Here is a 72,089-nt window from a genome sequence, read left to right on the forward strand (position 1 = left end):
GGTTATTACCAAGGGGCTTTCTACTGGGCCCACCCATATCCACAGCTACACTATAGACCTGGTTATTACCAAGGGGCTTTCTACTGGGCCCACCCATATCCACAGCTACACTATAGACCTGGTTATTACCAAGGGGCTTTCTACTGGGCCCAACCATAACCACAGCTACACTATAGACCTGGTTATTACCAAGGGGCTTTCTGCTGGGCCCACCCATAACCACAGCTACACTATAGACCTGGTTATTACCAAGGGGCTTTCTACTGGGCCCAACCATAACCACAGCTACACTATAGACCTGGTTATTACCAAGGGGATTTCTACTGGGCCCACCCATAACCACAGCCATACTCTGGACCTTATTACCAAGGGGTTTTCTATTGACATATCCTCTATTGTTGATGTTGCTTTATCTGATCACCACTGTGTTTTATACTACCTTGTTGCCTATTGCACAGGGTAATACTCAACACATTATTAAGAAACACTATCTTACCTCTGAAGTTGCTACAGATTTATTGTGTATGAACAGTATTCCACCACCTATTCTGCTGTCGTCCTGTAATGATATATTTGATAACTTTAATAGCAAATTAAAGGCAACCATTGATGCCATAGCTCAAGTAAGTTTGAAAAAGGCCACATCCAAAAGGGAGCTTGGAAAACAATATTTAACAGAAATTGCAGAAAGGCAGAGCGGAAGAAGAGAATGTCAAAGCTGCAGGTCCACTATGATATTCTGAGAGAGCAACTTGGCATATGTCAGAAAGCAATTAGAGATGCCAGACGGGGTCATTTTTCTACCTTGATCACAAATAATCAGAATAATTAAAGAGTACTCTTCTCCAGCATTTATGGCCTGAGAAATCCCATCCCCGGAAACCTATGTGGACTTTCCTCCACATTTACATTTGATGAGTTTGCGGCATATTTCAGAGATAAGATAGCAAACATTAGGCTGGGTATCAGTCAAGAAAAACCCGATGTTTGATGATATGTGCCCTAGCCTTAAACACAAAGCAACTATGGAGTTGTTTTTCCAGACAGTCTACGGTGTTTTGAGTGTGTGGATTTGGGGCATTAGAGCTTTGTGTGCCCACATAAAGCCCGTAGACGAGGTGAGGGTACAAGCGCCAGTGGGGGAAATCAAGGTCAATGTGCAGGGGATAAGGAGATGCAGACAGCAGAAGCTGGGCCTAGTCATGCCAGGGAAGGTGGTGTAGATGAGGCTGGGTCTAGTCATGCCAGGGAAGGTGGTGTAGATGAGGCTGGGCCTAGTCATGCCAGGGAAGGTGGTGTAGATGAGGCTGGGCCTAGTCATGGCAGGGAAGGTGGTGTAGATGAGGCTGGGCCTAGTCAGTCCAGAGATGGTGGTGTAGATGAGGCTGGGTCTAGTCATGTTATAGATGGTGGTGTAGATGAGGCTGGGTCTAGTCAGGTTATAGATGGTGGTGTAGATGAGGCTGGGTCTAGTCATGCCAGGGAAGGTGGTGTATATGAGGCTGGGCCTAGTCATGGCAGGGAAGGTGGTGTAGATGATTCTGGGTCGAGTCATGCTATGGAGGGTGGTGTAGATGATGCTGGCTCTAGTTATGCTATGGAGGGTGGTGTAGATGTGGCTGGGTCTAGTCATGCTATGGAGGGTGGTGTAGATGATGCTGGGTCTAGTCATGCTATGGATGGTGGTGTAGATGAGGCTGGGTCTAGTTATGCTATGGATGGTGGTGTAGATGATGCTGGGTCTAGTCATGCTATGGATGGTGGTGTAGATGAGACTGGGTCTAGTCAGGTGATACTAGTGGATGAGGAGAGTACATTGGGGAAGTGTAAGAGATTAGGGAGGAGGAGGGAAATGGAAAAGGAAAAAGGATGTGGACAAAGGCACCATGGAAATGTTGCTGTGGGTGATGCCCTGACCAGAGAGGAAGGGCAGGTGGTCAGGGTGGGAGATAGAGATGAGGAGGAAAGTGAGTCTGAGGAGAGGAGTTATCTTTTCAGACTCCTCTTCAATGGGCCCGGAGCTGACAGCCAGTCAACTCTGGTGGAAAGGGGCAAGTGTGTTGAGCCATGGGACAGATCTTAGTGTAGCGGAGACAGTCCTTTAGTACCGGGGCTGTCTGTGTGTTGAGCCATGGGACAGATCTTAGTGTAGCGGAGACAGTCCTTTAGCACGGGGGCTGTCTGTGTGTTGAGCCATGGGACAGATCTTAGTGTAGCGGAGACAGTCCTTTAGCACAGGGGCTGTCTGTGTGTTGAGCCATGGGACAGATCTTAGTGTAGCGGAGACAGTCCTTTAGCACAGGGGCTGTCTGTGTGTTGAGCCACACTCCAAGACTGCTTCCATCACGTGGACTGGGACATGTTTCGTATTGCGTCAAATAACAGCATTGACGAATACGCTGATTCGGTGTGCGAGTTCATTAGAACGTGCGTTGAAGATGTCGTTCCCATAGCAACGATTAAAACATTCCCTAACCAGAAACCTTGGATTGATGGCAGCATTCGTGTGAAACTGAAAGCACGAACCACTGCTTTCAATCAGGGCAAGGTGTCTGGCAACATGACTGAATACAAACAATGCAGCTATTCCCTCCGTAAGGCTATCAAACAAGCTAAGCGTCAGTACAGAGACAAAGTAGAATCCCAATTCAACGGCTCAGACACAAGAGGCATGTGGCAGGGTCTACAGTCAATCACGGACTACAGGAAGAAATCCAGCCCAGTCACGGACCAGGATGTCTTGCTCCCAGGCAGACTAAATAACTTTTTTGCCCGCTTTGAGGACAATACAGTGCCACTGACACTGCCTGCAACGGAAAAATGCGGTCTCTCCTTCACTGCAGCCGAGGTGAGTAAAACATTTAAACGTGTTAACCCTCGCAAGGCTGCAGGCCCAGACGGCATCCCCAGCCGCGCCCTCAGAACATGCGCAGACCAGCTGGCTGGTGTGTTTACGGACATATTCAATCAATCCCTATACCAGTCTGCTGTTCCCACATGCTTCAAGAGGGCCACCATCGTTCCTGTTCCCAAGAAAGCTAAGGTAACTGAGCTAAACGACTACCGCCCCGTAGCACTCACTTCCGTCATCATGAAGTGCTTTGAGAGACTAGTCAAGGACCATATCACCTCAACCCTACCTGACTCCCTAGACTCACTCCAATTTGCTTACCGCTCAAATAGGTCCACAGACGATGCAATCTCAACCACACTGCACACTGCCCTAACACATCTGGACAAGAGGAATACCTATGTGAGAATGCTGTTCATCGACTACAGCTCGGCATTCAACACCATAGTACCCTCCAAGCTCGTCATCAAGCTCGAGACCCTGGGTCTCGACCCCGCCCTGTGCAACTGGGTACTGGACTTCCTGACGGGCCGCCCCCAGGTGGTGAGGGTAGGTAACAACATCTCCTCCCCGCTGATCCTCAACACTGGGGCCCCACAAGGGTGCGTTCTGAGCCCTCTCCTGTACTCCCTGTTCACCCACGACTGCGTGGCCACGCACGCCTCCAACTCAATCATCAAGTTTGCGGACGACACAACAGTGGTAGGCTTGATTACCAACAACGACGAGACGGCCTACAGGGAGGAGGTGAGGGCCCTCGGAGTGTGGTGTCAGGAAAATAACCTCACACTCAACGTCAACAAAACTAAGGAGATGATTGTGGACTTCAGGAAACAGCAGAGGGAACACCCCCTATCCACATCGATGGAACAGTAGTGGAGAGAGTAGCAAGTTTTAAGTTCCTCGGCATACACATCACAGACAAACTGAATTGGTCCACTCACACAGACAGCATCGTGAAGAAGGCGCAGCAGCGCCTCTTCAACCTCAGGAGGCTGAAGAAATTCGGCTTGTCACCAAAAGCACTCACAAACTTCTACAGAGGCACAATCGAGAGCATCCTGGCGGGCTGTATCACCGCCTGGTACGGCAACTGCTCCGCCCTCAACCGTAAGGCTCTCCAGAGGGTAGTGAGGTCTTCACAACGCATCATCGGGGGCAAACTACCTGCCCTCCAGGACACCTACACCGCCCGATGTTACAGGAAGGCCATAAAGATCATCCAGGACATCAACCACTCGAGCCACTGCCTGTTCACCCCGCTATCATCCAGAAGGCGAGGTCAGTACAGGTGCATCAAAGCTAGGACCGAGAGGCTGAAAAACAGCTTCTATCTCAAGGCCATCAGACTGTTAAACAGCCACCACTAACATTGAGTGGCTGCTGCCTACACACTGACACTGACTCAACTCCAGCCACTTTAATAATGGGAACTGATGGGAAATGCTGTAAATATATCACTAGCCACTTTAAACAATGCTACTGTCAGGACCCGGTTTTGAACCTGGGTCTCCGGAGTGAGAAACAGTCACTTAACCAACTGAGCCACGAATAGACAGCAGAACCCAGAAGATGAGGCAGACACAGCAGTACTTAAGACGGTGTATTTAATAAAGAAAAAATCTTAAAATACAAAAATGGCAAATCCAAAAGGTGGTAGGTAAAACACAAAAGAACTCAAAAGAAACTCACCAAAAATAAACAAAAACAAAAAACAGAATACCACAAGAACGTCACACTGAATCGACAAGAGCACACAGAACACTAGGGCAGGGTGCTAACATACAAACACAGAGCACAGAACTGAGGGAAACAAAGGGTTTAAATACAATCAGGGAAAACGAGACACAGGTGCAAACAATAATGGGGATCAAGGGAAAAACACAGGGACAAAAAGCACAATGGGGACATCTACTGACAAAAACCCGGAACAACACTGGCCAAATCCTGACAGAATCCCCCTAGGAACGGCTCCTGACGTTCCTACCAGCTCTCTCAGGGTGGAGGACCCTGAACTGACGAATGAGGTCAGGGTCCAGGATGTCTTTGGCAGGAACCCAGGAGCGCTCCTCAGGACCGTAGCCTTCCCAGTCCACCAGATACTGCCAGGACCGCTGCACCCGGCGGGAATCCAGTATCCGGTGGACGGTATAAGCCGGCTGGCCTCCAATGACACGAGGCGGAGGGGGAGGTCTGTCTGCCGGGACAAGGGGAAAAAACAACAGGTTTTAACAATGACACATGAAATGTGGGATTAATCTTAAGGGATCTGGGTAAGTGTAGGCGATAAGAAACTGGGTTAACTCTCCTGGCAACCTTGAAGGGACCGATGTATTTTTGGGACAGCTTGCGAGACTCCACCCGTAGAGGTAAGTCTCTTGTGGAAAGCCAGACTCTCTGGCCGGGGCGCAGGGTAGGCCCGGGACGGCGACGTCTGTTGGCTTGTTGTTGATACCTCTGTGAGGAACGCATCAGATTAAGACGGGTCTTCCTCCACATAAGCCGACAGCGTCTGACGAACCTCAAGGCTGAAGGCACTCTGACTTCTGCCTCCTGGTCCGGGAACAATGGAGGAGCATAGCCAAACTGACACTCGTGCGGGGACATACCAGTGGAGGAGGAGCGCAAGGTGTTGTGCGCGTATTCGGCCCAAACAATAAAGGATGACCATGTGGACGGGTTGTCACGAGTCATACATCGGAGGGTGGTTTCCAGCTCTTGATTCATCCTCTCTGTTTGGCCGTTGGACTCCGGATGATACCCTGAAGATAGACTGGCAGAAGCCCCCATGAGTTGGCAGAAGGCCTTCCAAAATCTTGAGGCGAACTGGGGACCTCTGTCAGAAACCACATCTTGAGGAATGCCGAAGACTCGGAACACATGATTAATTACCAACTCAGCCGTTTCCTTGGCAGAAGGTAACTTAGTCAGAGGGACGAACCTGGCCGCCTTTGAAAACCTGTCGATTATGACTAGGATAGTAGTATTGCCATGGGATGGAGGAAGTCCAGTAATAAAGTCCAATGAGATATGGGACCAGGGTCTGTGGGGAACAGGTAAAGGATGAAGGAGTCCTTGAGGGCGGAGGTGAGAAGATTTGCCCTGGCAGCACACGGGGCAGGCATTGACGAAAGTGGCAACGTCTTCTCTTATGGTAGGCCACCAGAACTTACGCTGGATGAACTCCAAGGTGCGACCTACGCCCGGATGACAGGTGAGGCGAGAGGAGTGCCCCCACAGAAGGACCTGAGTCCTCACTGCCTTGGGGACAAACAACCGATTGGCAGGGCCTCCTTTAGGGTCCGGTTCGCTAGCTTGAGCACGTCTCACGGTATCCTCAACTTGCCACGAGATCGGAGCCACAATCTTAGCAGCAGGAAGGACAGGCATGTCCGTGTCATCTCGAATGGCAGGAGCGTAGACTCGGGACAGGGCATCCGGTTTGAGATTCTTCGACCCGGGCCGATAGGTGAGGATAAACTGGAATCGATTGAAGAAAAGAGACCATCTAGCTTGTCTAGAGTTCAATCGCTTCGCCTGCTGGATATACTCCAGATTTTTGTGGTCCGTAAGCACTTGAAACGGGTGAGAAGCCCCCTCGAGCCAGTGTCTCCATTCCTTCAATGCCATCTTAACCGCTAGGAGTTCACGATCCCCCACATCGTAGTTCCTCTCAGTCGGGGTAAGCCGGTGTGAGAAGAAAGCGCACGGATGAAGCTTCTTGTCTTCACCCCTCTGAGACAGGACAGCTCCAACACCAACCTCTGATGCGTCTACCTCCACCACAAATGGTTCATCCGTAGTCGGTAGTATCAGGATGGGAGCAGAGAGGATGCGCTGCTTGAGTCCTTGGAAGGCCGTCTCAGCTTCTCTTCCCAAAAAAACCTTGCATTGCCACCTTTGGTTAAAGCTGAGAGAGAAGCTGCCACCAAACTGAAGTTCTTGATGAACTTGCGGTAAAAGTTTGTGAAGCCCAGGAAACGCTGAACATCCTTAACGGATTTGGGGGTGGGCCAATCCGCTACCGCCCCTACCTTCCTAGGGTCCATTTGGATTCGACCGGGTTCCACTACAAATCCCAGGAATTGTACTCGGGATGAATGGAATTCACATTTTTCCGGCTTAACGTACAGATGGCTGTCCAGGAGGCGTTTGAGTACTTGTCTGACATGCTTAGTGTGTTCTTGAAGGGAGCTCGAAAAGATGTTCTTGAAGGGAGCTCGAAAAGATGAGGATGTCATCCAAGTAAACGAACACAAATATGTTAAGCATATCCCTAAGCACATCGTTTATGAGCGCTTGGAACACCGCTGGGGCGTTGGTCAGGCCGAAGGGCATCACCAAGTATTCATAGTGACCAGTAGGCGTGTTGAAAGCGGTCTTCCACTCGTCACCAGGTCTGATCCGCACAAGATGGTATGCGTTCCGCAGGTCAAGCTTAGTGAAAACAACTGCTTCCTGGAGCAGCTCGAAGGCTGTGGCCATAAGGGGTAGCGGGTAACGGTTACGGACGGTTATGTCATTGAGTCCCCGGTAGTCGATGCAAGGACGTAACCCACCATCTTTCTTGGCCACAAAGAAAAACCCTGCTCCCGCCGGGGAGGTTGATGGACGCATGAGGCCTGCTTCCAGAGAGTCCTTGATGTAGGTATCCATAGCAGCTCGTTCGGGTGGAGATAGGGAAAAGATCCGACCCCTGGGGGGGCAAGTGCCCGGAAACAGGTCGATGGGGCAATCGTAAGATCTATGGGGTGGTAGCATGGTGGCCCTCTGTTTGCTAAACACCAGTTTGAGGTCATGGTAACACTCGGGAACTCGGGTCAGGTCGATGGATTCTAAAGACTCGGGAGTAGAACTCGGGGAATTCTGGAAAATACAAGTAGCTTGGCACGTAGGACCCCACTGCTTGATAGTGCCCACAGACCAGTCGATGTGAGGGTTATGGCTGTGAAGCCAGGGGTATCCAAGGACGAGAGGGAACTCGGAACAGGAGATCAAATGAAAGTTCATCAATTCCTGGTGTTGTGAAACTGAAAGTCTCAAGGAGGTAGTGACATGAGTGACAAGTCCAGATCCCAAAGGGCTTCCATCCAATGTAGTAACCCTCATGGGGTCACTTAGAAGTTCAGAGGGAACGCCATTCTCCTTCGCCCAGACACCATCCATGAAGTTACCTGCGGCTCCAGAGTCTACCAAGGCTTGAAGGTGAAGCTTGTGGTTGTCCCAGGAGAGGGTGACTGGAATGAGCAGACGGGAGTTGGACGGATGGGAGGAGGTTATGTTTCCCGTTACAGTTCCCCCCGGTCTGTACGGGACAGAGCGTTTCCCTGGAGCCCGGGACACGTGGAACGGAAATGGCCCGGTTTGCCGCAATATAGACAGCGTCGCTCCCTCATCCGGCGGTCTCTCTCAGCCTGGGAGATGCGTCCAATCTGCATGGGTTCCGGTGGAGCCAGTGCTGATGAAGGTGGGGACTCGGAGCTGGGACTGATAGGAGCTAGAGGTCTACGGTTGAGTTTCTCTCTCTCAGACGCTGGTCAATGCGTGAGGCCAACTTGATCAGGGACTCGAGATTGTCCGGTGGTTCCCGAGTGGCCAGTTCATCTTGGATAGTGTCGGAAAGGCCTTTCAGAAAGCACACCGTGAGCGCCTCGTTGTTCCAGCCACTCGCTGCTGCCACCGTGCGGAACTGGATGGCATAGTCCGTCACGCTGCGCCAACCTTGATGGAGAGTCAGGAGCTGTTTGGCTGAGTCAGAACCACTGCTTGGGCCTTGAAACACTCGTTTGAATTCCTCAGCAAAGGCAGAGTAGCTGGCACAGCAGGAACTATGGGCATCCCACACAGCAGTAGCCCAGGCCAGGGCTTTTTCCGACAGCAGGGTGATGATATATGCGATCTTAGACCGGCCGGTGGGAAACGACGAGGGTTGCAGCTCAAAGGAGAGAGAACATTGAGTGAGAAACCCTTTACAAGCACTTGGATCACCTGAGAACCGTTGGGGAGGTGGAAGACGAGGTTCAGCCAGGGGGTTAACTGCCACGGGTACGTGAACTTGAGGTACTGGGACGGGAACTGTTGCCGGGGTAAGTCGATCAGATATTTGCTTAATGGAAGTCAGCATCTCCGACAGAAGATGAGAATGTCTAGCCATTAAGGCCTCTTGCTGAACCAGGGCGGCTTCGTGGCGTTGGACAGTCTCCTGGTGGTGGGACAGCGTGGCAAAAAGGTCCTGGGAACTGGCTGCCTCTGGGTTCATTTTTGGCTCTGTGTTTCTGTCAGGACCCGGTTTTGAACCTGGGTCTCCGGAGTGAGAAACAGTCACTTAACCAACTGAGCCACGAATAGACAGCAGAACCCAGAAGATGAGGCAGACACAGCAGTACTTAAGACGGTGTATTTAATAAAGAAAAAATCTTAAAATACAAAAATGGCAAATCCAAAAGGTGGTAGGTAAAACACAAAAGAACTCAAAAGAAACTCACCAAAAATAAACAAAAACAAAAAACAGAATACCACAAGAACGTCACCCGGAATCGACAAGAGCACACAGAACACTAGGGCAGGGTGCTAACATACAAACACAGAGCACAGAACTGAGGGAAACAAAGGGTTTAAATACAATCAGGGAAAACGAGACACAGGTGCAAACAATAATGGGGATCAAGGGAAAAACACAGGGACAAAAAGCACAATGGGGACATCTACTGACAAAAACCCGGAACAACCCTGGCCAAATCCTGACAGAATCCCTCCCCCTAGGAACGGCTCCTGACGTTCCTACCAGCTCTCTCAGGGTGGAGGACCCTGAACTGACGAATGAGGTCAGGGTCCAGGATGTCTTTGGCAGGAACCCAGGAGCGCTCCTCAGGACCGTAGCCTTCCCAGTCCACCAGATACTGCCAGGACCGCTGCACCCGGCGGGAATCCAGTATCCGGTGGACGGTATAAGCCGGCTGGCCTCCAATGACACGAGGCGGAGGGGGAGGTCTGTCTGCCGGGACAAGGGGAGAAAAAACAACAGGTTTTAACAATGACACATGAAATGTGGGATTAATCTTAAGGGATCTGGGTAAGTGTAGGCGATAAGAAACTGGGTTAACTCTCCTGGCAACCTTGAAGGGACCGATGTATTTTTGGGACAGCTTGCGAGACTCCACCCGTAGAGGTAAGTCTCTTGTGGAAAGCCAGACTCTCTGGCCGGGGCGCAGGGTAGGCCCGGGACGGCGACGTCTGTTGGCTTGTTGTTGATACCTCTGTGAGGAACGCATCAGATTAAGACGGGTCTTCCTCCACATAAGCCGACAGCGTCTGACGAACCTCAAGGCTGAAGGCACTCTGACTTCTGCCTCCTGGTCCGGGAACAATGGAGGAGCATAGCCAAACTGACACTCGTGCGGGGACATACCAGTGGAGGAGGAGCGCAAGGTGTTGTGCGCGTATTCGGCCCAAACAATAAAGGATGACCATGTGGACGGGTTGTCACGAGTCATACATCGGAGGGTGGTTTCCAGCTCTTGATTCATCCTCTCTGTTTGGCCGTTGGACTCCGGATGATACCCTGAAGATAGACTGGCAGAAGCCCCCATGAGTTGGCAGAAGGCCTTCCAAAATCTTGAGGCGAACTGGGGACCTCTGTCAGAAACCACATCTTGAGGAATGCCGAAGACTCGGAACACATGATTAATTACCAACTCAGCCGTTTCCTTGGCAGAAGGTAACTTAGTCAGAGGGACGAACCTGGCCGCCTTTGAAAACCTGTCGATTATGACTAGGATAGTAGTATTGCCATGGGATGGAGGAAGTCCAGTAATAAAGTCCAATGAGATATGGGACCAGGGTCTGTGGGGAACAGGTAAAGGATGAAGGAGTCCTTGAGGGCGGAGGTGAGAAGATTTGCCCTGGCAGCACACGGGGCAGGCATTGACGAAAGTGGCAACGTCTTCTCTTATGGTAGGCCACCAGAACTTACGCTGGATGAACTCCAAGGTGCGACCTACGCCCGGATGACAGGTGAGGCGAGAGGAGTGCCCCCACAGAAGGACCTGAGTCCTCACTGCCTTGGGGACAAACAACCGATTGGCAGGGCCTCCTTTAGGGTCCGGTTCGCTAGCTTGAGCACGTCTCACGGTATCCTCAACTTGCCACGAGATCGGAGCCACAATCTTAGCAGCAGGAAGGACAGGCATGTCCGTGTCATCTCGAATGGCAGGAGCGTAGACTCGGGACAGGGCATCCGGTTTGAGATTCTTCGACCCGGGCCGATAGGTGAGGATAAACTGGAATCGATTGAAGAAAAGAGACCATCTAGCTTGTCTAGAGTTCAATCGCTTCGCCTGCTGGATATACTCCAGATTTTTGTGGTCCGTAAGCACTTGAAACGGGTGAGAAGCCCCCTCGAGCCAGTGTCTCCATTCCTTCAATGCCATCTTAACCGCTAGGAGTTCACGATCCCCCACATCGTAGTTCCTCTCAGTCGGGGTAAGCCGGTGTGAGAAGAAAGCGCACGGATGAAGCTTCTTGTCTTCACCCCTCTGAGACAGGACAGCTCCAACACCAACCTCTGATGCGTCTACCTCCACCACAAATGGTTCATCCGTAGTCGGTAGTATCAGGATGGGAGCAGAGAGGATGCGCTGCTTGAGTCCTTGGAAGGCCGTCTCAGCTTCTCTTCCCCAAAAAACCTTGCATTGCCACCTTTGGTTAAAGCTGAGAGAGAAGCTGCCACCAAACTGAAGTTCTTGATGAACTTGCGGTAAAAGTTTGTGAAGCCCAGGAAACGCTGAACATCCTTAACGGATTTGGGGGTGGGCCAATCCGCTACCGCCCCTACCTTCCTAGGGTCCATTTGGATTCGACCGGGTTCCACTACAAATCCCAGGAATTGTACTCGGGATGAATGGAATTCACATTTTTCCGGCTTAACGTACAGATGGCTGTCCAGGAGGCGTTTGAGTACTTGTCTGACATGCTTAGTGTGTTCTTGAAGGGAGCTCGAAAAGATGTTCTTGAAGGGAGCTCGAAAAGATGAGGATGTCATCCAAGTAAACGAACACAAATATGTTAAGCATATCCCTAAGCACATCGTTTATGAGCGCTTGGAACACCGCTGGGGCGTTGGTCAGGCCGAAGGGCATCACCAAGTATTCATAGTGACCAGTAGGCGTGTTGAAAGCGGTCTTCCACTCGTCACCAGGTCTGATCCGCACAAGATGGTATGCGTTCCGCAGGTCAAGCTTAGTGAAAACAACTGCTTCCTGGAGCAGCTCGAAGGCTGTGGCCATAAGGGGTAGCGGGTAACGGTTACGGACGGTTATGTCATTGAGTCCCCGGTAGTCGATGCAAGGACGTAACCCACCATCTTTCTTGGCCACAAAGAAAAACCCTGCTCCCGCCGGGAGGTTGATGGACGCATGAGGCCTGCTTCCAGAGAGTCCTTGATGTAGGTATCCATAGCAGCTCGTTCGGGTGGAGATAGGGAAAAGATCCGACCCCTGGGGGGCAAGTGCCCGGAAACAGGTCGATGGGGCAATCGTAAGATCTATGGGGTGGTAGCATGGTGGCCCTCTGTTTGCTAAACACCAGTTTGAGGTCATGGTAACACTCGGGAACTCGGGTCAGGTCGATGGATTCTAAAGACTCGGGAGTAGAACTCGGGGAATTCTGGAAAATACAAGTAGCTTGGCACGTAGGACCCCACTGCTTGATAGTGCCCACAGACCAGTCGATGTGAGGGTTATGGCTGTGAAGCCAGGGGTATCCAAGGACGAGAGGGAACTCGGAACAGGAGATCAAATGAAAGTTCATCAATTCCTGGTGTTGTGAAACTGAAAGTCTCAAGGAGGTAGTGACATGAGTGACAAGTCCAGATCCCAAAGGGCTTCCATCCAATGTAGTAACCCTCATGGGGTCACTTAGAAGTTCAGAGGGAACGCCATTCTCCTTCGCCCAGACACCATCCATGAAGTTACCTGCGGCTCCAGAGTCTACCAAGGCTTGAAGGTGAAGCTTGTGGTTGTCCCAGGAGAGGGTGACTGGAATGAGCAGACGGGAGTTGGACGGATGGGAGGAGGTTATGTTTCCCGTTACAGTTCCCCCCGGTCTGTACGGGACAGAGCGTTTCCCTGGAGCCCGGGACACGTGGAACGGAAATGGCCCGGTTTGCCGCAATATAGACAGCGTCGCTCCCTCATCCGGCGGTCTCTCTCAGCCTGGGAGATGCGTCCAATCTGCATGGGTTCCGGTGGAGCCAGTGCTGATGAAGGTGGGGACTCGGAGCTGGGACTGATAGGAGCTAGAGGTCTACGGTTGAGTTCTCTCTCTCTCAGACGCTGGTCAATGCGTGAGGCCAACTTGATCAGGGACTCGAGATTGTCCGGTGGTTCCCGAGTGGCCAGTTCATCTTGGATAGTGTCGGAAAGGCCTTTCAGAAAGCACACCGTGAGCGCCTCGTTGTTCCAGCCACTCGCTGCTGCCACCGTGCGGAACTGGATGGCATAGTCCGTCACGCTGCGCCAACCTTGATGGAGAGTCAGGAGCTGTTTGGCTGAGTCAGAACCACTGCTTGGGCCTTGAAACACTCGTTTGAATTCCTCAGCAAAGGCAGAGTAGCTGGCACAGCAGGAACTATGGGCATCCCACACAGCAGTAGCCCAGGCCAGGGCTTTTTCCGACAGCAGGGTGATGATATATGCGATCTTAGACCGGTCGGTGGGAAACGACGAGGGTTGCAGCTCAAAGGAGAGAGAACATTGAGTGAGAAACCCTTTACAAGCACTTGGATCACTTGAGAACCGTTGGGGAGGTGGAAGACGAGGTTCAGCCAGGGGGTTAACTGCCACGGGTACGTGAACTTGAGGTACTGGGACGGGAACTGTTGCCGGGGTAAGTCGATCAGATATTTGCTTAATGGAAGTCAGCATCTCCGACAGAAGATGAGAATGTCTAGCCATTAAGGCCTCTTGCTGAACCAGGGCGGCTTCGTGGCGTTGGACAGTCTCCTGGTGGTGGGACAGCGTGGCAAAAAGGTCCTGGGAACTGGCTGCCTCTGGGTTCATTTTTGGCTCTGTGTTTCTGTCAGGACCCGGTTTTGAACCTGGGTCTCCGGAGTGAGAAACAGTCACTTAACCAACTGAGCCACGAATAGACAGCAGAACCCAGAAGATGAGGCAGACACAGCAGTACTTAAGACGGTGTATTTAATAAAGAAAAAATCTTAAAATACAAAAATGGCAAATCCAAAAGGTGGTAGGTAAAACACAAAAGAACTCAAAAGAAACTCACCAAAAATAAACAAAAACAAAAAACAGAATACCACAAGAACGTCACCCGGAATCGACAAGAGCACACAGAACACTAGGGCAGGGTGCTAACATACAAACACAGAGCACAGAACTGAGGGAAACAAAGGGTTTAAATACAATCAGGGAAAACGAGACACAGGTGCAAACAATAATGGGGATCAAGGGAAAAACACAGGGACAAAAAGCACAATGGGGACATCTACTGACAAAAACCCGGAACAACCCTGGCCAAATCCTGACAGCTACCTTATATAATGTTACTTACCCTACATTATTTATCTCATGGGATATGCATACCTATATAGTGTACTCTATATCATCGACTGCATCCTTATGTAATACGTATCACTAGCCACTTTAACTATGCCACTTTGTTTACATATTCATCTCACATGTATATACTGTACTCGATACCATCTACTGTATCTTGCCTATGCTGCTCTGTACCATCACTCACTCATATATCCTTATGTACATATTCTTTATCCCCTTACACTGTGTATAAGACAGTAGATTAGGAATTGTTAGTTAGATTACTCGTTGGTTATTACTGCATTGTCGGAACTAGAAGCACAAGCATTTCGCTACACTCGCATTAACATCTGCTAACCATGTGTATGTGACAAATAATAAAATTTGATTTGATTTGATTTTGGACAGATCTTAGTGCAGGGGAGACAGTCCTTTAGCACAGGGGCTGTCTGTGTGTTGAGCCATGGGCCAGATCTTAGTGCAGGAGAGACAGTCCTTTAGCACAGGGGCTGTCTGTGTGTTGAGCCATGGGACACATCTTAGTGCAGGAGAGACAGTCCTTTAGCACAGGGGCTGTCTGTGTGTTGAGCCATGGGACAGATCTTAGTGCAGGAGAGACAGTCCTTTAGTACCGGGGCTGTCTGTGTGTTGAGCCTTGGGACAGATCTTAGTGCAGGAGAGACAGTCCTTTAGTACCGGGGCTGTCTGTGTGTTGAGCCTTGGGACAGATCTTAGTGTAGGAGAGACAGTCCTTTAGTACCGGGGCTGTCTGTGTGTTGAGCCATGGGACAGATCTTAGTGCAGGAGAGACAGTCCTTTAGTACCGGGGCTGTCTGTGTGTTGAGCCATGGGACAGATCTTAGTGCAGGAGAGACAGTCCTTTAGTACCGGGGCTGTCTGTGTGTTGAGCCTTGGGACAGATCTTAGTGTAGGAGAGACAGTCCTTTAGTACCGGGGCTGTCTGTGTGTTGAGCCATGGGACAGATCTTAGTGTAGGGGTGGCAGTCCTTTAGTACCGGGGCTGTCTGTGTGTTGAGCCTTGGGACAGATCTTAGTGTAGGAGAGACAGTCCTTTAGTACCGGGGCTGTCTGTGTGTTGAGCCATGGGACTGATCTTAGTGCAGGAGAGACAGTCCTTTAGTACCGGGGCTGTCTGTGTGTTGAGCCATGGGACAGATCTTAGTGTAGGGGTGGCAGTCCTTTAGCATCAGGGCTGTCTGTAATGCTGGTGATCGGAGGGGACTGGAACTCTCACAGGTAGAGCCTGAGGAGATGCTGGTGATCGGAGGGGACTGGAACTCTCACAGGTAGAGCCTGAGGAGATGCTGGTGGTCGGAGGGGACTGGAACTTTCACAGGTAGTGCCTGAGGAGACGCTGGTGGTCGGAGGGGACTGGAACTCTGACAGGTAGAGCCTGAGGAGACGCTGGTCGGAGGGGACTGGAACTCTCACAGGTAGAGCCTGAGGAGACGCTGGTGGTCGGAGGGGACTGGAACTCTGACAGGTAGAGCATGAGGAGACGCTGGTGGTCGGAGGGGACTGGAACTCTCACAGGTAGAGCCTGAGGAGACGCTGGTCGGAGGGGACTGGAACTCTCACAGGTAGCGCCTGAGGAGACGCTGGTCGGAGGGGACTGGAACTCTCACAGGTAGAGCCTGAGGAGACGCTGGTCGGAGGGGACTGGAACTCTCACAGGTAGAGCCTGAGGAGACGCTGGTGGTCGGAGGGGACTGGAACTCTGACAGGTAGAGCCTGAGGAGACGCTGGTCGGAGGGGACTGGAATTCTCACAGGTAGAGCCTGAGGAGATGCTGGTCGGAGGGAACTGGAACTCTCACAGGTAGAGCCTGAGGAGACGCTGGTGGTCGGAGGGGACTGGAACTCTCACAGGTAGAGCCTGAGGAGACGCTGGTGGTCGGAGGGGACTGGAACTCTCACAGGTAGAGCCTGAGGAGACGCTGGTGGTCGGAGGGGACTGGAACTCTCACAGGTAGCGCCTGAGGAGATGCTGGTCGGAGGGGACTGGAACTCTCACAGGTAGAGCCTGAGGAGACGCTGGTGGTCGGAGGGGACTGGAACTCTGACAGGTAGAGCCTGAGGAGACGCTGGTCGGAGGGGACTGGAACTCTCACAGGTAGAGCCTGAGGAGACGCTGGTGGTCGGAGGGGACTGGAACTCTGACAGGTAGAGCATGAGGAGACGCTGGTGGTCGGAGGGGACTGGAACTCTCACAGGTAGAGCCTGAGGAGACACTGGTCGGAGGAGACTGGAACTCTCACAGGTAGCGCCTGAGGAGACGCTGGTCGGAGGGGACTGGAACTCTCACAGGTAGAGCCTGAGGAGACGCTGGTCGGAGGGGACTGGAACTCTCACAGGTAGAGCCTGAGGAGACGCTGGTGGTCGGAGGGGACTGGAACTCTGACAGGTAGAGCCTGAGGAGACGCTGGTCGGAGGGTAATGGAATTCTCACAGGTAGAGCCTGAGGAGATGCTGGTCGGAGGGGACTGGAACTCTCACAGGTAGAGCCTGAGGAGACGCTGGTGGTCGGAGGGGACTGGAACTCTCACAGGTAGAGCCTGAGGAGACGCTGGTGGTCGGAGGGGACTGGAACTCTCACAGGTAGAGCCTGAGGAGACGCTGGTGGTCGGAGGGGACTGGAACTCTCACAGGTAGCGCCTGAGGAGATGCTGGTCGGAGTGGACTGGAACTCTCACAGGTAGAGCCTGAGGAGACGCTGGTGGTCGGAGGGGACTGGAACTCTCACAGGTAGAGCCTGAGGAGACGCTGGTGGTCCTAGGGGACTGGAACTCTCACAGGTAGAGCCTGAGGAGATGCTGGTGATCGGAGGGGACTGGAACTCTCACAGGTAGAGCCTGAGGAGATGCTGGTGGTCGGAGGGGACTGGAACTCTCACAGGTAGAGCCTGAGGAGATGCTGGTGGTCGGAGGGGACTGGAACTCTCACAGGTAGCGCCTGAGGAGACGCTGGTGGTCGGAGGGGACTGGAACTCTCACAGGTAGCGCCTGAGGAGACGCTGGTCGGAGGGGACTGGAACTCTCACAGGTAGAGCCTGAGGAGACGCTGGTCGGAGGGGACTGGAACTCTCACAGGTAGCGCCTGAGGAGACGCTGGTCGGAGGGGACTGGAACTCTCACAGGTAGAGCCTGAGGAGACGCTGGTCGGAGGGGACTGGAACTCTCACAGGTAGAGCCTGAGGAGACGCTGGTGGTCGGAAGGGACTGGAACTCTGACAGGTAGAGCCTGAGGAGACGCTGGTCGGAGGGGACTGGAACTCTCACAGGTAGAGCCTGAGGAGACGCTGGTCGGAGGGGACTGGAACTCTCACAGGTAGAGCCTGAGGAGACGCTGGTGGTCGGAAGGGACTGGAACTCTGACAGGTAGAGCCTGAGGAGACGCTGGTCGGAGGGGACTGGAACTCTCACAGGTAGAGCCTGAGGAGACGCTGGTCGGAGGGGACTGGAACTCTCACAGGTAGCGCCTGAGGAGACGCTGGTGGTCGGAGGGGACTGGAACTCTCACAGGTAGCGCCTGAGGAGACACTGGTCGGAGGGGACAGGAACTCTCACAGGTAGAGCCTGAGGAGACGCTGGTCGGAGGGGACTGGAACTCTCACAGGTAGAGCCTGAGTAGACGCTGGTGGTCGGAGGGGACTGGAACTCTCACAGGTAGAGCCTGAGGAGACGCTGGTGGTCGGAGGGGACTGGAACTATGACAGGTAGAGCCTGAGGAGACGCTGGTCGGAGGGGACTGGAACTCTCACAGGTAGATCCTGAGGAGACGCTGGTCGGAGGGGACTGGAACTCTCACAGGTAGCGCCTGAGGAGACGCTGGTGGTCGGAGGGGACTGGATCTCTCACAGGTAGCGCCAGAGGAGACGCTGGTTGAAGGGGACAGGAACTCTCACAGGTAGCGCCTGAGGAGACGCTGGTGATCGGAGGGGACTGGAACTCTCACAGGTAGCGCCTGAGGAGACGCTGGTCGGAGGGGACTGGAACTCTCACAGGTAGAGCCTGAGGAGACGCTGGTGGTCGGAGGGGACTGGAACTCTCACAGGTAGATCCTGAGGAGACGCTGGTCGGAGGGGACTGGAACTCTCACAGGTAGAGCCTGAGGAGACGCTGGTCGGAGGGGACTGGAACTCTCACAGGTAGAGCCTGAGGAGACGCTGGTCGGAGGGGACTGGAATTCTCACAGGTAGAGCCTGAGGAGATGCTGGTCGGAGGGGACTGGAACTCTCACAGGTAGAGCCTGAGGAGACGCTGGTGGTCGGAGGGGACTGGAACTCTCACAGGTAGAGCCTGAGGAGACGCTGGTGGTCGGAGGGGACTGGAACTCTCACAGGTAGAGCCTGAGGAGACGCTGGTGGTCGGAGGGGACTGGAACTCTCACAGGTAGCGCCTGAGGAGATGCTGGTCGGAGGGGACTGGAACTCTCACAGGTAGAGCCTGAGGAGACGCTGGTGGTCGGAGGGGACTGGAACTCTCACAGGTAGAGCCTGAGGAGACGCTGGTGGTCGGAGGGGACTGGAACTCTCACAGGTAGAGCCTGAGGAGACGCTGGTGGTCCTAGGGGACTGGAACTCTCACAGGTAGAGCCTGAGGAGATGCTGGTGATCGGAGGGGACTGGAACTCTCACAGGTAGAGCCTGAGGAGATGCTGGTGGTCGGAGGGGACTGGAACTCTCACAGGTAGAGCCTGAGGAGACGCTGGTGGTCGGAGGGGACTGGAACTCTCACAGGTAGCGCCTGAGGAGACGCTGGTGGTCGGAGGGGACTGGAACTCTCACAGGTAGCGCCTGAGGAGACGCTGGTCGGAGGGGACTGGAACTCTCACAGGTAGAGCCTGAGGAGACGCTGGTCGGAGGGGACTGGAACTCTCACAGGTAGCGCCTGAGGAGACGCTGGTCGGAGGGGACTGGAACTCTCACAGGTAGAGCCTGAGGAGACGCTGGTCGGAGGGGACTGGAACTCTCACAGGTAGAGCCTGAGGAGACGCTGGTCGGAGGGGACTGGAACTCTCACAGGTAGAGCCTGAGGAGACGCTGGTGGTCGGAAGGGACTGGAACTCTGACAGGTAGAGCCTGAGGAGACGCTGGTCGGAGGGGACTGGAACTCTCACAGGTAGAGCCTGAGGAGACGCTGGTCGGAGGGGACTGGAACTCTCACAGGTAGCGCCTGAGGAGACGCTGGTGGTCGGAGGGGACTGGAACTCTCACAGGTAGCGCCTGAGGAGACACTGGTCGGAGGGGACAGGAACTCTCACAGGTAGAGCCTGAGGAGACGCTGGTCGGAGGGGACTGGAACTCTCACAGGTAGAGCCTGAGTAGACGCTGGTGGTCGGAGGGGACTGGAACTCTCACAGGTAGAGCCTGAGGAGACGCTGGTGGTCGGAGGGGACTGGAACTATGACAGGTAGAGCCTGAGGAGACGCTGGTCGGAGGGGACTGGAACTCTCACAGGTAGATCCTGAGGAGACGCTGGTCGGAGGGGACTGGAACTCTCACAGGTAGCGCCTGAGGAGACGCTGGTGGTCGGAGGGGACTGGATCTCTCACAGGTAGCGCCAGAGGAGACGCTGGTTGAAGGGGACAGGAACTCTCACAGGTAGCGCCTGAGGAGACGCTGGTGATCGGAGGGGACTGGAACTCTCACAGGTAGCGCCTGAGGAGACGCTGGTCGGAGGGGACTGGAACTCTCACAGGTAGAGCCTGAGGAGACGCTGGTGGTCGGAGGGGACTGGAACTCTCACAGGTAGATCCTGAGGAGACGCTGGTCGGAGGGGACTGGAACTCTCACAGGTAGAGCCTGAGGAGACGCTGGTCGGAGGGGACTGGAACTCTCACAGGTAGAGCCTGAGGAGACGCTGGTGGTCGGAGGGGACTGGAACTCTCACAGGTAGAGCCTGAGGAGACGCTGGTGGTCGGAGGGGACTGGAACTCTCACAGGCAGCGCCTGAGGAGACGCTGGTGGTCGGAGGGGACTGGAACTCTCACAGGCAGCGCCTGAGGAGACGCTGGTGGTCGGAGGGGACTGGAACTCTCACAGGTAGAGCTTGAGGAGACGCTGGTGGTCGGCGGGGGACTGGAACTCTCACAGGTAGCGCCTGAGGAGACGCTGGTGGTCGGAGGGGACTGGAACTCTGACAGGTAGAGACTGAGGAGATGCTGGTCGGAGGGGACTGGAACTCTCACAGGTAGAGCCTGAGGAGACGCTGGTGGTCGGAGGGGACTGGAACTCTGACAGGTAGAGACTGAGGAGACGCTGGTGGTCGGCGGGGGACTGGAACTGTACAATGGATTTTTACAAAGACAGAAATGGGGAAGAGCCTCATTCAGGGTCAGTGGGAGTGTTAAGGGACATCATTAATCAGTTCAACATAGTGGATGTTTGGAGAACTAAACATCCCAACACAAGACAGTATACATGGGTGAAGGTTTTTGGTGCTAGGGTGAGTGCAGCCCGACTTGATTGGTTTTACATGTCTAGGAATCGGACCAATAGGCTGTTGGGCGCTACCATTCTCCTGGTGGGGTTTTCGGATCACCACACAACCATTCCTCTGCTGTCTATTTCACCAGGGCCCCGGCAGGCATCCTATTGTAAGTTTAATGTAAAGCTCTTACAAGATGCCACTTTTTGCTCAGGTTTCCAGACGTTTTGGTAAAGGTGGGGGCAGCGAAGACAGGAGTATGAGTCTCTGAGTCAATGGTGGGATGTGGGGAAAGTCCAAATTCGGCTTTTCTGTCAACAGTACACGGCTCTCTCATCCTCAGAGGTTAGAAGAGTATTGGAGGAACTAGAGCATTGTATTAGTGAGATAGAGGTAGAGATGGTGGGGCAAGGCGATGTAGGCCTCCAGGCTAATTTAGCTGAATTTACGTAGGGACCTGGGCAGTTTTGTCCTGGTTAAAGCAAAGGGGGCACTTGTACGAGCCAGGTTCTCCATCCTCAAGGAGAGAGATGCTCCCAGCTCCTCCTTCTTTGGTTTGGAAAGACAGAGTGGTGAAGCCAAGGGTATGCATTGTCTACAGTTGTCTGATGGGCGGGTGACCTCTGTGGTTGGGGAGATGTGGCTGACTGATGGGAGGGTGACCTCTGTGGTGACCTCTGTGGTGGGGAGATGTGGCTGTCTGATGGAAGCGTGACCTCTGTGGTGGGGAGATGTGGCTGTCTGATGGGAGGGTGACCTCTGTGGTGGGGAGATGTGGCTGCCTGATGGGAGGGTGACCTCTGTGGTGGGGAGATGTGGCTGTCTGATGGAAGCGTGACCTCTGTGGTGGGGAGATGTGGCTGTCTGATGGGAGGGTGACCTCTGTGGTGGGGAGATGTGGCTGCCTGATGGGAGGGTGACCTCTGTGGTGACCTCTGTGGTGGTGGAGATGTGGCTGCCTGATGGGAGGGTGACCTCTGTGGTGGTGGAGATGTGGCTGCCTGATGGGAGGGTGACCTCTGTGGTGACCTCTGTGGTGGGGAGATGTGGCTGACTGATGGGAGGGTGACCTCTGTGGTGACCTCTGTGGTGGGGGAGATGTGGCTGTCTGATGGGCGGGTGACCTCTGTGGTGGGGAGATGTGGCTGTCTGATGGAAGGGTGACCTCTGTGGTGACCTCTGTGGTGACCTCTGTGGTGGGGAGATGTGGCTGTCTGATGGGAGGGTGACCTCTGTGGTGGGGAGATGTGGCTGTCTGATGGAAGCGTGACCTCTGTGGGGACCTCTGTGGTGACCTCTGTGGTGACCTCTGTGGTGGGGGAGATGTGGCTGTCTGATGGAAGCGTGACCTCTGTGGTGGGGAGATGTGGCTGTCTGATGGAAGCGTGACCTCTGTGGTGGGGAGATGTGGCAGCGGACTGTGGAGTTGTATACTGAATTGTATAGGGCAGAAGTGTGTGATCCTATGTGTGCTCAGGTCTTGTTCGCTGGACTCCTCTGGCACAGAGGGATGAAATGGACATTCCTCTGTTGTCCCAGGAACTGGCAGAGGCCGTAACCCAGATGTCCCCCGGTCGTGCACCAGGGGTCAATGGACTACCAGTGGAGTTTTATTAATCATTCTGGGGACTAATTGGAAAGGATTTATTTTGCGTGTTGCGTGAGTGCATCGGGGTAGGAGAGTTGCAGATGAGCTGCTGCCGTCGGGCGGCTCTGACTCTCCTGCACAAAAAAGGGGACTTGTGTGAACTTAAGAACTGGAGGCCTGTGGCAGACGACAAGATATTTGCCAAAGTCCTCTCTAACAGACTGAAGTTGTATAAAATTCTAAAATGTGTAGAGATGTTTGAGGGGGCTGTCTGTATAGGCGGCTGTCTGTATAGGGGGCTGTCTGTATAGGGGGCTGTCTGCATTCCATAGGGGGCTGTCTGTATAGGGGGCTGTCTGTATAGGGGGCTGTCTGTATTCCATAGGGGGCTGTCTGCATTCCATAGGGGGCTGTCTGTACAGGGGGCTGTCTGTACAGGGGGCTCTCTGCATAGGGGGCTGTCTGTATAGGGGGCTGTCTGTATAGGGGGCTGTCTGCATTCCATAGGGGGCTGTCTGTATAGGGGGCTGTCTGTATAGGGGGCTGTCTGTATAGGGGGCTGTCTGCATTCCATAGGGGGCTGTCTGTATAGGGGGCTGTCTGTATAGGGGGCTGTCTGCATTCCATAGGGGGCTGTCTGTATAGGGGGCTGTCTGTATAGGGGGCTGTCTGTATAGGGGGCTGTCTGTATAGGGGGCTGTCTGTAAAGGGGGCTGTCTGCATTCCATAGGGGGCTGTCTGTATAGGGGGCTGTCTGTATAGGGGGCTGTCTGTATAGGGGGCTGTCTGTATAGGGGGCTGTCTGTATAGGGGGCTGTCTGTATAGGGGGCTGTCTGCATTCCATAGGGGGCTGTCTGTATAGGGGGCTGTCTGCATAGGGGGCTGTCTGTATAGGGGGCTGTCTGTATAGGGGGCTGTCTGTACAGGGGGCTGGCTGCATTCCATAGGGGGCTGTCTGTATAGGGGGCTGTCTGCATAGCTGGGGAAGATGTTTTGGATATACAGTTGTAGGAGTGGGTGTTGTGATGTTGGTTTGTATCATGTGGTTATTAGAACGGTGAGTATTGTAAATGCAGGCAGTACAGGATATATTTTAGTATTTGTATTTTTAAAGGGGGGGGGTGAGTTTTAAATTAAATGAGATTGTTTAAGTAAAGAAAGACAAACAGTGTCTCATATATATATATATATATATATATATATATATATATATATATATATATATACTGTAGCTATGTGCCTGGTGGGTGAGTCAGATATGTAAAGTGACAGTTAGAGAAGCTTGTGAAGAAGAGTAGAACTCAGGGATGACAGTTGCCCCCCCTAAAGTCACAATATACAAGTGAGTCATGGGATGAGAGCGGACAGCAACAGGTTCATGCTTTGGGGGGAGTAAACAACGACAAAGAGGAAATAAATTCATGAAGCTCTCTCTCTCTCGCAAACACACAGTCTCACAAACACACAGTCACACACACACAGTCACGAACACAAACACTTTTCCCCTCAAATTGGTGCACTGTATTCAAGTATCACAAAATGCCTTTTCACACTCTTACTGGTACCTATAAACATACACGCTAGCATTACACCGGCCAAGACCGAGAGAGGAGGGGAGAGGGGAGGACAGGAGAGTGGAGGAGGGGAGAAGAGAGACCCAGAGAGGACAGGAGAAGAGAAGAGAGACCAACAGAGGACAGGAGAAGAGAAGAGAGACCCAGAGAGGACAGGAGAAGAGAAGAGAGTCCCAGAGAGGACAGGAGAAGAGAAGAGAGACTGAGAGAGGACAGGAGAAGAGAAGACAGACCCAGAGAGAAGGGAAGAAGAGAAGAGAGACCAAGAGAGGACAGGAGAAGAGAAAAGGGAAGAGGGAGACTAAGAGTGGACAGAAGAGGAGAGGAGAAGAAGAGGAGAGGAGAGGAAGGGGAGAGGAGAGGAGAGGAGAGGGAGGCAGAGAGAGAACAGGAGAGGAGAGGGGAGGGAGATCGGAGGGGAGAGGGAGATGAAGAGAGGACAGGGGAAGAGAGGAAGAACAAGAGAGGAGGGGGAGAGGGAGAAGGAGAAAGGACAGGAGACGACAGGAGGGGAGAAGAGAGGGAGTACGAGAGAGGAGAAGAGAGGAGAGGAGAGGGGGTGGGTAGATCGAGAGAGGACAGGGTAAGAGAGGAGGGGAGGGGGGGAGATCGAGACAGGAGAAGAGATGAGGGGAGAGGAAGGGAGGAGAGGGAGACAGAGAGGAAATAAACAGACCATTGCAGAGCAGAAACAGCATCACGGATTACAGAGGGGAGAGGAGAGCAATATTGAAACCAAGATGGAGAGGACAGAGGAAGACAGATGTATTAAAGATAAGAGGATTATACACAGAGCCTCTTCTTATTCCTCATTTGAGATTTCAAAGCCAGCCCTCCTGGGGAGCAGCTGTATCCTCCATCCTAGCTGCTAATCTGGCCCACCAAAGTCAAAGAGAAGAGATCACTTCAAAGCATACCCTCTTCTGCCGGGGCCTCTACCAATCATTAGGCTAGCAGGCTACCGACCCAGCGCCCTAACCATTAGGTTAGCATGCTAACAGGACCCTAATCATTAGGCTAGCAGGCTACCAGGGCCCTAATCATTAGGCTAACAGGCTACCAGGGCCCTAATCATTAGGCTAGCAGTATACCAGGACTGTACCCATTGGGCTAGCAGGCTACCAGGACCCTAATCATTAGGCTTGCAGGGCCCTAATCATTGGGCTAGCAGGCAACCAGGGCCCTAATAATTAGATTAGCAGGCTACCAGGACTGTAGCCATTAGGCTATCAGGCTATCAGGACCGTAGCCATTGGGCTAGCTGGCTATCAGGACCGTAATCATTAGACTAACAGGCTACCAGGACCGTAGCCATTAGGCTAGCAGGCTACCAGAACCCTAACCATTAGGTTAGCAGGCTAACAGGACCCTAATCATTAGACTAACAGGCTACCAGGGCCCTAATCATTAGGCTAGCAGGCTAACAGGACCCTAATCATTAGGCTAGCAGGCTACCAGGACCCTAATCATTAGGCTAGCAGGCTACCAGGGCCCTAATCATTAGGCTAGCAGTATACCAGGACTGTACCCATTAGGCTAGCAGGCTACCAGGGCCCTAATCATTAGGCTAGCAGTATACCAGGACTGTTCCCAATAGGCTAGCAGGCTACCAGGACCCTAATCATTAGGCTTGCAGGGCCCTAATCATTGGGCTAGCAGGCAACCAGGGCCCTAATAATTAGATTAGCAGGCTACCAGGACTGTAGCCATTAGGCTAGCAGGCTACCAGGACCATAACCATTAGGCTATCAGGACTGTAACCATTGGGCTAGCTGGCTATCAGGACCGTAATCATAAGACTAACAGGCTACCAGGACCGTAGCCATTAGGCTAGCTGGCTATCAGGACCGTAATCATTAGACTGACAGGCTACCAGGACCGTAGCCATTAGGCTAGCTGGCTACCAGGACCGTAGCCATTAGGCTAGCTGGCTAAACAAGGTACTAGTTGTGTTAGCACGAGGCAGGTGGTTAGGGCTGGGAATGGAGGAAAAAATGAGGGAAGCTGAGAGGAAATGAAATGTGCTTCTCAGAGAGAGGCCTCTGCATCACAAATGGCCTCCTGTTCCCTATATAGTACTTTTGAAGTACTTTTGAAGTCGGGCACAACATGGAATGGGGTGGCGTTTGGGACTTACACTAAATCTTCTATGTAAGCTAGATGTTCCACTCCTCACAGCATGTGGTGAGATACTATGGACTACAGAGGTCAACTACATGTGGCGAGATACTATGGACTACAGAGGTCAACTACATGTGGTGAGATACTATGGACTACAGAGGTCAACTACATGTGGTGAGATACTATGGACTACAGAGGTCAACTACATGTGGTGAGATACTATGGACTACAGAGGTCAACTACATGTGGTGAGATACTATGGACTACAGAGGATAACTACATGTGGTGAGATACTATGGACTACAGAGGTCAACTACATGTGGTGAGATACCATGGACTACAGAGGTCAACTACATGTGGTGAGATACCATGGACTACAGAGGTCAACTACATGTGGTGAGATACTATGGACTACAGAGATCAACTACATGTGGTGAGATACTATGGACTACAGAGGTCAACTACATGTGGTGAGATACTATGGACTACAGAGGTCAACTACATGTGGTGAGAATCTATGGACTACATAGGTCAACTACATGTATTAGTTGTTTTTCATTGTTGATTATTAACTGGGTGGTTTGAGCCCTGAATGCTGATTGGCTGACTGCCGTGGTATATCAGACTGTACACTACAGGTATGACAAAACACTTATTTTTACTGCTCTAATTCCGTTGGTAACCAGTTTATAATAGCAATAAGACTCCTCGGGGGTTTGGGGTATAGGGCCAATATACCACGGCTAAGGGCTGTGTCCAGGCACTCCACGTTGCGTCGTGCCTAAGAACAACCCTTAGCCGTGGTATATTGGCCATATACCACCACCCCCCGAGGTGCCTTATTGCTTAATAATAGCACAGACACTGCTTCCTCAATCGTATATAATGCTTCCTCTATAGGTTTCCGTTGACTGTACTCTCTATGAGTGATTCATACAGAAGGAACACTATTCATGAAGTAAACAGGTTAGCCCTGACTGGAGGATGTTCAACAACAACAACAACAACAACATCATATGCAGCAGCAGAGCTTGACAACTGTATTTAATACATTCAATCTAAACTCTCTCCTCTCCTCCTCTCCCCTCCGGTCCTACTGTAAGTTCCTTCCATCCCACTGAAAGCCCCCTAACACACTAGCTCATTAGGGGTGATAGGGTTGCCATGGTGAGTGGCGCTGTGCAGCCACGGTTACGGACTGTGGAACCCACGAGGTAGTCAAGGCCACTGCTGTCGTTCTTCGCTCCTGAAGGCGCGACGGTGGGGTTTTGGTCCCGAGAGATTAACGTGTAAAGCCTGGTGGAAAATGACAGAAATCGTAATAAACTCAAAGAAGTTAAAAGCTTGTTAGCCACCACATGGCCGAGAAAGGAGAGAGGGATGAGGAGGGGAAAGTTGGAAGGGAGGGAGGAATTGTGAGATAGAGAAAATGGCACCCACAGCGCTCTGTTTCCTTACAGAACGCAGAAGCAAATGATACAAAACAATGATGCAGGAGATGGCTGTCTTCAGACTGTCTCATTAGAATGATATAATGATGCAGGAGATGGCTGTCTTCAAAGACTCATTACAATGATATAATGATGCAGGAGATGGCTGTCTTCAGACTGTCTCAGAATGATATAATGATGCAGGAGATGGCTGTCTTCAGACTGTCTCATTAGAAGGTTATAATGATGCAGGAGATGGCTGTCTTCAGACTGTCTCATTACTATGTTATAATGATGCAGGAGATGGCTGTCTTCAGACTGTCTCATTAGAATGTTATAATGATGCAGGAGATTGCTGTCTTCAGACTGTCTCATTAGAATGTTATAATGATGCAGGAGATTGCTGTCTTCAGACTGTCTCATTAGAATGTTATAATGATGCAGGAGATGGCTGTCTTCACAGACTCATTACTATGTTATAATGATGCAGGAGATGGCTGTCTTCAAAGACTCATTACAATGATATAATGATGCAGGAGATGGCTGTCTTCAGACTGTCTCATTAGAATGTTATAATGATGCAGGAGATGGCTGTCTTCAGACTGTCTCATTAGAATGTTATAATGATGCAGGAGATGGCTGTCTTCAGACTGTCTCATTAGAATGTTATAATGATGCAGGAGATGGCTGTCTTCAGACTGTCTCATTAGAATGTTATAATGATGCAGGAGATGGCTGTCTTCAGACTGTCTCATTAGAATGTTATAATGATGCAGGAGATGGCTGTCTTCAGACTGTCTCATTAGAATGTTATAATGATGCAGGAGATGGCTGTCTTCAGACTGTCTCATTAGAATGTTATAATGATGCAGGAGATGGCTGTCTTCACAGACTCATTACTATGTTATAATGATGCAGGAGATGGCTGTCTTCAAAGACTCATTACAATGATATAATGATGCAGGAGATGGCTGTCTTCAAAGACTCATTACTATGTTATAATGATGCAGGAGATGGCTGTCTTCAAAGACTCATTACAATGATATAATGATGCAGGAGATGGCTGTCTTCAGACTGTCTCAGAATGATATAATGATGCAGGAGATGGCTGTCTTCAGACTGTCTCATTAGAATGTTATAATGATGCAGGAGATGGCTGTCTTCAGACTGTCTCATTACAATGTTATAATGATGCAGGAGATGGCTGTCTTCAGACTGTCTCATTAGAATGTTATAATGATGCAGGAGATGGCTGTCTTCAGACTGTCTCATTAGAATGTTATAATGATGCAGGAGATGGCTGTCTTCAGACTGTCTCATTACAATGTTATAATGATGATTGAGAGAATGCTAAGAGTGTGCAAAGCTGTCATCAAGGCAATGGTTGGCGATTTGAAGAATTTCAAATATAAAACATATATTGATTTGTTTAACACTTGTTTGGTAACTCATTTAATTTCAATACATTTTAATTTATTTTTTTTATTTAAATTTCAACTTTATTTAATAACCAGGTAGGCCAGTTGAGAACAAGTTCTCATTTACAACTGCGACCTGACCAAGATAAAGCAAAGCAGTGTGACACAGACAACACAGTTAAACGACTACCGCCCCGTAGCACTCACTTCCGTCATCATGAAGTGCTTTGAGAGACTAGTCAAGGACCATATCACCTCCACCCTACCTGACCCCTTAGACCCACTCCAATTTGCTTACCGCCCCAATAGGTCCACAGACGACGCAATCGCAGCCACACTGCACACTGCCCTAACCATTGGGCTAGCTGGCTATCAGGACCGTAATCATAAGACTAACAGGCTACCAGGACCGTAGCCATTAGGCTAGCAGGCTATCAGGACCGTAATCATTAGACTAACAGGCTACCAGAACCGTAGCCATTAGGCTAGCAGGCTATCAGGACCGTAATCATTAGACTAACAGGCTACCAGGACCGTAGCCATTGGGCTAGCTGGCTACCAGGACCGTAGCCATTAGGCTAGCTGGCTATCAGGACCGTAATCATTAGAATAACAGGCTACCAGGACCGTAGCCATTGGGCTAGCTGGCTATCAGGACCGTAATCATTAGACTGACAGGCTACCAGGACCGTAGCCATTAGGCTAGCTGGCTATCAGGACCGTAATCATTAGAATAACAGGCTACCAGGACCGTAGCCATTGGGCTAGCTGGCTATCAGGACCGTAATCATTAGACTGACAGGCTACCAGGACCGTAGCCATTAGGCTAGCTGGCTACCAGGACCGTAATCATTAGACTGACAGGCTACCAGGACCGTAGCCATTAGGCTAGCTGGCTATCAGGACCGTAATCATTAGAATAACAGGCTACCAGGACCGTAGCCATTGGGCTAGCTGGCTATCAGGACCGTAGCCATTAGGCTAGCTGGCTATCAGGACCGTAATCATTAGAATAACAGGCTACCAGGACTGTAGCCATTAGGCTAGCAGGCTACCAGGACCATAACCATTAGGCTATCAGGACTGTAACCATTGGGCTAGCTGGCTATCAGGACCGTAATCATAAGACTAACAGGCTACCAGGACCGTAGCCATTAGGCTAGCTGGCTATCAGGACAGTAATCATTAGGCTAGCAGGCTATCAGGACCGTAGCCATTGGGCTAGCTGGCTATCAGGACCGTAATCATTAGGCTAGCTGGCTAAACAAGGTACTAGTTGTGCTAGCACAAGGCAGGTGGTTAGGGCTGGGAATGGAGGAAAAAATGAGGGAAGCTGAGAGGAAATGAAATGTGCTTCTCAGAGAGAGGCCTTTGACTTGATTAGATACAATTAGTTAGTCACTATTGCTGCATCACAAATGGCCTCCTGTTCCCTATATAGTACTTTTGAAGTACTTTTGAAGTAGGGCACAACATGGAATGGGGTGGCGTTTGGGACTTACACTAAATCTTCTATGTAAGCTAGATGTTCCACTCCTCACAGCATGTGGTGAGATACCATGGACTACAGAGGATAACTACATGTGGTGAGATACTATGGACTACAGAGGTCAACTACATGTGGTGAGATACTATGGACTACAGAGGTCAACTACATGTGGTGAGATACTATGGACTACAGAGGTCAACTACATGTGGTGAGATACTATGGACTACAGAGGTCAACTACATGTGGTGAGATACCATGGACTACAGAGGTCAACTACATGTGGTGAGATACTATGGACTACAGAGGTCAACTAAATGTGGTGAGATACTATGGACTACAGAGGTCAACTACATGTGGTGAGATACCATGGACTACAGAGGTCAACTACATGTGGTGAGATACTATGGACTACCGAGGTCAACTACATGTGGTGAGATACTATGGACTACAGAGGTCAACTACATGTGGTGAGATACTATGGACTACAGAGGTCAACTACATGTGGTGAGATACTATGGACTACAGAGGTCAACTACATGTGGTGAGATACTATGGACTACAGAGGTCAACTACATGTGGTGAGATACTATGGACTACAGAGGTCAACTACATGTGGTGAGATACTATGGACTACAGAGGTCAACTACATGTGGTGAGATACTATGGACTACAGAGGTCAACTACATGTGGTGAGATACTATGGACTACAGAGGTCAACTACATGTGGTGAGATACTATGGACTACAGAGGTCAACTACATGTGGTGAGATACTATGGACTACAGAGGTCAACTACATGTGGTGAGATACTATGGACTACAGAGGTCAACTACATGTGGTGAGATACTATGGACTACAGAGGTCAACTACATGTGGTGAGATACTATGGACTACAGAGGTCAACTACATGTGGTGAGATACTATGGACTACAGAGGTCAACTACATGTGGTGAGATACTATGGACTACAGAGGTCAACTACATGTGGTGAGATACTATGGACTACAGAGGTCAACTACATGTGGTGAGATACTATGGACTACAGAGGTCAACTACATGTGGTGAGATACTATGGACTACAGAGGTCAACTACATGTGGTGAGATACTATGGACTACAGAGGTCAACTACATGTGGTGAGATACTATGGACTACAGAGGTCAACTACATGTGGTGAGATACTATGGACTACAGAGGTCAACTACATGTGGTGAGATACTATGGACTACAGAGGTCAACTACATGTGGTGAGATACTATGGACTACAGAGGTCAACTACATGTGGTGAGATACTATGGACTACAGAGGTCAACTACATGTGGTGAGATACTATGGACTACAGAGGTCAACTACATGTGGTGAGATACTATGGACTACAGAGGTCAACTACATGTATTAGTTGTTTTTCATTGTTGATTATTAACTGGAATGCTGTTCATCGACTACAGCTCAGCATATAACACCATAGTACCCTCCAAGCTCGTCATCAAGCTCTAGACCCTGGGTCTCGACCCCACCATGTGCAACTGGGTCCTGGACTTCCTGACGGGCCGTCCCCAGGTGGTGAGGGTAGGTAACAACATCTCCACCCTGCTGATCCTCAACACTGGGGCCCCACAAGGGTGCGTTCTCAGCCCTCTCCTGTACTCCCTGTTCACCCACGACTGCGTGGCCATGCACGCCTCCAACTCAATCATCAAGTTTGCAGACGACACTACAGTGGTAGGCTTGATTACCAACAACGACGAGACGGCCTACAGGGCGGAGGTGAGGGCCCTCGGAGTGTTTTAAGTTTTAAGTTCCTCGGCGTACACATCACGGACAAACTGAATTGGTCCACTCACACAGACAGCATCGTGAAGAAGGCGCAGCAGCGCCTCTTCAACCTCAGGAGGCTGAAGAAATTCGGCTTGTCACCAAAACACTCACAAACTTCTACAGATGCACAATCGAGAGCATCCTGGCGGGCTGTATCACCGCCTGGTACGGCAACTGCTCCGCCCACAACCGTAAGGCTCTCCAGAGGGTAATGAGGTCTGCACAACGCATCACCGGGGGCAAACTACCTGCCCTCCAGGTCACCTACACCACCCGATGTCACAGGAAGGCCATAAAGATCATCAAGGACAACAACCACCCGAGCCACTGCCTGTTCACCCCGCTATCATCCAGAAGGCGAGGTCAGTACAGGTGCATCAAAGCTGGGACCGAGAGAATGAAAAACAGCTTCTATCTCAAGGCCATCCGACTGTTAAACAGCAACCACTAACATTGAGTGGCTGCTGCCAACACACTGACACTGACTCAACTCCAGCCACTTTAATAATGGGAATTGATGGGAAATTATGTAAAATATATCACTAGCCACTTTAAACAGTGCTACCTAAGATAATGTTTACATACCCTACATTATTCATCTCATATGTATACATATATACTGTACTCTATATCATCTACTGCATCTTTATGTAATACATGTATCACTAGCCACTTTAACTATGCCACTTTGTTTACATACTCATCTCATATGTATATACTGTACTCAATACCATCTACTGTATCTTGCCTATGCTGCTCTGTACCATCACTCATTCATATATCCTTATGTACATATTCTTTATCCCCTCACACTGTGTATAAGACAGTAGATTAGGAATTGTTAGTTAGATTACTTGTTGGTTATTACTGCATTGTCGGAACTAGAAGCACAAGCATTTCGCTACACTCGCATTAACATCTGCTAACCATGTGTATGTGACAAATACATTTGATTTGATAAACAAATGTACAGTCAATAACACACTAGAATTATCTGTATACAGTGTGTGCAAATGAAGTAAGGAGGTAAGGCAATAAATAGGCCAATAGTGGTGAAGTAATTACAATTTAGTAATTTACACTGGAGTGATAGATGAGCAGATGATGATGTGCAAATTGAAATACTGGTGTGCAAAAGAGCAGAAGAATGAACACAAATATGGGAATGAGGAAGGTAGTTGATTGGTTGGATGGGCTGTGTACAGATGGGCTTTGTACAGATGGGCTGTTTACAGATGGGCTGTGTACTGATGGGCTGTTTACAGATGGGCTGTGTACTGATGGGCGGTTTACAGATGGGCTGTGTACTGATGGGCTGTGTACTGATGGGCTGTGTACAGATGGGCTGTTTACAGATGGGCTTTGTACTGATGGGCTGTGTACTGATGGGCTGTTTACAGATGGGCTGTGTACTGATGGGCTGTTTACAGATGGGCTGTGTACGGATGGGCTGTTTACAGATGGGCTGTGTACAGATGGGCTGTGTACTGATGGGCTGTGTGCTGATGGGCTGTTTACAGATGGGCTGTTTACAGATGGGCTGTGTACTGATGGGCTGTGTACTGATGGGCTGTGTGCTGATGGGCTGTTTACAGATGGGCTGTTTACAGATGGGCTGTGTACTGATGGGCTGTGTACTGATGGGCTGTGTACAGATGGGCTGTGTACTGATGGGCTGTTTACAGATGGGCTGTGTACTGATGGGCTGTTTACAGATGGGCTGTGTACTGATGGGCTGTTTACAGATGGGCTGTGTACAGATGGGCTGTTTACAGATGGGCTGTGTACTGATGGGCTGTGTACTGATGGGCTGTGTGCTGATGGGCTGTTTACAGATGGGCTGTTTACAGATGGGCTGTGTACTGATGGGCTGTGTACTGATGGGCTGTGTACAGATGGGCTGTGTACAGATGGGCTGTGTACTGATGGGCTGTTTACAGATGGGCTGTGTACAGATGGGCTGTTTACAGATGGGCTGTGTACTGATGGGCTGTGTACTGATGGGCTGTTTACAGATGGGCTGTGTACTGATGGGCTGTTTACAGATGGGCTGTGTACTGATGGGCTGTTTACAGATGGGCTGTTTACAGATGGGCTGTGTACAGATGGGCTGTTTACAGATGGGCTGTGTACTGATGGGCTGTTTACAGATGGGCTGTGTACTGATGGGCTGTGTACAGATGGGCTGTGTACAGATGGGCTGTTTACAGATGGGCTGTGTACTGATGGGCTGTGTACTGATGGGCTGTGTACAGATGGGCTGTGTACAGATGGGCTGTTTACAGATGGGCTGTGTACTGATGGGCTGTGTACTGATGGGCTGTTTACAGTGTACTGATGGGCTGTTTACAGATGGGCTGTGTATAGATGGGCTGTTTACAGATGGGCTGTGTATAGATGGGCTGTGTACAGATGGGCTGTTTACAGATGGGCTGTGTACAGATGGGCTGTGTACAGATGGGCTGTGTACAGATGGGCTGTTTACAGATGGGCTGTGTATAGATGGGCTGTGTACAGATGGGCTGTTTACAGATGGGCTGTGTACAGATGGGCTGTGTACAGATGGGCTGTGTACAGATGGGCTGTGTACTGATGGGCTGTTTACAGATGGGCTGTGTACTGATGGGCTGTGTACTGATGGGCTGTGTACTGATGGGCTGTGTACAGATGGGCTGTGTACAGATGGGCTGTGTACTGATGGGCTGTTTACAGATGGGCTGTGTACAGATGGGCTGTTTACAGATGGGCTGTGTACTGATGGGCTGTGTACTGATGGGCTGTGTACTGATGGGCTGTGTGCTGATGGGCTGTTTACAGATGGGCTGTGTACTGATGGGCTGTTTACAGATGGGCTGTGTACTGATGGGCTGTTTACAGATGGGCTGTGTACTGATGGGCTGTTTACAGATGGGCTGTTTACAGATGGGCTGTGTACAGATGGGCTGTTTACAGATGGGCTGTGTACTGATGGGCTGTTTACAGATGGGCTGTGTACTGATGGGCTGTGTACAGATGGGCTGTGTACAGATGGGCTGTTTACAGATGGGCTGTGTACTGATGGGCTGTGTACAGATGGGCTGTGTACAGATGGGCTGTTTACAGATGGGCTGTGTACTGATGGGCTGTGTACTGATGGGCTGTGTACAGATGGGCAGTGTACAGATGGGCTGTGTACAGATGGGATGTTTACAGATGGGCTGTGTACTGATGGGCTGTGTACTGATGGGCTGTTTACAGATGGGCTGTGTACTGATGGGCTGTTTACAGATGGGCTGTGTACTGATGGGCTGTGTACAGATGGGCTGTTTACAGATGGGCTGTTTACAGATGGGCTGTTTACAGATGGGCTGTTTACAGATGGGCTGTTTACAGATGGGCTGTTTACAGATGGACTGTGTACGCTGTTTACAGATGGGCTCTGTACAGATGGGCTGTTTACAGATGGGCTGTTTACAGATAGGCTGTTTACAGATAGGCTGTGTACAGATGGGCTGTTTACAGATGGGCTGTTTACAGATGGGCTGTGTACAGATGGGCTGTTTACAGATGGGCTGTTTACAGATAGGCTGTTTACAGATAGGCTGTGTACAGATGGGCTGTTTACAGATGGGCTGTTTACAGATGGGCTGTGTACAGATGGGCTGTGTACTAATGGGCTGTTTACAGATGGACTGTGTACTAATGGGCTGTTTACAGATGGGCTGTTTACAGATAGGCTGTGTACAGATGGGCTGTTTACAGATGGGCTGTTTACAGATGGGCTGTGTACAGATGGGCTGTGTATAGATGGGCTGTTTACAGATGGACTGTGTACTAATGGGCTGTTTACAGATGGACTGTGTACTAATGGGCTGTTTACAGATGGGCTGTGTACTAATGGGCTGTTTACAGATGGACTGTGTACTAATGGGCTGTTTACAGATGGGCTGTTTACAGATAGGCTGTGTACAGATAGGCTGTGTACAGATGGGCTGTTTACAGATGGGCTGTGTACAGATGGGCTGTTTACAGATGGGCTGTGTACAGATGGGCTGTTTACAGATGGGATGTGTATAGATGGGCTGTTTACAGATGCAGTAATCAGTAAGCTGCTTTGATAGCTGACGCTTAAAGTTAGTGAGGGAGATATGAGTCTCCAACTTCAGTGATTTTTGCAATTCGTTCCAGTCATTGGCCGCAGAGAACGGGAAGGAAAGGCAGTCAAACGAGTTGTTGGCTTTGGGGATGACCAGTGAAATATAGCTGCTGGAGCGCATGCTTCGGGTGGGTGTTGCTATGGTGACCAGTGAGGAAAGGGAAGGCGGGGCTTTACCTGGCAAAGACGTATAGATGACCTGGAGCAAGTGGGTTTGGCGGCGAATATGTAGCGAGGGCCAGCCAACGAGAGCATACAAGTCGCAGTGGTGGGTGGTGCTCAGTGGTTGGTAGTATATGGATGGCACTGTGATAGATTACATACAGTTTGCTGAGTAGATTATTGGAGGCTATTTTGTAAATGACATCACCGAAGTCATGGATCGGTAGGATAGTCAGTTTTACGATGGTATGTTTGGCAGCATAAGTGAAGGATGCTTTGTTGCGAAATAGGAAGCCGATTCTAGATTCTAGGTGGATCAAAGAATCATCATTGATGTATACAGAGAAGAGAGTCGGCCTGAGAATTGAACTCTGTGGTACACCTATAGAGACTGTCAGAGGTTCGGACAACAGACCCTCCGATTTGAAACACTGAACTCTGTCAGAGAAGTAGTTGGTGAACCAGGCGAGGCAGTCATTTGAGAAACCAAGGCTGTTGAGTCTGCCGATGAGGATGTGGTGATTGACAGAGTCGAAAGCCTTGGCCAGGTCGATGATAATCCCATAGCGACGATTAAAACATTCCCTAACCAGAAACCTTGGATTGATGGCAGCATTCGCGTGAAACTGAAAGCGCAAACCACTGCTTTCAATCAAGGCAAGGTGTCTGGTAACATGACATAAACATGACATAAAATAAATTTGATTTGATTTTGATTTGATTTGAATACAGCTGCACAATACAGCTGCACAGTATTGTCTCTTATTGATGGCGGTTATGATATCGTTTAGGACCTTGAGCGTGGCTGAGATGCACCCAAGACCAGCTCTGAAACCAGATTGTATAGCAGAGAAGGTACGGTGGGATTCGAAATGGTCGATGATCTGTTTATTAACTTGGCTTTCAAAGACCTTAGAAAGGCAGGGTAGGATAGACATAGGTATGTAACAGTTTGGGTCTAGAGTCTCACCCCCTTTGAAGAGGAAGATGACCACGCCAGCTTTGCGATCTTTTGGAATCTCAGACTACACGAAAGAGAGGTTGAACAGGCTAGTAATAGAGGTTGCAACAATTGCGACAGATAATTTTAGGAAGAGAGGTTCCAGATTGTCTAGCCTGGCTGATTTGTAGGGATCCAGATTTTGCAGCTCTTTTGGAACATCAGCTGTTTGGATTGTTTGGGGGGGGCTTGAGCAGTTGATGTGGGGGGTGCAGAACTATAGAGAAATGCTTATTGAAATTCTCAATTATCATGGATTTATCAGTGGTGACAGTGTTTCCTAGCCTCAGTGCAGTGGGCAGCTGGGAGGAGGTGCTCTTATACAGTGTTTCCTAGCCTCAGAGCAGTGGGCAGCTGGGAGGAGGTGCTCTTATACAGTGTTTCCTAGCCTCAGAGCAGTGGGCAGCTGGGAGGAGGTCCTCTTATTCTCCATGGACTTTACAGTGTCCCAGAACATTTTGGAGTTAGTGTTACAGGATGCACATTTCTGTTTGGAAAAGCTAGCCTTTGCTTTCCTAACTGATTGTGTGTATTGGTTCCTGACTTCCCTGAAAAGTTGTACATCACAGGGACTATATGAAGCTAATGCAGTATGCCACAGGATGGTTTTTTTGCTGATCAAGGGCAGTCAAGTCTGGGGTGAATCAAGGGCTATATCTGTTCTTAATTCTACAGTTTTTGAATTGGCTTATTGAAGATGAAGTGAGCTCTTTTTGAAGTGCACCAGGCATCTTCTACTGACGGGATGAGGTCAATATCCTTCCAGGATACCCGGGCCAGGTGAAGTGTTTTAGGGAGCGTTTGACAGTGATGAGGGGTGGACATTTGACAGCAGACCCAGTACGCACACAGGTAATGAGGCAGTGATCGCTGAGATCCTGATTGAAAACAGCAGAGGTGTATTTAGAGGGCAAGTTGGTCAGGATGATATCTATGTTAAGCTCTATATCTATGTTTACGGATTTGAGGTTGGACTTGGTCGGTTCCTTGATAATTTGTTTGAGATTGAGGGCTACAATATGATTCCATATCTGTTATTTTATAGTGTTGATGTCTTCACTATAATTCTACAATCTAGAAATAGTCAAAAGAAAGAAAGAAACCCTGGAATGGGTGTGTCCAAACTGTTGACTGGTACTGTATGTATTCAATAAGATGTTTACGTGACTCTCAATGCATTGGCTGGCAACAGATTGTTTGCTATGCTCTCTCTCTCTCTCTCTCTCTCTCTCTCTCACACACACACACACACACACACACACACACACACACACACACACACACACACACACACACACACACACACACACACACACACACACAGTTTGGTAGAGACTGAAGGTCATTTCAGGGTATTAATGCATCAATGTAGATTCAGATTCAGACACACCTCCCTTCTCTTCTTTCCTTCTACCCTCTCTCTATCTCTCCTCTCACTTGTCTCTGTCTAAATCTCTCCTGTCTCCTGTCTCTCTCTCTCTCCTCTCTCCTGTCTATTCAATTCAATTCAATTCAAGGGGCTTTATTGGCATGGGAAACATGTGTTAACATTGCCAAAGCAAGTGATGTAGATAATATACAAAAGTGAAATAAACAATAAAAATGAACAATAAACATTATACATACAGAAGTTTCAAAACAATAAAGACATTACAAATGTCATATTATGTGTATATATACAGTGTTGTAACGATGTACAAATGGCTACTGTACAAAAGAGAAGATAAATAAGCATAAATATGGGTTGTATTTACAATGGTGTGTGTTCTTCACTGATTGACCTTTTCTCGTGGCAACAGGTCACAAATCTTGCTGCTGTGATGGCACACTGTGGAATTTCACCCAGTAGATATGGGACTTTATCAAAATCAGGTTTGTTTTTTGAATTCTTTGTGGATCTGTGTAATCTGAGGGAAATATGTCTCTCTGATATGGACATACATTGGGCAGGAGGTTAGGAAGTGCAGCTCAGTTTCCACCTCATTTTGATGGCAGTGAGTCTCTTGAGAGCCAGATTTGCCTAGGGCGGCCTTTCTCAATAGCAAGGCTATGATCACTGAGTCTGTGCATAGTCAAAGCTTTTCTTAAATTTAGGTGAGTCACAGTGGTCAGGTATTCTGCCACTGTGTAAAGTTATGGCCAAAAGTTTTGAGAATGACACAAATATTAATTTCCACAAAGTTTGCTGCCTCTGTGTCTTTAGATATTTTTGTCAGATGTTACTATGGATACTGAGGTATAATTACAAGCATTTCATAAGTGTCAAAGGCTTTTATTGACAATTACATGAAGTTGATGTAAAGAGTCAATACTTGCAGTGTTGACCCTTCTTTCTCAAGACCTCTGCAATCCGCCCTGGCATGCTGTCAATTAACTTCTGGGCCACATCCTGACTGATTGCAGCTCATTCTAGCATAATCAATGCTTGGAGTTTGTCAGAATTTGTGGGTTTTTGTTTGTCTCTTGAGGATTCACCATAAGTTCTCAATGGGATTAAGGTCTTGGGAGTTTCCTGGCCAACCACCCAAAATATCGATGTTTTGTTCCCTGAGCCACTTAGTTATCACTTTTGTCTTATGATAAGGTGCTCCATCTTGCTGGAAAGCAACCCCACACATGAATGTCCTCAGGATGCTTTACTGTTGGCATGACACAGGACTGATTGTAGCGCTCACCTTGTCTTCCCCGGACAAGCTTTTTCCGGATGCCCCAAACAATCGGAAAGGGGATTCATCAGAGAAAATGAATTTACCCCAGTCCTCAGCCGTCCAATCCCTGTACCTGTTGCAGAATATCAGTCTGTCCCTGATGTTTTTTCCCGGAGAGAAGTGGCTTCTTTGCTGCCCTTCTTGGCACCAGGCCATCCTCCAAAAGTCTTCACCTCACTGTGCGTGCAGATACACTCACACCTGCCTGCTGCCATTCCTGAGCAAGCTCTGTACTGGTGGTGCCCCGATCCCGCAGCTGAATCAACTTTAGGAGACTGGCGCTTGCTGGACTTTCTTGGACGCCCTGAAGAAATGCAGTGGAAATGTTTTTGGGGGATTCAGTTAATTTGCATGGCAAAGAGGGATTTTGCAATTAATTGCAATTCATCTGATCAGTCTTCATAACATTCAGACTTTGTGAAAATGAGTACTTGTGTCATTCTCAAAAGTTTTGGCCACGACTGTACTCTCTGTTTCGGGCCAGATAGCATTCTAGTTTGCTCTGTTTTTTTGTTAATTCTTTCCAATGTGTCAAGTAATTATCTTTTTGTTTTCTCATGATTTGGTTGGGTCTAATTGTGTTGCTGTCCTGGGGCTCTGTGGAGTGTGTTTGTGTTCTCCATCTCATCCTCTCTCCTGTCTCCATTCTCCCGTCTCGTCTCTCCTGTTTCCATCTCCACTTTCTCCATCTCTCCTCTTTCCCTCTCTCCTCTGTCCTCTTTCCGTCTCTCCTCTGTCCTCTTTCCCTCTCTCCTCTGTCCTCTTTCCCTCTCTCCTCTCTCCTCTCTCTCTTTCCATCTCTCCTGTCTCCATCTCTCCTGTCTCCATCTCTCCTGTCTCCTGTCTCCATCTCTCCTGTCTCCTGTCTCCATCTCTCCTGTCTCCATCTCTCCTGTCTCCATCTCTCCTGTCTCCATCTCTCCTTTGTCCTCTTTCCCTCTCTCCTCTCTCTCTCTTTCCCCAATTTCTCTCTCCCCTACCCCACACATCTGCCTCCATTGTGGCCTTCTGACTTGTGATTCCCAGCCTTCGTACCAGCTCCATGCTCCCCCATTCTCTTCCAGGAGACTCTTCTGCCATAGATCCAACAGCTACACTAAAGGCTATTGGTCTAGATCTAAATGTCTTACTCCCATCGGCTACTGTGATCACACAGTAGTCCGGAACAGCTGGTGGTCTCATGGATGGTTCAGGGTTGCTAGCCTTGAACTGAGAATAGAAGGAATTTAGCTAGTCTGGTTATGAAAACATGTTGATCTTCCAGATCAGTGGTTCCCCAACTTCTTATAGTCCCTTACCCCTTCAAACATTCAACCTCCAGCTGCGTACTCCCTTGAGCACCAGGGTCAGCTGTACCCCCTCTAGCACCAGGGTCAGCGCACTCTCAAATGTTGTTTTTTGCCATCCTTGTAAGCCACACACTATACATTTATTAAACTTAAGAATGAGTGTTTGTCACAACCAGGCTCGTGGGAAGAGACAAAGAGCTCTTATAGGACCAGGGCACAAATAATATAATAATAACAAATAATTTAGCTCTTTATTTAGCCATCTTACATATAAAACCTTATTTGTTCATAGAAAACTGTGAATAACTCACCACAGGTTAATGAGAAGGGCTTGAAAAGATGCACATAACTCTGCAGCGTTGTATTGGAGAGAGTCTCCGTCTTAAATCATTTTCCACACAGTCTGGGCCTGTATTTCGTTTTCATGCTAGTGAGGGCCGAGAATCCACTCACACATAGTATGTGGTTGCAAAGGGCATCAACAGCGTGATTTGCCAAGTCAAGAAACTCTGAGCTATCCAGAAATCTGGCAGAGGCTTCTGATTAAATTCAATTTTCACAGAAACGCTTGTTGCAATTTCGATGAGGCTCTCTTGTTCAGATATCGTTAAGTGGACTGGAGGCAGGGCATGAAAGGGATAACAAATTCAGCTGTTTCTGTTGTCCGTTTCGGGAAAGGGCCTGCGTAATTGCTCACTCAGGTGCTTCGCTATATCACATTTGACATTGGGGCGACTTGCCTAGTTTACTTGGGGCGACTTGCCTGTGTGTTGTCCTTGTTAATGCAGACAGAAAAGAGCTCCAACTTCTTAATCATAACCTCAGATTTGTCCCGCACAGGTCAGCTGTCAGGCATTCATTCCCTTGAAGAGCCTCTTGGTGGATACTGAAATTTTGTTCCGCACATTGAATATAGTTGCGGAGAAGAGTCCCTGTAATCCTAGATATCGATCATTCAGGCGAGCGGTCAAACAAGAAAAAATGATGCTCAGTAAAGCAAACTTTAAGTTCGTCTCTCTCATGTCAATAACCATTTTCACTGTAGTGTCCAAAGCATCTTTCAAGCTGTCAGGCATTCCCTTGGCAGTAAGAGCCTCTCGGTGGATGCTGCAGTGGCATCAGGAGCAACTGTTTGCACACGTATTACCACTCCACTATGTCTCCCTGTCATAGCTTTTGTGCCATCAGTACAGATACCAACACATCTTGACCAACAAAGTGCATTAGATGTCACAAAGCTGTACAGTACTTTAAAAATATCCTCTCCAGTTCTCCTGGATTCCAGTGGTTTGCAGAATAGGATGTCTTCCTTAATTGACCCCCCATTAATGTAACAGACATATACCAGGAGCTGTGCCTGGCCCGCCACATCTGTTGACTCATCCAGCTGTAACAGACATATACCAGGAGCTGTGCCCAGCCCGCCACGTCTGTTGACTCATCCAGCTGTAACAGACATATACCAGGAGCTGTGCCCGGCCCGCCACATCTGTCGACTCATCCAGCTGTAACAGACATATACCAGGAGCTGTACCAGGCCACGTCTGTTGACTCATCCAGCTGTAACAGACATATACCAGGAGCTGTGCCAGGCCCGCCACATCTGTCGACTCATCCAGCTGTAGCAGACATATACCAGGAGCTGTGCCAGGCCCGCCACATCTGTTGACTCATCCAGCTGTAACAGACATATACCAGGAGCTGTGCCAGGCCCGCCACATCTGTCGACTCATCCAGCTGTAACAGACATATACCAGGAGCTGTGCCAGGCCACGTCTGTTGACTCATCCAGCTGTAACAGACATATACCAGGAGCTGTGCCAGGCCCGCCACATCTGTCGACTCATCCAGCTGTAACAGACATATACCAGGAGCTGTGCCAGGCCCGCCACGTCTGTTGACTCATCCAGCTGTAACAGACATATACCAGGAGCTGTGCCAGGCCCGCCACATCTGTCGACTCATCCAGCTGTAATGCATAAAATTCACTGGCTTGTATGCGAAGCAGTAATTGTTTCAAAACATCTCCTGCCACGTCACTGATGCGTTGTGAAACGGTGTTGTTTGATCAAGGCATTGTCTGTATCTTTTTTGGGCCTTTTCCCCCAGCATTGTCCCAGCCATATCCTCGGCAGCAGCAATAATTAAGTCCTCCACAATAGTATGGGGCTTGTCTGTCCCAGCCACTCGGTAGCTCACCATATAAGACGCTTCTAGCCCCTTCTTATTAATGGTATCTGTTGCTTTTATACATTTCTTACTACTCAAAAGTCATCTTTATTCTCACTCAAAAAACTATTGTGGCTTATTTTTTAGAAGAGGTTTCCTGCAATAGAGTAATGGATAAAGTGATTGGATGTTAATGATTTGACTACGCTTCCTGTATTTGTCACGGCTGTCGTAAGAACGGGACAAAGGCGCAGCGGATGTTGAGGTCCACATATTTAATTCAAAGAGAATCTTAAACAAAACAAAATATATCAATAAACGAACAGCTAAACGTGATGTGGCACATGCATAAACACAAAACAATATCCCACAAACACAGGTGGGAAAATAGCTACTTAAATGTGATCCCCAATTAGAGACAACGATTACCTCTAATTGGGAATCATACAAAAACACCAACATAGAAAATATAAACTAGAACACAACATGGAAATATAAACTAAAATACCCTCTAGTCACGCCCTAACCTACTACACCATAGAGAAACAAGGGCGTCACAGTATTTGACATTGTATCGTTATTTCTCTGAACACTAGATGGTTTCATTTTATTTTTGGCAGTAAACGAGGCTACTCAGGCGAGAAAAATAATCTCACGCAAAGGTATAGCCCCGTTGGAAAATATAAATGGGACTGTTTGAAAAAGTGAAGGAAAAAAAGTGTGAACCGGCTTTGCGCGTTCCCCGAGGGGTACTGGACTCTGGAGCGATGGAAACGTGTTCTCTGGAGTGATGAATCACACTTCACCATCTGGGAGGCCAAACGACGAATCTGGCTTTGGCGGATGCCTGGAAACACTACCTGCCCGAATGCATAGTACCAACTGTAAACAGGGGCTGTACGGTCAGGGGCTGTATGGTCAGGGGCTGTATGGTCAGGGGCTGTATGGTCAGGGGCTGTATGGTCAGGGGCTGTATGGTCAGGGGCTGTATGGTCAGGGGCTGTATGGTCAGGGGCTGTATGGTCAGGGGCTGCATGGTCAGGGGCTGCATGGTCAGGGGCTGCATGGTCAGGGGCTGCATGGTCAGGGGCTGTATGGTCAGGGGCTGTATGGTCAGGGGCTGTATGGTCAGGGGCTGCATGGTCAACATTTGTTTTTAAACTGCATTTGTTTTTAAACTTATTTATAAAGTCAGTTAAGAAAAAAATCTTATAATGACTGCCTATCCTAAACCTAGATGACGCTGGACCAATCACGGGCCGGTTGTGAAACAGCCTGGGATGTGCTACTCGATGGAGGGGGATAATCGGAGAGAGATGTTGGTTAGGTGCATTCTGAACGGCACTCTCCCTGAAGAGCGTGTCATCAGTCCGATACGTCCTGTGCCGGCTCTCTGCACTCATCCACCAGTGCTTGTGTACAGTCCGGAGCTTCCAGCGACGGTCAACGGTCTGGAGCTTCCAGTAACGGTCAACGGTCTGGAGCCTGCAGTAACGGTCAACGGTCTGGAGCCTCCAGTAACGGTCAACGGTCTGGAGCTTCCAGTAACGGTCAACGGTCTGGAGCCTCCAGTAACGGTCAACGGTCTGGAGCCTCCAGTGACGCTCAACGGTCTGGAGCCTCCAGTGACGCTCAACGGTCTGGAGCCTCCAGTGACGCTCAACGGTCCGGAGCCTCCAGTGACGGTCAACGGTCCGGAGCCTCCAGTGACGGTTAACGGTCTGGAGCCTCCAGTGACGGTTAACGGTCTGGAGCCTCCAGTGACGGTTAACGGTCTGGAGCCTCCAGTGACGCTCAACGGTCTGGAGCCTCCAGTGACGCTCAACGGTCTGGAGCCTCCAGTGACGCTCAATGGTCTGGAGCCTCCAGTGACGCTCAACGGTCTGGAGCCTCCAGTGACGCTCAATGGTCTGGAGCCTCCAGTGACGCTCAACGGTCTGGAGCCTCCAGTGACGCTCAACGGTCTGGAGCCTCCAGTGACGCTCCAGTGACGGTCAACGGTCTGGAGCCTCCAGTGACGCTCCAGTGACGCTCAACGGTCTGGAGCCTCCAGTGACGCTCAACGGTCTGGAGCCTCCAGTGACACTCCAGTGACGCTCAACGGTCTGGAGCCTCCAGTGACGCTCAACGGTCTGGAGCCTCCAGTGACGCTCAACGGTCTGGAGCCTCCAGTGACGCTCAACGGTCTGGAGCCTCCAGTGACGCTCAACGGTCTGGAGCCTCCAGTGACGCTCAACGGTCCGGAGCCTCCAGTGACGGTCAACTTGTCTGGAGCTTCCTGTGCCGGTGCCATGGCCAGAACCGTCCTCTGCTCCAGTGCCCAGTCTGGGCATGGTGTTGAGCCGGGCTTCGGGGTCAAATCTGCTGTATGAGCGGGGGCTATGTCCCGCACTGGAGCCGCCACCGACGCTAGTTGCCCACCCTAACCCTCCCCATCCAGGTTCAGGTTTTGGGGTCAGAGTCTGCACCTTTTGGGGGTTCTCTATGGTGCAATAGGTCAGAGCGTGACTAGGGGGTGTTCTAGTCTTGAATTTCTATGTTGTTGGTTTGGAGGCAGCTGATGATCGATGCCTCTAATTGGGGATTATACTTAGTGTGGTCCTTTTCCCACCTGTGTTTGTGGGATATTGTTTTGTTTTGGTTTAGTGCCTATGTGCGTTACGAACTTCACATTCGTTTATTCTGTTGTTGTTTTGTGAAGGTCCACTTTAATAAATATGTGGAACTCTACTCAACCTGCTCCTTGGTCTCATTATGTCATGTTATTATTTTGTTATTATGTTATTATGTTAACGAAAAAACTTGACACCCTTGTATTTCTTCATGTTTTATAGTGTTAAAACAATTCTAATCCCAGTTTTTTAAATGTCATTTGTTGTCACCAATGAACTCAAAACACTCTAATGTTAAAGTGGAAGAACGAATAACAAGATTAACACAAATGTTATATCTCAAATAAATAGTACCAAGTTTTCAGCGTCTTTGTTTAGGCAAGCCTTAGTTCAGGATACAATTTGTCTGAAGAAATCACAAAATATGTTACATTGTTTGAAATAATATGGGTTGATTTTTTCATGACTAACCCGTCCTCTGTCCCCCATACATCCAACACCCTCGGTCCCCCGAACATCCAACTTCCTCTGTCCCCCGTACATCCAACTTCCTCTGTCCCCCGTACATCCAACTTCCTCTGTCCCCCGTACATCCAACTTCCTCTGTCCCCCGTACATCCAACTTCCTCTGTCCCCCGTACATCCAACTTCCTCTGTCCCCCGTACATCCAACTTCCTCTGTCCCCCGTACATCCAACTTCCTATGTCCCCCGTACATCCAACTACCTCTGTCCCCCGTACATCCACCTTCCTCTGTCCCCCGTACATCCAACTTCCTCTGTCCCCCGTACATCCAACTTCCTCTGTCCCCCGTACATCCAACTTCCTCTGTCCCCCGTACATCCAACTTCCTCTGTCCCCCATACATCAAATCAAATCAAATGTATTTATATAGCCCTTCGTACAGCAGCTGATATCTCAAAGTGCTGTACAGAAACCCAGCCTAAAACCCCAAACAGCAAGCAATGCAGGTGTAGAAGCACGGTGGTTAGGAAAAACTCCCTAGAAATGCCAAAACCTAGGAAGAAACCTAGAGAGGAACCAGGCTATGTGGGGTGGCCAGTCATCTTCTGGCTGTGCCGGGTAGAGATTATAACAGAACATGGCCAAGATGTTCAAATGTTCATAAATGACCAGCATGGTCAAATAATAATAAGGCAGAACAGTTGAAACTGGAGCAGCAGCACGGCCAGGTGGACTGGGGACAGCAAGGAGTTATCATGTCAGGTAGTCCTGGGGCATGTTCCTAGGGCTCAGGTCCTCCGAGAGAGAAAGAAAGAGAATTAGAGAGAGCATATGTGGGGTGGCCAGTCCTCTTCCGGCTGTGCCGGGTGGAGATTATAACAGAACATGGCCAAGATGTTCAAATGTTCGTAAATGACCAGCATTCCAACTTCCTCTGTCCCCTAAACATCCAACTTCCTCTGTCCCCCATACATCCAACTTCCTCTGTCCCCCATACATCCAACTTCCTCTGTCCCCCATACATCCAACTTCCTCTGTCCCCCATACATCCAACTTCCTCTGTCCCCATACATCCAACTTACTCTCTCCCCCATGTATCCAACTTCCTCTGTCCCCCATACATCCAAAAGCTGTAAGGTCCCTCAGTCTAGTAGTGAATGACTAACCCTTCCTCTGTCCCCCATACATCCAACAGCTGTAAGGTCCCTCAGTCTAGTATTGAAGTTCAAGCACTGATTTAACTACAAAGACCAGGGAGCCTTTTTGATAGTCTCATAAAGGGCAGTGATTGGTAGATAGGTAACATTATGACATCAGACATTGAATAAATCTCTTTAAGCAAGGTGAAGTGAATATTTATGTGGGGGATTATGTATTAAACCACCCGGACACATCAAAGAAACAGTCGTCCTTCTGAACTGAGCTACAGGACAGGAATGAAACTGCTCAGGCATGTTACCATGGTGATTGTAAAACAGTTAGAGAGTTCAATGACTGTGACAAAATAATACAAATATACGGAATAACAATATTCTAAAACCGACAGTGCTTAGTATTCAGACCCCTTGACTTTTTCCTCATTTTGTTATGTTACAGCCTTATTCTTAAAAATGAAAATATCACATTTGTAACGGCGTTCTTCTTTTGTTGAAGGAGAGTCGGACCGAAATGCAGCGTGTAAGTTACTCATGTTTATTAGGAAGACAAACGAACGAACTATACACGAATAACTAATAAAATACAAAAACAACAAACAGAACGTGAAACCTATTACAGCCTGACTGGTGCACACTACACAGAGACAGGAACAATCACCCACGAAATGCAAAGTGAAACCAGGCTACCTAAATACGGTTCCCAATCAGAGACAACGAGAATCACCTGACTCTGATTGAGAACCGCCTCAGGCAGCCAAACCTATTAAACACACACACCCCTAAATCAGCTACAATCCCAACTACTACAAACCCCAATATGAAACTACAATACATAATAAACCCATGTCACACCCTGGTCTGACTAACTAATAAACTAAAACACAAAATACTAAGACCAAGGCGTGACAACATTTGAATAAGTATTCAGACTCTTCTCTCAGTACTTTGTTGAAGAACCTTAAGCAGCGATTACAGCCTCAAGTCGTCTTGGGTATGACGCGACAAGCGGGTCACAGAGGAAGAGGAGGAAGTTGGATGCATGGGGGAGAGAGGAAGTTGGCACATGTATATTCGGGGAGATTCTCCCATTCTTGTTTGCATTCTCTGCATTATTTTCATTCTTCTCTTCAGATCCTCTCAAGCTCTGTCAGGTTGGATGGGGAGCATCGCTGCTCAGCTATTTTCAGACCTCTCCAGAGACGTTCGATCGGGTTAGAGTCCGGGCTCTGGCTGGGCCACTCAAGGACATACAGAGACATGTCCCCGAAGCCACTCCTGCGTTGTCTTGGCTGTGTGTTTAGGGTCGTTGTCCTGTTGGAAGGTGAACCTCCACCCCAGTCTGCGGTCCTGAGCACTCTGGAGCTGGTTTTCATCAAGGATCTCTCTGTACTTTGCTCTTTTCATCTTTCCCTTGATCCTGACTAGTCTCTCAGTCCCTGCTGCTGAAAAACATCCCCACAACATGATGCTGCCACCAACATGCTTCACTGTAGGTATGCTTCTAGGTTTCCTCCAGACGTGACACTTGGCATTCATGTCAAAGAATCCAATCTTGGTTTCATCAGACCAGAGAATCTTGTTTATTAGGGTCTGAGAGTCCTTTAGGTGCCTTTTTTTGCAAACTCCAAGCTGGCATTTGGAAGGTTCTCCCATCTCAACAGAGGAACTCTGGAGCTCTGTCAGATTGACCATTGGTTCTTGGTCACCTCCCTGACCAAGGGCCTTCTCTCCCAATTTCTCAGTTTGGCCGGGCGGCCAGCTCTAGGAAGAGTCTTGTTGATTCCAAGCTTCATCCATTTAAGAATGATGGAGGCCACGGTGTTCTTGGGGACCTTCAATGCTGCAGAAATGTTTTGGTACCCTTCCCCATATCTGTGCCTCGACACAATCCTGTCTCGGAGCTCTACAGACAATTCCTTTCGACCTCATGGCTTTGTTTTTGCTCTGACATGGACTGTCAACTGTGAGACCTTATATAGACAGGTGTGTGCCTTTCCAAATCATGTCCAATCAATGTAATTTACCACAGAATGACTCCTATCAAGTTGTAGACACAACTCGTGGCTGATCAATGGAAACAGGATGGCCCGAGCTCAATTTAGAGTCTCATAGCAAAGGATCTGAATACTTACGTACATGAAAAGTACTTCATTTTTTCATTTTTTAAATAATATTTAGAATAAGGGGACTGTAACATAACAAAATGTGGAAAAAGTCAAGGGGTCTGAATACTTTTCCAAATGCACTCTACATCGTGTAGAACAACAACAAGGCTATAAAGTAATACGGTAAAAAAATGTTTATGCCTGAATGCAAAGTGTTTGGGGCAAATCCAGCACTACACATCACTGAGTAACCGCCTCCTTGTTTTGAAGCCTGGTGGTGGCTGCATCAGTGTCTGGATAAAAAGAAACGGTATGGGGCTAAACACAGAGGAAAACCTCACTGCTCTGCTCCTTTATTTGCAGACCTTATTCCGGTGTGGTAGGAGGACACTTTACAGTAAACTCACTGCTCTGCTCCTTTAATTGCAGGCTACACTCATATTGATTACACTGTGGGTTATTTACTGGTGTTGGGGGTTTAATGTCTTATTAAAGGAATGCATTGAACTATTGATCTTTTCATGCATTTCTGAATCTGAGTTTGTGTACTCAAGTGTATTGGTACATTGTATTTAATCAGATTAATTAGTTTTAAACGGTAGACCCGGTAGATTATCATGACCCAGATAGATTATAATTACCCAGAATACCTACTATAAAGTTGCTATTTACCTATCGTCATTACCTGGTTATTACATTTTTTTTTCTTCTGGTAATTGTTTCTATGGTAACTGTACTCACTTGCACACATTGTATATTGTTTAATAATATGACTTTATTCCAAATTATATTTTAATTCGGCATTATCTTTTACACTCTACCACTGTCTCATTTTTGACCCATTCTGCTGCACCAGGGAACCCAGACTGGTCCAACATTGGAATATTGTTTATTATTAGTAGTAGTATACATTTTACAACAATCAGTATTGAGAATGTGTCAGCAAGGTTAACTATAACTTTAACCTGCTGGTAGAGTATGTTTTTTTTTCATGGATTCAAAAAAAATCTCTTGAACTTGATTGGCCAATTCCCCAAGCCTTCCTACATAAATGTACATCATTTGTATCCTTTTGGTTTGCTGATGTTCAGTGCTGTGGCACTTTAACTTTGCTCAGAGAAAGTAAGAAAAATAAAAAACAGTCACCAGATATGGGATAAAAGACAGGAATTAAGTTGAATTAAGTTGGTGAGGGATTTGCACCATTCCTGATAGATGAGACCTTGAAGAGTAGAAATAAGCAACTTGTTAAAATATAGAAAGACCAAAAAGCATTTTATAAAACTGTGTTCAACAAGTCGATTGATTTGTCAGTAAAAAGTATGGAAAATACATTTTCTTCTCTAAAAATAATAATTTTGTTGAAAAGTTACATTGTTAACAACACACTACATCAGGCAACATAGATTGGTTAAACCACATTTCATGTGCAATATTTTGTCACAATGCATATAATATAATGCATATAATAATTATATATGCATATAATTGACAGATTAGGATAGAAAACACTCTAAAGTTTCCAAAACTGTCAAAATATTGTCTCTGAGTATAACAGAACTGATATTGCAGGCAAAACCCTGAGAAGAATCAAACCAGGAAGTGGCTTCTATTTTGAAAACTCCATGTTCCATAGCCTCCCATTGCTCCATTTAGAGGGATATCATCCAGATTCCTTTTCCTATCGCTTCCTCAAGGTATTTTTTTATTTTTTTACCTTTATTTTACTAGGCAAGTCAGTTAAGAACAAATTCTTATTTTCAATGACGGCCTAGGAACAGTGGGTTAACTGCCTGTTCAGGGGCAGAACGACAGATTTGTACCTTGTCAGCTCAGGGATTTGAACTTGCAACCTTTTGGTTATTAGTCCAACGCTCTAACCACTAGGCTACCCTGCCACCCTGTATCAGTCTCAAGACATAGTTTCAGGCTTTTATTTTGAAAAATGAGCCAGCACAATAACATCGCGTCAAGTGGTCACATGAGTTTTGCTCGCGCAAGTGTACTTAATGTTTTGTCGTGCGATCGATAAACTTACACAAACGGTTGGATTGCTTTCGCTGTAAAGCATCATTTCAAAATCTGAGACGACAGGTGTGTCGCTATGCTATTCAGCAGTTGCTGATGACAATTATCCCCCTTAAGGGTAGCGGCAAGTTAATTAACATGAATTTATTTTAAACATGTTTTGTTTTTCAAAAATAAACAATGAAAGGGTTTTAATAAATAGCCTGAGATAACTATAGATTTTCTGGTTCATTAAGAAAGCTAAACTTATTAATGTGTTTTAGGTTGTTGAATCAATTAAAACCCCGTTCATGTTTATCTTTCTAAAAAATATAGAGTTATTTTAGAATGTTTATACAAGTTACCTGGCTGAGTCATTGATTCTGTTCGTATAATACTGTACCCCTTTGTAGCATCATTTTGGCTGCAGCAAGTTTGTGTCTTTGTGACAGACGGTGTCCTTATTTAATTCTACAACAACAAAAACAGCAGACAGGGAGATGCAGACAGAGAGGCAGACAGAGAGAGGCAGGCAGACAGAGAGGGAGACAACCAGAAGGGACAGACAGAGAGAGAGAGGCAGACAGACAGAGAGGCAGCCAGAGAGAGGCAGACAGACAGGGAGATGCAGACAGACAGAGAGAGGCAGGCAGACAGAGAGTCAGACAATCAGAAGGGACAGACAGAGAGAGGCAGACAGACAGAGAGGCAGACCAACAGAGAGGCAGACAGACAAAGAGGCAGACAGACAGAGAGGCAGACAGACAAAGAGGCAGACAGAGAGAGCGGCAGACAGACAGAGATAAATAAAACAAATAAATCATATAGCAGCAATCTCGTTATGAGATCTGTAATTATCATCAAAGACACTTGGGTGAAAAGCATTACAACTTGTCCTCAAGAATGTCCTTAATTATGTCAACAGAACTGGCACAAACACACTTCTTCCTCATTCATATGCTAGTTGCCCCATTAGATTTCATTCTAAATAGACACCAATTTTGAAGAAAAAAACAGGAAACAGAACACTCATATCCAATTTTAAGACCTTGTTATTTTTTCCCCTTGAATCTGTGTTTCCATAGTGTTGTTATTTAGGACCTGTCCTTTCTGAGCTTCATATTGTTCTGCAGTATTTTAGTGCTGTTGCCCTGGAGTCTTGTCTCTGTCACAGGCTTGGAACAAAAACCTCTGTCAATCTGCTCTGTCATTTTCTCCCCCTGCTCTCTTTCTCTCTGCTATCTCTGCGTTCTCTCTCTGCTATCTCTCTCTGCCCTCTCTCTCTGCTATCTCTGCTTTCTCTCTCTGCTCTCTCTCTCCTGGCTATCTCTCTGCTATCTCATTCTCCCCCTGCTCTCTTTCACTCTGCTATCTCTCTCTGCTCTCTCTGCTATCTCTGTTCTCTCTCTCTGCTCTCTCTCTCCTGGCTATCTCTCTCTTTCCCCCTGTTGTCTCTATTGCTATCTGATTCTCTCTGCTATTACTCCCCCTCTCTCTCTCTGTTATCTCTCTCTTTCCCCTGCTGTCTCTATTGCTATCTGATTCTCTCTCTGCTATTGCTCCCTCTCTCTCTCTCTCTCTCTCTCTCTCTCTCTGTTATCTCTCTCTTTCCCCCTGCTGTCTCTATTGCTATCTGATTTTCCCTCTGCTATTGCTCCCTCTCTCTCTCTCTCTGTTATCTCTCTCTTTCCCCCTGCTGTCTCTATTGCTATCTGATTTTCCCTCTGCTATTGCTCCCTCTCTCTCTCTCTCTGTTATCTCTCTCTTTCCCCCTGCTGTCTCTATTGCTATCTGATTTTCCCTCTGCTATTGCTCCCTCTCTCTCTCTCTCTGTTATCTCTCTCTTTCCCCCTGTTGTCTCTATTGCTATCTGATTTTCCCTCTGCTATTGCTCCCTCTCTCTCTCTTTCCCCCTGTTGTCTCTATTGCTATCTGATTTTCCCTCTGCTATTGCTCCCTCTCTCTCTGCTACATTCTTTAATGAATTATCTTTCGTTTCTATAGCAGTGGACTTCACATTGAATTTGGTTGCATCAAGGTCTGACCAAGTAGAAAAGCAACATCAGGGGAATCACACACACTGTGCTATCAGCACTTCAGAGAAGAAGTTCAATCAAATGATAATGAAATATACAAATATGTATTTATAGATTTTTACGTTAAGATATTGTTTTTCTTTGAAAAACAAAAATATAAAGGAATCTTTATTCATATTCAACATCTTCGATTTTGCCGTATTCCGTAGAGAGAGAGAGATACAAAGAAAACAAAAAAAAAACAGCTAGATATTTTAATAGTGTATGTTTTACATGCAATTTAAAAGTTAATAATGTGCTGTTGGTTTAACGTTTCCAATTGGGATTAAATATTTGAGGCAGGAGACATATGATACGTGTCTCCTTGGCGTAGTGGAGTTGTCTCCAAGGGGCTCATTACTATGGCATTCCTGTGCTAGGAAGAGTGAGGCTGTCAATATGAGCCAGGCTCAGAGCCTAATGCAGAGAAACACACTAATTATATATTATTTGTAGCCTGAGAAACATAACGATGAGAAGAAAGCTGCAATCTGATGCTACTCAATAGAGACTGACGTTTTATTCATTGATATCTGAGAGCGCTTTTAAAAAATACTTTTTAAGTAGAAATTGTGCACCAATATTGAATTTTTTTAAAAGCCTGTTATATTAAATGAAGTCCCCTTTAATATACACCACTTGGAGGATTCAATAAATCAGATTTTTCTTTATGAATAAAGTGTAATTGTAACGGCTGTTGGAACGAGAGGACCAAGGTGCAGTGTCCATATTCATTAAATGAATACAGAAATAACAAAACAATTACAACGCAAACGACAGAAACAGTTCTAGCTGGTGCAGACACACGACAGAAAACAACTACAAATCATAGTGGGAACACAGGCTACCTAAGTATGGTTCTCAATCAGAGACAACGATTGACAGCTGCCTCTGATTGGGAACCATACCCGGCCAAAAGCAGAAAAATAACACATAGAACAAAAACATCAAATGCCCACCCCAACTCACACCCTGACCAAGCTAAATCAGACACATGAAAAAGGAACTAAGGTCAGGACGTGACAGTCATTTTGTCCCTCTAGGCACCCTCCATGTCTTCTAGGTAGATTTGAACCCACCTAACTTATTTTTTTCTTAAAACCATCATTGTGAATCACTAGAGGGATATCTTCAACCACCAACTTACCATCCTGAGACAAGGCTGAGTATAGCCCACAAAGATCTCCTCCACGGCACAACCCAGTTATTTTGTTTGCTTCGACCTTCTGACATTTCTGGAGAATATGATTTATTTAATGTGATTTAATAATTTGATTTACATCTGTCCCTCATTGTAAGGTCAACCCAGTTATTTTGTTTGCTTCGACCTTCTGACATTTCTGGAGAATATGATTTATTTAATGTGATTTAATCATTTGATTTACATCTGTCACTCATTGTAAGGTCAACCCAGTTATTTTGTTTGCTTCGACCTTCTGACATTTCTGGAGAATATGATTTATTTAATGTGATTTAATCATTTGATTTACATCTGTCCCTCATTGTAAGGTCAACCCAGTTATTTTGTTTGCTTTGACCTACTGACATTTCTGGAGAATATGATTTATTTAATGTGATTTAATCATTTGATTTACATCTGTCCCTCATTGTAAGGTCAACCCAGTTATTTTGTTTGCTTCGACCTTCTGACATTTCTGGAGAATATGATTTATTTAATGTGATTTAATCATTTGATTTACATCTGTCCCTCATTGTAAGGTCAACCCAGTTATTTTGTTTGCTTCGACCTTCTGACATTTCTGGAGAATATGATTTATTTAATGTGATTTAATCATTTAATTTACATCTGTCCCTCATTGTAAGGTCAACCCAGTTATTTTGTTTGCTTTGAGCTTCTGACATTTCTGGAGAATATGATTTATTTAATGTGATTTAATCATTTAATTTACATCTGTCCCTCATTGTAAGGTCAACCCAGTTATTTGACCTGAACTCTCTTTTTTAATAATATGGTGAAACTATTCCTTTCAAATTGTTTATTTCTTTTTCTCTCCAAAGAGACATTCAACATCTAATAGTCAATTCATGGTGTAAAAGCTGTTGTTCTTTTTGGGCATTTTCTTGTGTTTTGTTCAAATCAAATTGTATTGGTCACATACACATGGTTAGTAGATGTTATTGGTCACATACACACGGTTAGCAGATGTTATTGGTCACATACACATGGTTAGCAGATGTTATTGGTCACATACACATGGTTAGCAGATGTTACTGGTCACATACACATGGTTAGCAGATGTTATTGGTCACATACACATGGTTAGCAGATGTTATTGGTCACTTACACATGGTTAGCAGATGTTACTGGTCACATACACATGGTTAGCAGATGTTATTGGTCACATACACATGGTTAGCAGATGTTATTGGTCACATACACATGGTTAGCAGATGTTATTGGTCACATGGTTAGCAGATGTTATTGGTCACATGGTTAGCAGATGTTAATGGTCACATACACATGGTTAGCAGATGTTACTGGTCACATACACATGGTTAGCAGATGTTATTGGTCACATACACATGGTTAGCAGATGTTATTGGTCACATACACATGGTTAGCAGATGTTACTGGTCACATACACATGGTTAGCAGATGTTACTGGTCACATACACATGGTTAGCAGATGTTATTGGTCACATACACATGGTTAGCAGATGTTACTGGTCACATACACATGGTTAGCAGATGTTATTGGTCACATACACATGGTTAGCAGATGTTAATGGTCACATGCAGATGTTATTGCTCACATGGTTAGCAGATGTTATTGGACACATACACATGGTTAGCAGATGTTATTGGTCACATACACATGGTTAGCAGATGTTATTGGTCACATACACATGGTTATCAGATGTCAATGCGAGTGTAGCGAAATGCTTGTGCTTCTAGTTCCGACCATACAGTAATATCTAACAAGTAATCTAAAAATTTCACAACAACAACCTTATACACACAAAAATACACAAGTGTAAAGGACTGAATAAGAATATGTACATATAAATATATGGATGAGCGATGGCCAAACGGCATAGGCAAGATGCAGTAGATGGTATTGAGTACAGTATATACATATGAGATGAGTAATGTCGGGTATGTAAACATTATATAAAGTGGCATTGTTTAAAGTGGCTAGTGATACATGTATTACACAAAGCTGGCAAGATGCAGTAGATGGTATAGAGTACAGTATATCATATGAGATGAGTAAGGTAGGGTATGTAAACATTAAATGAAGTGTCATTGTTTAAAGTGGCTAGTGATACATTTATTACATCCAATGTTTTATTATATAAGTGGCTGTAGTTGAGTCAGTGTGTTGGCAGCAGCCACTCAATGTTAGTGGTGGCTGTTTAACAGTCTGATGGCCTTGAGATAGAAGCTGTTTTTCAGTCTCTCGGTTCCAGCTTTGATGCACCTGTACTGACCTCGCCTTCTGGATGGTAGCGGGGTAAACAGGTCGTGGCTCGGGTGTGTAACGGGTGCGTGTTGGTGGCAGGGAAGTCAGGCACAGGAGAACAAACTTGGAAAAAACTGATTTGTTTAATAAATGCTGATAAAACTTCAAAAAACAAAATGTACAAAATAATAAAAGTCGGTAACAAAACCCATCACACACCAACTCAATACATATCACATACAAACAAACAATCTCCGACAAGGACATGAGGGGAAACAGAGGGTTAAATACACAACATGTAATTGATTGGATTGGAACCAGGTTTGAAAGAAGACAAAACCAATGGAAAATGAAAAATGTATCAATGATGGCTAGAAGGTCGGTGACGTCGACCGCCGAACAAGGAGAGGGACCGACAGGGTGGTTGTTGTCCTTGATGATCTTTTGGCCTTTTCAGGTGTTTTGTGGTGGAATGCTGAGTGGGTCAGGCGCAACATGTAAACCCTGTTACCCATTGTACAGGCTAGAAATGTAAAAAGGTACAAAAAATGTTTTAAACTTGTATTCAAATTCCATTCCCTGCTGCACACAACTTCCATTACCCCTCTGTCACACATTTATGGCTGATTTAAGATTACATTGTCACGATCAACCCTGTTAATTTACATGGCACTTCATGACCTGCTGTTTTCAACTCTCTAGAGACAGCTGGAGTAGTGGAGATACTCTCAATTATCAGCTATGAAAAGCCAACTGACATTTACTCCTGAGGTGCTGACCTGTTGCCCCCTCGACAACTACTGTGATTATTATTATTTGATCATGCTGGTCATTTATGAACATTTGAACATCTTGGCCATGTTCTGTTATAATCTCCACCCGGCACAGCCAGAAGAGGACTGGACACCCCTCATCGCCTGGCTCCTCTCTAGGTTTCTTCCTAGGTTTTGGCATTTCTAGGGAGTTGTTCCTAGCCACCGTGTTTCTACACCTGCATTGCTTGCTGTTTGGGGTTTTAGGCTGGGTTTCTGTACAGCAATTTGAGATATCAGCAGATGTAAGAAGGGGTACATGAATACATTTGATTTGATTAATAACCTGTTTGGGATAGGGGGCAGTATTTTCCGGATGAAAAGCGTGCCCAAAGTCAACTGCCTGCTACTCAGGCCCAGAAGCTAGGATATGCATATCCTAGATTAGGTTAGAATACACTCTAAGGTTTCTAAAACTGTTAAAATTATGTCTGTGAGTATAACAGAACATATTTGGCAGGCAAAACCCCAAGGTCACTGTTTTTAACTTGTCTTCTATGGGAACCTAGATTTCTGGGGCACTTGGTTGCAGTTCCTGTTGCTTCCAGTAGATGTCAACAGTCTTTAGAAATTGGTTGGTGTTTTTCTTTAGAGAAATGAAGAAGAAGGCTATTCAGAACGAGGGTCCAGCCTAGAGTTTGGGGCCTGACCTGAAGCTCGCTCCACTTTCATTTTATCCGCCATTGAACACAGTGTATTCCATCTTAAATTGTATTGAGTATTTATGTTTTAAGATGCCAAAAGTTGGATTAGGAAACTTGTTTGAAATGTTTAGACCAAGATTACAGGTATTTTTTAGATATATGGTAGTCATGTTGGGCGAGGTGGAACCGGTGTTTTTCTGAATCAACCGCGCCAAATAAATATATTTGGGGATATAACGACGGAATTAAATCGAACAAAGGACCATTTGTGATATTTATGGGACATGTTGGAGTGCCAACAGAAGAAGCTCTTCAAAGGTAAGGCATGAATTATATAGTTATGTCTGAGTTTTGTGTCGCGCCTGGTGGGTTGAATTGTGATTGTCATGTGTTTGTTTGATGGGGTGCTGGCCTCAGATAATAGCATGGTTTGCTTTCGCCGTAAAGCCTTTTTTGAAATCTGACACAGTGGCTGGATTAACCTCTAGCGTCGAGCAATCCCGAATCCGGGAGCGTAATCAAAGCCTCAAGCTCATTAGCATAACGCAACGTTAACTATTCATGAAAATCGCAAATTAAATGAAATAAATATATTAGCTCACAAGCTTAGCCTTTTGTTAACAACACTGTCATCTCAGATTTTCTAAATATGCTTTTCAACCATAGCTACACAAGCATTTGTGTAAGAGTATTGATAGCTAGCAGAGCATTAAGCCTAGCATTCAGCAGGCAACATTTTCACAAAAACAAGAAAAGCATTCAAATAAAATCATTTACCTTTGAAGAACTTCAGATCTTTTCAATGAGGAGACTCTCAGTTAGATAGCAAATGTTCAGTTTTTCCAAAAAGATTATTTGTGTAGGAGAAATCGCTCCGGAAAGTCATTACAACGCCAAACTTGTTTCCAAATTAACTCCATAATATCGACAGAAACATGGCAAACGTTGTTTAGAATCAATCCTCAAGGTGTTTTTCACATATCTACTCGTTGATAAATCATTCGTGGCAGTTGCCTTTCTCCTCTGAACCAAATGGAAAAGTGGACGCAGCTGGAGATTGCGCAATAATTTCGACGGAGAACACCAAGCGGACACCTGGTAAATGTAGTCTCTTATGGTCAATCTTCCAACGATATGCCTACAAATACGTCACAATGCTGCAGACACCTTGGGGAAACGACAGAAGGCTCATTCCTGACGCATTCACATCCATATAAGGAGACATTGGAACACAGGGCGTTCAAAATCTGGGGCATTTCCTGTATGAAATTTCATCTTGGTTTCGCCTGTAGCATTAGTTCTGTGGCACTCACAGACAGTATCTTTGCAGTTTTGGAAACGTCAGTGTTTTCTTTCTTTCTTTTATTTTTATTTTTTAAATTATATGCATAGTCGAGCATCTTTTCGTGACAAAATATCTTGCTTAAAACGGGAACGTTTTTTTATCCAAAAATTAAAAGAGCGCCCCCTTTTGAAGAAGTTAACAAGAAATTAAGCTGTATTTTGGTGTATTGCACTTGTGATTGTATGAACGTTAACCACTTTCGGTTGCTTCAGAAAGCTTAGAATCGACACAGGTAGACCTCATAATTGTCATCGAAGACAGGTTCATAAGACATTAATAACCTACATAGGATCCAGGTTGAATTTAGGGGAGCAGGCAATGCATTCCTATGGGGAGAGAAGTCATTGCAAACTGTTTGATGTAAACACCCTGTTTTCGCTGTTAATAAGAATTCAGTATCGTTTTTTTATTTAACCCCGAGATGGGAAAATGTTTTTTATTTATTAAGTTGAACATCTGCTTGTTATGACACAATGTGAAATCAAACTTGATGCCATAAGATGTATCTATCTAATTTGTAGATTATTTCAAACATGTTAATCAAGCAAGTCGATAGTTTGGGACTGGAAGGTTCTATCTGAAAAAAGAGGTTCTGAATCGTCATTGGTTTGAATGGTGTCTGATTCCCTCATTGGTTTGAATGGTGCCTGAACCCTCATCGCTTTTATGTATCTGAACCCTCATCGCTTTTATGTGTCTGAACCCTCATCGCTTTTATGTATCTGAACCCTCATCGCTTTTATGTGTCTGAACCCTCATCGCTTTTATGTGTCTGAACCCTCATCGCTTTTATGTATCTGAACCCTCATCGCTTTTATGTATCTGAACCCTCATCGCTTTTATGTGTCTGAACCCTCATCGCTTTTATGTGTCTGAACCCTCATCGCTTTTATGTGTCTGAACCCTCATCGCTTTTATGTATCTGAACCCTCATTGCTTTTATGTGTCTGAACCCTCATCGCTTTTATGTGTCTGAACCCTCATCGCTTTTATGTGTCTGAACCCTCATGGGTTTGAATGATTACTGGGATATTGATCTTGTATTCTTTTCAACTTAACAACATGAACAGTGGTATTTAGAGTACTATATAGGTAGAGGAAATAGAACAGAACAAGGTTATTTGAATATCAAAGCATTGACAAAAATGCAGATAGTCCTAAGCTCCTGAGGTTAACCTGAAAAGGGAGGCAGATGTATATATATCATGTATATACATGTTAACTGGAGTTAGTCCCAACCAGCACTGTCAGGGAGACTGTACATCATCTGGCAGAATTTGATGGATCCAATCTCAACTAAATGTTTTCGGTTTGAGGGATGGGTGTTCTCTGAGTGAGCTTCAGCGTACCCCTGGCATCAGCAGTCCGTGGCTATCACATCCTCCCAATCGGCTCCCAATATTCCATTTTAGTGGAGGAAATTTCACCTCTGACATTTTGACAAAGAAATACAATCTCCACCAATCAGGAGGCTGCGTTCTCCCCGAGATAAATGGCACTCTTCCAGGAGAGAAAGTTCTATCTAATAGCAGGAGCCCTGTCTGATAGCCCTGCACACACAGATTGATTGGCTCAGATCCTCTGGGAGAGAACAGCTCGTCTCTTCCTGTATAGCCATCCGTATAACTGCATCTCATGCATTACTCAAGATACGCAAATAAAGGTTTGTAGTGTTCAACGGGGAAAAAGTAGTGTTTCCAAATAACATAAAATGTTACATGTCACATGCGCCGAATACAGGTGGTGCAGCCGTTCCTCACAACTAATTAATATAAAATAATGATGTAGATATGCATCAGTAGAATTAGTAGGAGTACCAGATCAATGTGTAGGGGTAATAGATATATACAGGGTGAACCAGATCAATGTGTAGGGGTAATAGATATATACAGGGAGAACCAGATCAATGTGTAGGGGTAATAGATATATACAGGGAGAACCAGATCAATGTGTAGGGGTAATAGATATATATTCAGGGAGAACCAGATCAATGTGTAGGGGTAATAGATATATACAGGGAGAACCAGATCAATGTGTAGGGGTAATAGATATATACAGGGAGAACCAGATCAATGTGTAGGGGTAATAGATATATACAGGGAGAACCAGATCAATGTGTAGGGGTAATAGAAATATACAGGGAGAACCAGATCAATGTGTAGGGGTAATAGATATATACAGGGAGAACCAGATCAATGTGTAGGGGTAATAGATATATACAGGGAGAACCAGATCAATGTGTAGGGGTAATAGATATATACAGGGAGAACCAGATCAATGTGTAGGGGTAATAGATATATACAGGGAGAACCAGATCAATGTGTAGGGGTAATAGATATATACAGGGAGAACCAGATCAATGTGTAGGGGTAATAGATATATACAGGGAGAACCAGATCAATGTGTAGGGGTAATAGATATATACAGGGAGAACCAGATCAATGTGTAGGGGTAATAGATATATACAGGGAGAACCAGATCAATGTGTAGGGGTAATAGATATATACAGGGAGAACCAGATCAATGTGTAGGGGTAATAGATATATACAGGGAGAACCAGATCAATGTGTAGGGGTAATAGATATATACAGGGAGAACCAGATCAATGTGAGGGGTAATAGATATATACAGGGAGAACCAGATCAATGTGTAGGGGTAATAGATATATACAGGGAGAACCAGATCAATGTGTAGGGTAATATATATATAGAGGGTGAACCAGATCAATGTGTAGGGGTAATAGATATATACAGGGAGAACCAGATCAATGTGTAGGGGTAATAGATATATACAGGGAGAACCAGATCAATGTGTAGGGGTAATAGATATATACAGGGAGAACCAGATCAATGTGTAGGGGTAATAGATATATACAGGGAGAACCAGATCAATGTGTAGGGGTAATAGATATATACAGGGAGAACCAGATCAATGTGTAGGGGTAATAGATATATACAGGGAGAACCAGATCAATGTGTAGGGGTAATAGATATATACAGGGAGAACCAGATCAATGTGTAGCGGTAATAGATATATACAGGGAGAACCAGATCAATGTGAGGGGTAATAGATATATACAGGGAGAACCAGATCAATGTGTAGGGGTAATAGATATATACAGGGAGAACCAGATCAATGTGTAGGGTAATATATATATAGAGGGTGAACCAGATCAATGTGTAGGGGTAATAGATATATACAGGGAGAACCAGATCAATGTGTAGGGGTAATAGATATATACAGGGAGCACCAGATCAATGTGTAGGGGTAATAGAGATATACAGGGTGAACCAGATCAATGTGTAGGGGTAATAGATATATACAGGGAGAACCAAATCAATGTGTAGGGGTAATAGATATATACAGGGAGAACCAAATCAATGTGAGGGGTAATAGATGTATACAGGGTGAACCAGATAAACGTGTAGGGGTAATAGATATATACAGGGTGAACCAGATCAACGTGTAGGGGTAAAAGATATATACAGGGTGAACCAGATCAATGTGTAGGGGTAATAGATATATACAGGGAGAACCAGATCAATGTGTAGGGGTAATAGATATATACAGGGAGAACCAGATCAATGTGTAGGGGTAATAGATATATACAGGGTGAACCAGATCAATGTGTAGGGGTAATATATATATACAGGGAGAACCAAATCAATGTGAGGGGTAATAGATATATACAGGGAGAACCAGATCACTGTGTAGGAGTAATAGATGTATACAGGGTGAACCAGATAAACATGTAGGGGTAATATATATATACAGGGAGAACCAGATCAATGTGTAGGGGTAATAGATTTATACAGGGAGTACCAGATCAATGTGTCGGGGTAATAGATATATACAGGGAGTAGCAGTACCAGATCAATGTGAGGGGTAATAGATATATACAGGGAGAACCAGATCAATGTGTAGCGTTAATAGATATATACAGGGAGAACCAGATCAATGTGTAGGGGTAATAGATATATACAGGGTGAACCAGATCAATGTGTAGGGGTAATATATATATACAGGGAGAACCAAATCAATGTGAGGGGTAATAGATATATACAGGGAGAACCAGATCAATGTGTAGGGGTAATAGATGTATACAGGGTGAACCAGATAAACGTGTAGGGGTAATATATATATACAGGGAGAACCAGATCAATGTGTAGGGGTAATAGATTTATACAGGGAGTACCAGATCAATGTGTCGGGGTAATAGATATATACAGGGAGTAGCAGTACCAGATCAATGTGAGGGGTAATAGATATATACAGGGAGACCCAGATCAATGTATAGGGGTAATAGATATATACAGGGAGAACCAGATCAATGTGTAGGGATAATATATATATACAGGGAGAACCAGATCAATGTGTAGGGGTAATAGATATATACAGGGAGTACCAGATCAATGTGTAGGGGTAATAGATATATACAGGGAGAACCAGATCAATGTGTAGGGGTAATATATATATACAGGGAGAACCAGATCAATGTGTAGGGGTAATAGATATATACAGGGAGAACCAGATCAATGTGTAGGGGTAATAGATATATACAGGGAGAACCAGATCAATGTGTAGGGGTAATATATATATACAGGGAGAACCAGATCAATGTGTAGGGGTAATAGATATATACAGGGAGAACCAGATCAATGTGTAGGGGTAATAGATATATACAGGGAGAACCAGATCAATGTGTAGGGGTAATAGATATATACAGGGTGAACCAGATCAATGTGTAGGGGTAATAGAGATATACAGGGTGAACCAGATCAATGTGTAGGGGTAATAGATATATACAGGGAGAACCAGATCAATGTGAGGGGTAATAGATATATACAGGGAGTAACAGTACCAGATCAATGTGTAGGGTTAATAGATATATACAGGGAGAACCAGATCAATGTGTAGGGGTAATAGATATATACAGGGAGAACCAGATCAATGTGTAGGGTTAATAGATATATACAGGGAGAACCAGATCAATGTGTAGGGGTAATAGATATATACAGGGAGAACCAGATCAATGTGTAGGGGTAATAGATATATACAGGGAGAACCAGATCAATGTGTAGGGGTAATAGATATATACAGGGAGAACCAGATAAACGTGTAGGGGTAATATATATATACAGGGAGAACCAGATCATTGTGTAGGGGTAATAGATTTATACAGGGAGTACCAGATCAATGTGTCAGGGTAATAGATATATACAGGGAGTAGCAGTACCAGATCAATGTGAGGGGTAATAGATATATACAGGGAGACCCAGATCAATGTATAGGGGTAATAGATATATACAGGGAGAACCAGATCAATGTGTAGGGATAATATATATGTACAGGGAGAATCAGATCAATGTGTAGGGGTAATAGATATATACAGGGAGTACCAGATCAATGTGTAGGGGTAATAGATATATACAGGGAGAACCAGATCAATGTGTAGGGGTAATAGATATATACAGGGAGAACCAGATCAATGTGTAGGGGTAATAGATATATACAGGGAGAACCAGATCAATGTGTAGGGTAATATATATATACAGGGAGAACCAGATCAATGTGTAGGGGTAATAGAGATATACAGGGTGAACCAGATCAATGTGTAGGGGTAATAGATATATACAGGGAGAACCAGATCAATGTGAGGGGTAATAGATATATACAGGGAGTACCAGTACCAGATCAATGTGTAGGGTTAATAGATATATACAGGGAGAACCAGATCAATGTGTAGGGGTAATAGAGATATACAGGGTGAACCAGATCAATGTGTAGGGGTAATAGATATATACAGGGAGAACCAGATCAATGTGTAGGGGTAATAGATATATACAGGGAGAACCAGTACCAGATCAATGTGTAGGGTTAATAGATATATACAGGGAGAACCAGATCAATGTGTAGGGGTAATAGAAATATACAGGGAGAACCAGATCAATGTGTAGGGGTAATAGATATATACAGGGAGAACCAGATCAATGTGTAGGGGTAATAGATATATACAGGCAGAACCAGATCAATGTGTAGGGGTAATAGATATATACAGGGAGTACCAGATCAATGTGAGGGGTAATAGATATATACAGGGAGAACCAGATCAATGTAGTACCAGGACTCAGGAGATGACAGTGTGCAGTACACGAGGACTCAGGAGATGGCAGTGTGCAGTACACAAGGACTCAGGAGATGACAGTGTGCAGTACACGAGGAGTCAGGAGATGACAGTGTGTAGTACACAAGGACTCAGGAGATGACAGTGTGCAGTACACAAGGACTCAGGAGATGACAGTGTGCAGTACACGAGGACTCAGGAGATGACAGTGTGCAGTACACAAGGACTCAGGAGATGACAGTGTGCAGTACACAAGGACTCAGGAGATGGCAGTGTGCAGTACGTGAGGACTCAGGAGATGACAGTGTGCTGTACGTGAGGACTCAGGAGATGACAGTGTGCAGTACGTGAGGACTCAGGAGATGACAGTGTGCAGTACACAAGGACTCAGGAGATGACAGTGTGCAGTACGCGAGGACTCAGGAGATGGCAGTGTGCAGTACACAAGGACTCAGGAGATGACAGTGTGTAGTACACGAGGACTCAGGAGATGACAGTGTGCAGTACGTGAGGACTCAGGAGATGACAGTGTGCAGTACACAAGGACTCAGGAGATGACAGTGTGCAGTACATGAGGACTCAGGAGATGACAGTGTGTAGTACACAAGGACTCAGGAGATGACAGTGTGCAGTACGTGAGGACTCAGGAGATGACAGTGTGCAGTACACAAGGACTCAGGAGATGACAGTGTGCAGTACATGAGGACTCAGGAGATGACAGTGTGCAGTACACAAGGACTCAGGAGATGACAGTGTGCAGTACATGAGGACTCAGGAGATGACAGTGTGCAGTACGTGAGGACTCAGGAGATGACAGTGTGCAGTACACGAGGACTCAGGAGATGGCAGTGTGCAGTACACGAGGACTCAGGAGATGGCAGTGTGCAGTACACGAGGACTCGGGAGATGACAGTGTGCAGTACGTGAGGACTCAGGAGATGACAGTGTGCAGTACGTGAGGACTCAGGAGATGACAGTGTGCAGTACACGAGGACTCAGGAGATGACAGTGTGCAGTACGTGAGGACTCAGGAGATGACAGTGTGCATTACACAAGGACTCAGGAGATGACAGTGTGCAGTACGTGAGGACTCAGGAGATGGCAGTGTGCAGTACACAAGGACTCAGGAGATGACAGTGTGTAGTACACGAGGACTCAGGAGATGACAGTGTGCAGTACGTGAGGACTCAGGAGATGACAGTGTGCAGTACGTGAGGACTCAGGAGATGACAGTGTGCAGTACGTGAGGACTCAGGAGATGACAGTGTGCAGTACACAAGGACTCAGGAGATGACAGTGTGCAGTACATGAGGACTCAGGAGATGACAGTGTGTAGTACACAAGGACTCAGGAGATGACAGTGTGCAGTACGTGAGGACTCAGGAGATGACAGTGTGCAATACACAAGGACTCAGGAGATGACAGTGTGCAATACACAAGGACTCAGGAGATGACCGTGTGCAGTACATGAGGACTCAGGAGATGACAGTGTGCAGTACACAAGGACTCAGGAGATGACAGTGTGCAGTACATGAGGACTCAGGAGATGACAGTGTGCAGTACGTGAGGACTCAGGAGATGACAGTGTGCAGTACACGAGGACTCAGGAGATGGCAGTGTGCAGTACACGAGGACTCGGGAGATGACAGTGTGCAGTACGTGAGGACTCAGGAGATGACAGTGTGCAGTACGTGAGGACTCAGGAGATGACAGTGTGCAGTACGTGAGGACTCAGGAGATGACAGTGTGCAGTACGTGAGGACTCAGGAGATGACAGTGTGCAGTACATGAGGACTCAGGAGATGGCAGTGTGCAGTACGTGAGGACTCAGGAGATGACAGTGTGCAGTACGTGAGGACTCAGGAGATGACAGTGTGCAGTACATGAGGACTCAGGAGATGACAGTGTGTAGTACACAAGGACTCAGGAGATGACAGTGTGCAGTACGTGAGGACTCAGGAGATGACAGTGTGCAATACACAAGGACTCAGGAGATGACCGTGTGCAGTACACAAGGACTCAGGAGATGACAGTGTGCAGTACATGAGGACTCAGGAGATGACAGTGTGCAGTACGTGAGGACTCAGGAGATGACAGTGTGCAGTACACGAGGACTCAGGAGATGGCAGTGTGCAGTACACGAGGACTCGGGAGATGACAGTGTGCAGTACGTGAGGACTCAGGAGATGACAGTGTGCAGTACGTGAGGACTCAGGAGATGACAGTGTGCAGTACATGAGGACTCAGGAGATGACAGTGTGCAGTACGTGAGGACTCAGGAGATGGCAGTGTGCAGTACGTGAGGACTCAGGAGATGACAGTGTGCAGTACGTGAGGACTCAGGAGATGACAGTGTGCAGTACGTGAGGACTCAGGAGATGACAGTGTGCAGTACACAAGGACTCAGGAGATGACAGTGTGCAGTACACAAGGACTCAGGAGATGACAGTGTGTAGTACACTAGGACTCAGGAGATGGCAGTGTGCAGTACATGAGGACTCAGGAGATGACAGTGTGCAGTACACAAGGACTCAGGAGATGACAGTGTGCAGTACACAAGGACTCAGGAGATGACAGTGTGCAGTACACAAGGACTCAGGAGATGACAGTGTGCAGTACACGAGGACTCAGGAGATGACAGTGTGCAGTACACAAGGACTCAGGAGATGACAGTGTGCAGTACACAAGGACTCAGGAGATGACAGTGTGCAGTACATGAGGACTCAGGAGATGACAGTGTGCAGTACATGAGGACTCAGGAGATGACAGTGTGCAGTACGTGAGGACTCAGGAGATGACAGTGTGCAGTACACAAGGACTCAGGAGATGACAGTGTGCAGTACATGAGGACTCAGGAGATGACAGTGTGCAGTACACAAGGACTCAGGAGATGACAGTGTGCAGTACGTGAGGACTCAGGAGATGGCAGTGTGCAGTACACAAGGACTCAGTAGATGGCAGTGTGCAGTACACAAGGACTCAGGAGATGACAGTGTGCAGTACGTGAGGACTCAGGAGATGACAGTGTGCAGTACGTGAGGACTCAGGAGATGACAGTGTTTAGTACACGAGGACTCAGGAGATGACAGTGTGCAGTACACAAGGACTCAGGAGATGACAGTGTGCAGTACACAAGGACTCAGGAGATGGCAGTGTGCAGTACACAAGGACTCAGCAAGGAAAAACTACAATAACAACTAGCCATGAACAGACTCATTAACCCAGTGCTCAGAAACTAACAGCTAAAAGGGCAATAAAATACACAAGAGCACTAGTATCTAGTGCATCATCTATCTATCTTCAATTCATCCTCAAAACAAGGCATGAGGGGAAATGGGTCTGGGGAGGTTTTTGTTAGGCTGCAGGCAGACTGTTCAATAAATCGTTTTAATATGAGAACACAAGAACTGTTGTAGACGTTGGCTCATTTATAATATATCGAGGTCATTACATTGCTGTCAGAAGTAAAAACTAAAAATTGAGTTAGCTAGCTGCCTATAGTGGCGAGCTACTTGGATTATCATAGCCGTGAAAAGGGACTGAAAATGCTTCTTGGCGGCCCCAAGAGTGAAGGAGACCCCAGTGAAGGAGGCCCCAAGAGTGAAGGATGCCCCAGTGAAGGATGCCCCAAGAGTGAAGGAGGCCCCAAGAGTGATGGAGGCCCCAAGATTGAAGGAGGCCCCAAGAGTGAAGGAGGCCAGAAGAGTGAAGGAGGCCCCAAGAGTGAAGGAGGCCCCAAGAGTGAAGGAGGCCCCAAGAGTGAAAGAGGCCCCGCTGAAGGAGGCCCCAAGAGCGAAGCAGGCCAGAGTGAAGGAGGCCCCAAGAGTGAAGGATGCCCCAGTGAAGGAGGCCCCAAGAGTGAAGAAGGCCCCAAGAGTGGAGGCCAGAAGAGTGAAGGAGGCCCCAAGAGTGAAGGAGGCCCAAGAGTGAAGGAGGCCCCAAGAGTGAAGGAGGCCCCAAGAGTGAAGGAGGTTGCAGAGGACGATCAAGGTGACGGAGGAGCTTGCGGATGGATATGGGAGGATCTGGCTAAAGAGTTTGCAAGGGCATCGGGACACAAGGGCATCGGGACACAAGCCCTACTCATAAGAGACTGTTTGACGGATGGTGGCTGAAGCTGCATTGGTGTGATGTCGACTGCTGCATGATGGGAAGGCTGGGGCTCGAGAATGTAAACAAACATGGCAATGCACAGTCCCTGGTCGACCCCGAAGTATTCTGGTGAGGCAGGTTTGAACTGGTAGCTCATTGGGTGGTCGGATGAAGATGAAGATGAAGATAAGGCAGCTAGCGTTGTGCATCACGGACAATGTCATGTCCTGTTTGATACTGATTAGCTCATTCAGTGGTTGGTCGGATGAAGATAAGGCAGCTAGCGTTGTGCGTCACGGACAATGTCCTGTCCTGTTTGATACAGATTAGCCCATAGAACAGGCGTGATTTTGGGCTTTAGCTGGAGCACTGAAGAGGCGCTTTAAACATTGTTTACAACCAGAGCTGCTCTTCTCTGAACTGAGTAATAGACTCAGGCAGGCAGGGGGGCCACTAGGGGTGCTAGCCAATGACATCGAGAGGTTCACTCAGCAGGCATATGCTTGCATGAACCCAGAGATGGCTCTAGCCTTTTGGGGGCAAGATTTGGTTGGGTTGACCCCCCCCACTTCGAGGCAGAAATGTTTAGTGGCCTCCATCTTGACTGTGGAGGAAAAAAAATACTTTAAAGTACATTTCTTGCAATTCTACCCATTATGCCATGGGGTGTAGAGATTTATTGCTGTTGTTGTTTTAAAGTAAATTTACATCAGTTCTACACACTTTGACTGATGTCATGATAATATTATATCTGAGTGAGAAGGACATAATCAATGAGGGCCCCTGGGCATGAGCCCTGTGTGCTCGGTCGATATTCAGACATGATTACTACAAGTTTAGATAGCTGGCTAGACTAACGACCAAGCTAAAGAGAGTTAGCTGACATGGTTAATTGAGAAAGTGGCAGTGACTAACATACCAAGAGAAAAGACTGCTGATGCACAACCACATTTAGGAATCACACCTTGTGTATTCTACTATTTTTACTCTCAACAGTAAGTTGAGACCCCGACTGAGTTCCTAGTTTATATATATATTTGTTTAGCAGCTGGGGGCCCTAAACAACCGGCCCTGCATGCCTCCTTCTGTGCAGAGCGAGCTGGCAAGCGACCAGTTCAGACATGCACTCTCTATTACTTCACACACAGACCCAGCTGGCTCATCCCGAGTCATTACAAAAAGCATAGGAGAGGGATTTGTAGAGGGACATTGTGCTGGGGCTTCAGTGGGGCGTCAGGAGATACACCCACTGTGAGGGCTGCGGTGCAGAGCAGCCCCGAGCTGGAGAAAAACTGCAAGGCTGGAAAAACTAAACTCATTGTAGTACTATAGACAGTAGTCGACACAGAGACAGTAGTCGACACAGAGACAGCAGTCAACACAGAGACAGCAGTCAATACAGAGATGCAGTCAACACAGAGACAGCAGTCAACACAGAGACAGCAGTCAACACAGAGACAGCAGTCAACACAG

At 47.2% G+C, this 72,089-nt stretch overlaps 1 protein-coding gene across 1 annotated transcript; it reads right to left on the reverse strand.

The window, feature by feature from the left end:
- Positions 1–15,757: 15,757 nt before the first annotated feature.
- On the reverse strand, positions 15,758–44,894 carry LOC135521695 (mucin-5B-like). The gene is made up of 13 exons (XM_064947368.1): positions 44,655–44,894; positions 37,558–37,612; positions 22,573–22,576; positions 22,085–22,246; positions 21,454–21,980; positions 19,448–19,564; positions 17,896–17,965; positions 17,608–17,810; positions 17,120–17,228; positions 16,798–16,942; positions 16,538–16,646; positions 16,119–16,252; positions 15,758–15,967 (listed from the first exon to the last, which is right to left on the reverse strand). The coding sequence occupies exons 1-13, from the start codon at positions 44,892–44,894 to the stop codon at positions 15,758–15,760; spliced, it is 2,085 nt and encodes a 694-aa protein (XP_064803440.1).
- Positions 44,895–72,089: the final 27,195 nt, after the last annotated feature.

The sequence above is a fragment of the Oncorhynchus masou genome, chromosome 30, assembly GCF_036934945.1.
Source record: "Oncorhynchus masou masou isolate Uvic2021 chromosome 30, UVic_Omas_1.1, whole genome shotgun sequence".
Taxonomy (NCBI): Eukaryota; Metazoa; Chordata; class Actinopteri; order Salmoniformes; family Salmonidae; genus Oncorhynchus; species Oncorhynchus masou.

Coding starts and splice junctions, on each gene's coding strand:
- LOC135521695 (XM_064947368.1), bottom strand. CDS start 44,894: ATGCAGCCCCTGACCATACAGCCCCTGACCATACAGCCCCTGACCATA. Junction 17,811..17,895: donor CGTCTCCTCAGGCGCTACCT/GTGAGAGTTCCA, acceptor GCGTCTCCTCAG/GCTCTACCTGTCAGAGTTCC. Junction 15,968..16,118: donor AGTCCCCTCCGACCACCAGC/GTCTCCTCAGGC, acceptor GCGTCTCCTCAG/GCTCTACCTGTGAGAGTTCC.